Consider the following 64,891-nt stretch of genomic DNA (forward strand, 5'->3'; position numbering starts at 1 on the left):
CCTTTCTATTGCTTTGTGTTGTTATCAAGAACACAACAAAACATACGACCGGTAGGTGAAACCCTCTTTGTGTCATTGGGCACCTACCTTGATCTTATATTGTAGATGCTAGGTGAACTAGGCCACCTAAAGCATGTGCCTAAGTTTCATTAGAAAGATTTTTGTGCCTTTGGAGGTCTCCAGAGACACCTTGTGTCTTTCTTAAGTCAGCATAGGCAGGAGATTCTCCTGGGGGAGGTCAAAGGTGCCTAAAATGTCGCCATATGTTAAGTATGCAAGTCAGGCAGACAATTGAATCTCGTCAGTAAATGGTCGGTGGTGATGAGACAAGAGTTCAGCACTGAACAGCCATGGGCAAGGCAACAGCTCCTGCTCTGAAGCGTTTCCAGTGCATATGTCAGAGGGAGAAATATTGCCTCGTTTGACAAATGAGAAGAACCATCTTAACTTGGACAATTCCCAGCTGAGTGTTTGGTACTGCTGTGGCAAACTGGGAGGTACAGCTCAGACCAGACAGGGATGGGAGCACCAACCTGGGAAGGCTTTTCATTGACTTATGACTAAGTCATGGAGCGGTGAGAAGGAGCCGTGGAGGGCTTTGCCCACTGCTGGCCATCACCTTTGCTATGCCAGTTTCTCCTATCCTGACCAGTCATGTGGAGGGCACCAGGCCAGGTTTGAATGCCACTACTCGGGGGTCCAGGCCAAGATTGGGTCCCGTTAGAGCAGACTGGGTGGCAGCAGAAGTCATCCCCCGTACAGATGGAGAAGACAAATGGTGTGCACTCAGCTGCTTTGCAAGGCTTGTTTGACTCTAAGGCTGGCTGTGCTGGCAGCCAGATTGAATCTCAACAGAAGCAATAGTGAGAAAGGACTCTCTGCCCTCCACATATGCAGAGGCTCAGCCATATTTTGGCCGTGTTGCCGCAATGCGAGGGAAATGTCTTGGCAGAGGAGTGATGAGAGTAAAATCTGGCAGCTTGCACCAATACCATTCAGAGGGAGCCAAGAATGCACAGGCAGAGCACCTCGGCTGGAGCACGGGCAGAAACTCACGGAGAGATCTGGGCCCAAGAAAAACCCTGCAGATGTTGCAGAGAGCTGAAAAGTGATAATGAGCAGAAGACAGAAATGAGCTCTGTGAGGGCAGAAAAAAATAGATGCTTAAGAATCAACTAAGAGGGAAAGGCTAAATACTTGTCCAAAGACTAAAAGCACAGATACCCCTTGGGGGGCTATACTTCGGTTGATGTTAACTTCACTTAGTTAAGTTTCGCTTGCATTAAGCACAAGTGTTAAAGCTCCTCTTAGCTAAAAGTTTCATCCCAGGACACGATGCTGAAAACATCACAGTTCACTTTGTGCAGGACTACTCTACATTTATGCCATTATCTCTCTCACCCAGCCTTTGACATTGCTGACCTTAGCATGGCGATGGCGTCCCTGCACCACCTAGTAGGAATAATTGCTGTGACATCCACAGGTCATGGAAGGCAGCTGCTCCTTTGTCCCCAAAGTCTTTATACTCCCACTTTTCCTCTTCCATGTCTTGCTGGGACCACACAGGGAGACCGAGACTAAAGTCGACTAACACGCAATCAATAAGCAGGCAGCACTTCTCTGTTCATTGCTGTCTCTGCTGGTGTGCTTTCAGCTGTCGCCAATGCCTGGAAGAAATAAGCAGATGGATTAAAAGCAGTAGGATTCAGCTCAATCCAAAAAAGACAGACGGGAAGATGGTGGGACTTTCAAAGGTCTAACCCTGCATTACATCAAGATCATTACACCACAAATTGTCCAGATGGTACAAAGCCTCAGGCTCATGGCTGGACTTCTCAATACACTTGAATATACTTATTGTCAAAGTATGGAAGAAACTCTAACGAGTTAGGAGACTGCACAGTCTGACCCAGGTCTCTAGCTCTGGTGGTCTGCTCATTGCAGCTCCCTCTCCCGAGACCAAACTCACTTTAGAAGGACTCAGCCAGTGCCAAATGCACTCATGTAATTTAACAAGTAGCAAAGACCCATATTTCCACACCACATTAACATCTGGTAATCTCCAGGGGCTCCTTGTTCCTCTCCAGGCTAAATTAATAGCTCTTGTTCTAATCTACAGAGTCCTTTAATATCTAGAAACTTCAAGAGTATCACGTCAGAGACATCTGTTTTCCTGTGTGATTAATATTTTAAATTCTCTTTTTGAAACAGGATGAATATATCATAGATCTCTGAGGAAAGGGCTGGGCATCTGTTGTATGTTGACATTGTAGAAAACATAAAGCATCACTTGTTGATGCTAACACAGTACAAACAGTAATGCAGTGTTCTGATTTTTTTTCTTCTCATTCTAAAGTAACAGAACATAAGTTTGTATTTTAAGAGGAATGGTCTCCTACACTGACATATTATCTCTTGCTTTATATGTCATTCTTTATATTGAAATTACGCCTAAATTTTTAGGGTTTTTCGAACTCTTCTACAATATGCTAGGCATGAGATGAACTTGTATGGCTTGTACTCTCATGCTGCTGGCAGTGGTAATTGTATTAATTAATGTTTTTCATGTATGGATTTCGAAGTTGAAATGAAAGGCACAAAATCACCTCACTGTAAAGCCATTTTTGTCATTTTTTACAAGGAAAGAAAAAAAAAATTTCTGAGATATAACAGCCAGCAGTTGAAATTTAAAGCACTTTTTGATTCATTTTCAGCAAATTTATGTGTCAGCACCTCATTAACATTTCATGAAGGAAATTTCTCCATTCCCATGGAAGAAATTTACTTGTTTTCTCTACCTCACCACGTTTTCTGCAACTTTTTCCTCTTTTTTTTTTTACTTCCTGATTTAAGCTATCAGATTTCAGCCAGCCAGAATCAGGATGTGAGAAATTTGTGTACCTGGCACATATCTGTCACCGTAAGGCTTGGGTTCCTTTACAAATACTTCTCTTTCAGAGGTGACGGCATCTCTAATTATAATTGGTAAGGAGACTCAAGCTTGTCCATCACTTTATTCCGACAAAGTAAGACATCTTATCTTTCAGTGCAGTTCTCATCAGGCATTAAGGTCAAGTTCTGGCAGAGCACATATAAATGTGCCAAATGTGTTGGATGAGCAATGCTGCTATGTGAATTATCCATGATCTCTGAGAGAAAGAAATCATGGCATTTAACTTGTTGTGTCAGTCTTGAAAGATGTGCCAGAATTTTGAGCCAAAATTGGAATGGTTTTAGAAATCTACTTCCCTAGGATAAGATTTGTAGGGCACAGCAAGGGCTCAGGGAAAGATACCTCTCTGATGGGGTGTCCTCGGAGACAGATATATTGATGGAATTATTAACTTCAATGTTGTAATATGCCACAAGAGCGCAGGTGTGGGGAACCTCCCCTGTGACCTTCCACTGAGCACACTCCTCCTCCAAAGAAAGTTTACTAAGGGTGGTAGGTGATACCAAGTTGACATATGGCTCCAGGCACCACAATATCACATTATAGTCCTGAATAATGCAGTAAAAATCCATGACTGCCAAGAGGGAGCCACCCACAATAAAGCTAAACATAATCTTCTCCAGCACCCACGTCAGCTCATGTTGCATCCTTTCTCAGGAAGCTGGGTAAAGAGATGAGCCCTGCAAAATACTGCAAAGGGGAACAAATGTGGGGGAATTTAGGATATAGCACGTGGTAGGGATGAGGGGAAAACCCTCCAGAGTTTTAGCCCAGTCATGTAGATTGTCCCATTTACTAGTTAATGGCATTGAAAAATAGCTAGGAGATCTGAGGTGCCTCAGCTCTTAACAGTTTCCCATTCCATCCTTATAAGTGGAAAATTGGAAAGTCTATGGCTGTTGGATAGACTGCCAGTGCCAACCATTGGTGCTGATGTGGTGGAAGGAATCAGCAAAATTGTCACTGATGTATGAACAATCATACTCCACTCACAAGTCATCTGGCTAAATGAAAGATTCAGCTGCACTTCTTTTTGGAGTTTGACACCTAGAAAAATAGACTGAAGACACTTAGCCTAATAAGAATTCACCCCTGAACCTATAGCAGAGGTGGAGCTACTCTGTGAGCTGCAAACAGAAAGCCTGCAGAAGACCAGAGCTGTCATGTGAATATAGCCCTGGAAGAAAGCCATGAAAGACAGATTTAGTTTTGGAGATTATATTGGTGGGATACTGAACGCAGAAAACCCAGACATCCTCTTTCTCATTCTAGTTGCTTTCACAGAAACAAGAATGTGCACATCCTTAGTAAATAAGCAAACTTGCACCAAGAAATACTGGATTTGTGCAATCAACTTTGTACAGGCACAGAAACAGGCTGCCAAAATTGATTATTCAGACTGAGAGGCAAGGGTATTTTCAACAAGAGCAGCACAGCTGCCATTTAACACAAGTGAGTTGCTTTTACTGAGGGGCATGCTGACTGTGTCCCCCAAGAGCAGAGGTAGCTCTCCCCTGTGGACCTTTGCTGGAGGAAAGAGAAGGGGCTCTGGAGTGCCAAGTGAAGGTGTTTCACAAGCCGAGTGCTGCTGGCTAAAGTTCTCATAGGGAAGTGCTGGCAGAAACCTTCTGATGCAGACATGGAAACCTTTCTCCTTCTGCCTGTTTCTGTTTATTTTTTGTTTCGATATTTGGATCGAGCCTATACCTAGGCTCTATACCTATTTCCACCAGGGATCCAAAGCCTATAGGGCTGGAGCGTACATATTTTTAATATCAACAGAACAACCTAGAACAATACAACCCTGCCTGTAGCTGGAGTTGAAAAATGAAATAAAAATGAAAAATGAAAGAATTGCAGCTTGATCAACAGGTACTTCTTTTTGAAACGTCCCAGAAACATGCTTGTAGTAGAAGAGGGTACTGCAAAGCCAAATTGGCGTGGTCAGTGTAGTGAAATCACTTCTGGTAGGAAATGGCAAATCTTGACTCTGGGGTGCTACCTTCACCACAGTTAAGGGGAGGAATTTGGGCTGTATCAGCCTGGAATAGGTACAAAATGTTTGTATATGTAGTCATGAGTTACGCAAGCTGCAGAGAAAGCATGTGGGAGGTGCACGCCAGAGAGAACAGGAGAGAAACAGAGTTGCTAGCCCATCTTTGCGAGCTGCTTTAAAATAACCTCCCTTCTTCACATCAAGCTGTCTGTTCAGTGTCACCATAGTGATGCTGCTCACCAGCCACCCAAATCTGCCTTGCAGCTTCCTTCAGGAATCCCACCGCTGAGAAGCCGTTGCTCCTGGAAGCATCCCTCCCTCACAGCCTGAAGGGGAAACCTCCCCTGACAAACCAGCCTTCACATTAATGCCTCCACTCACCAACCTGTGCAGAGCACCCTTGTTCCTTGGCAGGACACTGCGATGCTGCTACATGGGCAGCAGCGCACGGGCTGCCGAGTCTGCAGAAGGAGAGAAGCATGTTTGATACCTGAAGCTGTGTTTTTGGTAACTGTCTCCCATTTATAAACAAAGGATTTGAACACGTAAAATAGGATGATCGTGTTTTCCTGGAAAGCAGGACTCTGCATGCATGGTGTCTCTCTACAGTTTCAAAGCCTCTGTGAAAAGCTCAGAACTTCACAGGAATTGCCAAGTGGGGAGGCTAAGGCGATTGGTGTAGGTGAGTGGCCCCTGCCCATGGGCACCCCTTACTAAGCAGTGGGTCCCCAGATAGAGCGGGATCATGGGGCTGAGTCATCTGTGTTCTCCAACCCAGGTGGGGTTTCCACCATCTCCTCCCTTCATATCCATGGACACCTTCAGACTGGTGCTCTCAACACAAAGTGGCAAGGAAGAAGCAGAGAAACTGTCATGCCTATTCCCAATCTTCACCTTCTCCGATCGCTCCTTGACTGCTGCTGGGACTGATCCTCTGCTGTACCATGACTGATTTCGGTTTCCCTCAGCAGGGCCACTGTAACAAGCTTAAGTGATAAAATACAGAAATCCTTTGCATTCTTTGCAGGGAAAACCAGTTCTCTCTATGGCATCATTCATTTTACATATATGCTTTTTATGTGCAAAGTTGAAGTAATTTTCGGTACCTTTCTAGCCTTTATTGCTGACATGTCAGAGACACATAGATCCCTGAGACACAGATGTGATGCAAGGCGGAGGGTGACGCCATTTGCAGAAACCAGCACCTATGAAGGAGTCAAAGGGATGAGAACAGCCTCCTTGCTGTTCAGGGTAACTCCACTGTAGCTCTAGGCATGTCCCAGGTAGGTTTTAGAGAACCTTATAGAGGACCCCATTTACAAGCCTTTTCTTTGGCAAAATTAGTTGTTCTTGGTAGTGTTGAAGGGCTGTTGAAAACAGTCTGGTTTTAATATGACATTATGAAAGACTCACATAAAAGCCAGAAGGAGCAATGGGAAACAAGGGAGGTTTATAGTTAAGGTATCAGAGGAGCGCTGGAAAAGATCAGAGTTTGATTCTTGGCTGTGCTGATGACCTTAGGTAAATCATTCAGGAACAGGCTTGGAAGAGAGACCATCTTGCTTAGGAAGTTTTTCAGAGTCAGTGCCTCAGTGGGAACCAGGGGGTGCAGGGCACAGTTGGAAACATGTTCTTCAATTCCTAAAGGGAAGCAGAGACCTTTTCAAAGTCTGATAGTGATTGTGAGTGCTGAGCAAATCAAAATCTGAACTTAGACTCTTCTGAGAATCTCATTTCATCTTTCTGTGCCTCTTTTTCCCCAAGTGTAAAACAGGGAAAATAAATATTTTACCAGTGTTGTAAAGGATAAATGTATGAATATTTGCTGAGATACAGTGGTGACAGAAGCTGCAGAAGTAAATAGGATGGATATTGCATTAAAAAAAATCCCAAGTCCTGTTTTTATCCAAACAGTGGATTAGCGATGAGAACAATGGAAGTCGATTCAACTGAAATATTAACCACACAACTATTTATGTGACAAATGCCACCTTTTTGTCTGATAATTATTTCCGATGGGATAGTATCATGATTTTATATGCCCTGTATACACTTGAATAACATTTGGTAAATTATAGTACTAAGTCTGACACAGAAGGTACTGCTGAATACTGTTACTTCATTACTCCTCCTAACATTACCAGAAAATATATTTTCTGGACCTGGTTAATAAACCACAGGTGATCAGCAAACTAGCTTACTTGTAGATCACTGAGGGATGATGAAGCTTGTTTTCCATTGACATATCACTTATTTCTGAATGGAAAATTCTGCTGAGACAGCCTGCAGCTCAGACTACACACATGTTACTAGGATAGCAGAGAAAGACCTTTAACAGTGCATCTGACACATTACTGATTTATGAGAGAACAATGTTGGACTAAATATGAATAAAAAACTATCTTTCACACAATTTGGTACAGCAACATTGAAATTGTACCAGGATAAACAACTGCCTTGCAATAAGCATGCTCATCCATCATTCAGTGTTAAATCTTAATTGTTGCTTATTTCAATTTCTTTGTGTTAAGTGTTTCTAAGTTATAAATAACCCTGCAACTCTAATAATAATATATACTCTGTTAAGGAAAAGGTAAGTACAGAAATAAATTATTAAAGTGATCTATTTAAATATTACCACACTTGATTTATCTGAGGATTTGTAGATCAAGGCAGCCTCTTTATTATATTTGAAGAGATATTGACAAGGAGTCTATGGACAAATCACGCATCTATGTTGCATAAATAGACTTTGTGTATGTGTATTTAGTTATGAAATTGTTACAACATGATCTTCATTCTAAGGCTTGATTTTTCTCCTTTTAAAGTCATTGGCAAACTGTCTTGACCTTAGTGAGAGTAAAATCATATCCTAAGTACATACATCACTGCTCTGTTCTCCCTTTGATCTGAGCACTGAACTGTGATTAATATTAAAGAGAGCAAGTCCAGCCGTAAGCATTTTCATGCCCTAAGCAAGCATCAAGTACGAGGCTCCTCTTTGTCATGTCTCTTCTTTTTCTCTTTCATGTCTCTTTTTTTTGTTTTTTTTTTTTTACTTTAATTTGTTTGCAAGAGAATCTTTCGTGCCTTAAGGAGGGATGGTTTTGTGATTAAGGCATTTGATGGAGAGCCAGGTTCAATTTCCAGGCCTTCCACATAATAACTACCCTTGGTGGGTCACAATAAAGTGCCTTGCAGAACTGCAGTGCTAATAACTAAATGGACCACGGATCATCCTCTGTTGTTGACACCAACCAGCATGAAATGGCCGAAACACTGTTACCGCACCGAAACTGTCTATTGGGAATGGTCTCTGGTCTCTGCTTGTCCATGAACCATGCCCAGGCACTGTTTAGAAGAGCAGTAGCTGACCTGAGTCAAAATCATCCCAGGGGGCGTGTTAACAGTTAAATGGTATGACATGGACTTGATTGTTTTTCTATTACAGACACAGCCTTCTGTTTCCACCTGGTAAACCAGGGCTTCTCCTGTGTTTCAAACATTTGTCACAGCCCAAAAATAGAGGTAAAGCCCCAAGAGGTTTCTCCCGTCCTCTCATTGCCTCCACCAGGTGAGCCAGCTAGTAAAGGAAGGCAGGGCAGGTGTACTTCAGCAAGAGACTTTGGATCTGAAGGCCAAATGCTGAGTTCAGCAAAAATTAACAGCAAGGAGATAACACTGTGACGGTGCTATAGCTGAAGGAATAGTAAGTAGAGTGCAATCCACAAAAAAAAGAAAAATTTATTAAGGGAAGGCTGGAAGCAGCTGGAGGCACAGTGAATGAGAATAGATAAGACTCCAAGTCCAGAAGAGAGAAAGGATGGAATAAGAGAGAATGGTATCAGAAAAATGTCAGAAGTGGTCTCTGTCCTTGCGAAATGTAAAACATTGTTGAGCAGTGGTCAACGTCAGATATATCACCCCATATGTCTGTGGTCTTTATGCATAGCTGTCGTAGTAGATGCTTAGCCTGCAATCAGTTATGAAGCAAATGGAATAAGGTGCTCTATGAGAACACAAGACAAATGTATTTCTGGCTTTCTATGCCATCCAGCAACCCCTTAACACTGCTTTTGAATGTTTTATTGATAAAAGTTTTTTAACAGCTCACATCTCCTTTTGCCTTTTCTAATTCCTTCCATCTCTTCTTTAGAGGTCCAGTGGAAAGACTTGTTGGCTTGTTCTTCACTGGCTTGCGAGACAGCACTTCACATTTGGCAATGGATTAGAAGGACTGAAGAGCACTTTTGCTCCCACCAATGTTTCTTAGAGCTGCTAAAACAGGACCAATGAAGATGTTCACCAGACTCCAAGTCCTTGCGCTAGCTTTATTTTCCAAAGGAGTTTTCCTTTCCCTAAGTGACCACAGCTTTGTAAGGAAGGAAATCAAGATAGAAGGAGACCTGGTCTTAGGTGGCTTATTCCCAATCAACGAAAAAGGCACCGGGATAGAAGAATGTGGGAGAATCAATGAAGACCGAGGCATCCAGCGCTTGGAGGCCATGTTGTTTGCCATTGATGAAATCAACAGAGACAACTACTTGCTTCCAGGAATTAAGCTTGGAGTTCACATCTTGGACACATGTTCCAGGGATACATATGCCTTAGAACAGTCTTTGGAGTTCGTCAGGGCATCTTTGACTAAAGTGGATGAAACAGAGTATATGTGCCCTGATGGCTCATATGCCATTCAAGAGAATTTACCATTACTCATTGCAGGAGTCATAGGCGGTTCCTATAGCAGTGTCTCCATACAGGTAAGTGCCAGGAGCCCCATCAGGTGAGAATCATTCATCTGCAATTCCTGTGAGAGAACCACTGCTTACATAAGTTTGTCAATAAAGCACAAATCTTGGCTCGATCTCTTTACCCTAGGGGTCAATCTAGCATTTAATTTTTACTGAATTTATGTTAGTTTGATTCACTTTTTAAAACATTTGCTGTAGTTTAAACCTCTGGCAGCTGTCCACTTTCTCTAGGTATGGTGTATCCTGAGGGCATCTGAAGTTTCTAAAAGTCTTACTATTTATTTTGAACTTTGCATTTCATGAGACTTTTACAACTCTAAGTTCAGATCTCTGCTTTCACATGGATAATAAATTATACCATCTATATTTCTGAATATATGTATGCCTGCCATGCTGTACGTACATAACATTTGTCATTTAAACAACAGAGATTTAAAATGAAAGAAGAAATCCTTATCTTACTTCCAGACTGAAATAAAGTAAAAATGGCATACTAGCCAGAAACTTAAATTACACCTGACCAAATGATCGCAAGTTTTTAGTGTCTAATTAAGCACACCAAAGCCAATGAAAATTATTCTGCTGACCTCAGTGAGCAAGGTCTCAAATATCCCGTGCAGGCAGTACAGTTTCTGAATGGATTCTAAATTTGCTGTCTTTCCTTTTGTTTCCGTAAATAGTTCATACTAAGACCGTTTTTGCCAGGAAATGTTGCCTGGCAGAGTGCAGTGTAAGCACTGTCAGAAGTCCAGCACAGAAGACAGATGCCCTCAGTATATCTTGCTCCTGCCTTCTGGCACGTTGTAACTGCAGCTTTTGGTTGTGCAATATTGGTCCCAAATAGGGTCTCGGTAGGGTTTTGGAGAGTATTTAATGGCTTGCAAAGGTGTAAAGTTGCAGGTGGGTTAAATGCTCCATATATCCTTCCAACTATGGTTTTATTGCATGCCTGGTTTCCGTTGCAAGGGGCTAAACATAATGTTGATTCCTTTTGGTCTTGGCTTCCCATTTTTTATAAATTCATGATAAAACTTTAAATCCTTGGCATTTTTTTTCCATTAAATGAACACGAAGAACATATATGCCCTCTTTTTTAGCAGAAATTCTGTATTTCTCTTCTCCAGACCACGTAGTCCTATGGCAGTGCAGCCTCAGATGTTCTAAAGTTCCCCACCACTGCCAGTGTGCACCATCCATGAGCAAAAATGCCCCCTAGTTTCACTGAAGCTGCCAAATCTACATATATCTCATTATTTCGGGTTAAATTAAATAAACCAGTCCACATTACTCGTAGCCACAAGTGAGTGGTGTCTTAAGCCCAGATTCAGGTAGACTAAGACCCTGCATCAAATATTTCCTAATGGTCAGCTGTAGGTTTCCAAAGGCACCCAGCCTTGACAGTGCTGGACCACTATGAGCAATATGTTTTTCCAGACTGAGTACAGGCCCTTATTACTGCATCAGTGTCAAAGGAGAAAAATGTTCTTCTCTACTACAGACCATCCTAGCAGTGATAGAAAGCCCACAGAGCTTCATTTACCTGTTTCATAAACAGGCCAAGAGTTCATCCAATGCTCATTTCAGTCAGAATTACACTGGGGAACTGGCTACTGCTCTTGTCAAGGCATTAAATCTCATCAGCTTGGGAGCATGGCCAGTTCCCATAAGACATACATGAGCACAGAAGAAGCATGTCAACAAATTACATTTTATTCCCTTTTGTGTTCCAGTGTGTGGCTTGCCTGTGTATTCATAGTAGGGAATACATGGGCAAATGGTTACGCGTACCACAGGAGAATAGTTTCTGCACAGCAGAACCTCAGCCATCTCTCATACTAGGAGTGGGTTTCTCCCTGTGTGGACCAGCTAGCATGGCAGGGATGTATTCTTCACCAGTGACATGGGTCTGACCACTTGGAGCACAAAGAACAAGTAAGTTCCAGGGCTGGAAAAGAGACATCTGAAGAGGAGAAATGATCGCTACAAAACCTTGGGCAACACAAACTGTTAAAGAAATCATGATTCATTGTCTCTTCCAATCAGACAGAGAGTACATCAAATGAAACTGGCAACTGGCAGCTTGTTGTGGATGCTAAAAACTAAATGATTTCAAGAAGTGACCAGAAAAAATCAAGAAATTCTGTATAGACACCACCTCTGGCTCTGCAGTTCCCAGAGCTGCAAGTATCTCAAGGCTGGTAAAATATTTTGAAACATCATATGCTTGCCCTGTCCTACTGGTGGAGAGGTGGCAATGGTTTTGCTGTACCTTTGGTCTAGTCATTTGTGGTCAGTCTGTTTCTCAGTCCACCCTAAATTCAAGTGTGTCCAAAGGACACGAAGACATGAAGTAGCCTAAAAGGCACATTCATAAAAGTAGTTACAGCTGAGGAAATGGTACAGATATTCCTTCTCTTTCAGAAACCCTGAGGCAGTCACACCACGCTCCTAAAATGGCCTGGGGCCTCTTGCACAACATCTGTCAGTCTGTCCCTTTGAAGACAGTCTCTGGTGATCACTGACATAAAACTAAATCCTTATCTGAGGCAGCAGATTGGATGCGGTACACATTGAATATACATAGAATATACAGATGCTTCGTATTTCAAAAGCCTGGGTTTGGAGCAGCTGTCAGATGGAAATCAGAAGTTCTGATAAGAGACTTTCTCATTCAGTACATGTGAAAAATGGCAATATAGCTGTATGCATATCTGTATGTCGCCCAATTTTCAAAACTTATGAGGGATGATGAAACAATAGTTATATCTAATATTACTCTATGATCTATACAGCTTTCCTGTAGTTGCCAATAGTTGTTCAAACATAAAATCTTTCTTACACTGTTCTTCAGAAAAATAAAGAAATAGGTTCAGAAATCATTCAATGTGTCATCGAGCATTTTCCAACTAGAAAAGGAGTATTCAGTTGATTACTTTCCCTTGACGTAGATTGGGTTGGCCTTCGTTCAGTCTCTCTTTTCTAGCTTTCCTCTAGACTTCACACTATTTAGAAAAGATGTAGTTAAGGCATTCACTCCTGCTCATCTTGTTAAGATAGCCAGTCATGACTTCAGTTTCAAAAGAAAATCCTTGTCAAGAATAATAGACATTGCAGAATCAAGCCTGAAGATGTCAGGACTTCAAAGCATTAAAGCCATGCGTGTTGGTGCCACGCCAGAAGAAGAGACTACCAAATTTCAGAGACAGTCACCTGTACAGAGTAGCTCCAGTAGCAACTGGAATCGCACCACCGCTGAACGTCAAACCACTTCAGCAGACGCGTGTGCAAGGCTGAGCATCCCCGTTCCCTGTGCTTTCAAACAGCGCTCAGGTTGCTCTATGCTTCCAGATGTAGCCCTGTCAAGAATTTCTCTTTTGCCTGAGAGCTGTAAACATCATAAAGTCCACAATGCAGTTTCTTAGCCTTAAAATAAACCACGCTGAGCTCTTCAGACAAGAAATTATTTCTGCCTTTTTTTTTTTTCCTCCTGTGAATTTGCCATTGTATTTCAATACTTTTTCTTCCCCTCCTTTCACCCTCCCTTTCCAGTTTTTTGTCTGGACAGCTGTCTGCCAAATCACTTCATGATGCTCCTGCTGTCAGATTTCTGCTTCTTTCATTATCCTTCCACCAAGGAAAAAAGAATTTGCTGGTAAATCAGCAATGAACACCTTCCCCACTGAGTCAGTATGCGCAATAGGCACTTTTTGCAGAGACTAAAAACAACAAGAGAATGCAGAATGCTTAATTATTTTCTGGTCAGACTAGGCTATTATCGTTAATGATGATCTGGATAATTAGTTTTTAGATGTTGTGTTTAAATTAGCAGTGGGCCCAATCTGCACAGCCTTTGATCCCTCAAAACCCAAGTCAGGATTCTCAGTCAATGGAAGGGCTCATGTAAAAAAAGCTGTTTTCATGAAATAAAATTCTGACCTCAGCTGAATCTAGGATCAGAAGGTGAATTCTCCAAAGTTAAAAGGACTTTATTTTAGGTTCATGGCTTTTCATTTGAGCCAGATTATCCACTCTCTCCTAGTTTACAACAGAAATTTCAAACATATTTTCATTGGAGATGTTCAATGACATTGTAAAAAGGATAAGAAAAAAGCACTGTTCATTTGCACAGAGGAGCACCTGCATAGCTAATCCAAATGCCGTGTTTAAAATACTTGGGTCAGCTCTGTCAGGAATATGCATGTGTAAGCAGGAATACGACTATTCAAGTGCTGGATTTGTTCTCTGTTTCTGAAAACTGGACCCATCTTCTGAAAATGAAGACTGGGGTCCATTCCCTGCAGTCAACTCTTAGAAACATTAAGGCATTCCCTTAGGTGGGCTGGGCTTTGCATTTCCATATCCCCTATATTCATGTTGATGTAGGGCATTAGCCCTGTGTAAAGTTTCCTTTGTGCTACCAACCCACAAGACCTCCAGATCACGGTCATGAAAGTTATTCCCAAGTTAGAGCCTCATCCAGAAAAAATGGCAGAATAGAAACCAGTACCCAGCTGTCTTCTCTTGAATTCCTTGCTGTGTCTCAAGTAAACTGTAGCAAAACCACTGGAGAAGGTTTAAAGGTACGTTACTGCTATCACAAAAGCTAAGGCCTCTCTCCTAAGTGAGTGACCATCTGGCATGAAATTCAGAATATGTACTCATTTACTGGCAATCTTTTCCTGTCTGTTGTTTCTCCTTAGCCACACAAGTCTGCCAAGGGCTCATGAAGCCTGAAAGCTAATCACCTCCATTTCCTTCCTCCAAGGACAAACGCTCTTCCAACCAGAGTCTTAACAATAGCTTGTGACTTCCATAACCACAGAAAATAGTGCAAAATCCTTAGAAGAACTACATGCAACCCCCCCTGCCCCCAACATATGGGGCTTTGTCACCCTGTGCATGGACCCGAGGGGGATATGAGCAGGAGAAACGTGCAGGGGGCTGCAGGGGTTCACCAGGGACCACAGACCATGTATGCCATTTGTGCCATGCTTATAGAGGAGCCTTGCACTCAACTGTGCAACGACAGCCTCTGGTGATTTTCTGCTTGTAAAACTAAACCAGATCCTTATTAAAGGTCTGTTCTGTGACATGGGCCACCTACCACTAGCATTTAAGCTACACATGCACTTGCTGACTTCCTGGTGCCTCCTTTAAACTCTTTCCCTCTTTTATCTCTGTTCTTCCTCTCCCTCCGCTACCTCTCAGCCCGATGCTTGCTGTTTGTTCCTCTCTTTGTTTCTATTCCACATTCAGAAACTGAACAGCCACTAGGTTGACATTTTCAAAGTGCCCAGACAGCACTGGACATGTCTTTCCTAGAGATTTCAAAGGAGTGTGAGTACCTCCCTCTGGCTGGCTTCTTTGAAAATCCCAGGGTAACTGATTCCTTTGCAGTCTTTTTTGATTTGGGTTTGGGATTTTTTTTTTTTTTCTTCAGTGTGTGGATTTTCTCTTTTTGCCAAGGGGAAATGATATGATTTTACAGGGATGGGTAAGTAACCCATGAGATCACAGGTAAGAAGGAAGGAGCCCTACCATTTTAGAAGTGGGAAAGGATGTAACTAGAAGAGAAAGTGGCCAAAAATAGAAACTAGTTAGGGACATCTTGACATCATCCACACTCATTCTGTCCCTTCTGACTAGGACTTACGCATCAGTTAATGACTCTCAAATAACCATATTTATCAATGATAGCTCTTCTAACTCCGGAAGCCATTTCATGCTTTTAGAACCATCAACCCCGGTTTTAGTCCCTTTTCTCATCATGTGTAAATGTGACATGAGTCGCTCACAGTCAGGTTTACCAAGTCTCAGAGAAAAGTTGCACTCCTCGTGCAAAGCAAGGTCTTCTGCACAGATCTCTTCTCAGTGTGCCAGCTTAGTGTTCAGCTTACTTCACTTCAACAGTTAATGCTGTATGGAGGCAGAGTGCATATGCAACAGATCACTGTGCTATCCCCTGCAGGAAAAAAGAAAAAAAGATTTCCAAAACAATTCTTCTGTCCGAGTACAACATTTCTCTGCATGTCCTTCTTGGTTTATTTTTGATTACACAGGACATGCATATAAAAAGAAATTCCTAGGTCCTCCGCAGCAGTCCTAGCTGTTATTCTGATAGTACTCCCTGTTTCTGATGCTCATTTCACAGATGCAATTATTTCACTGTTCAAACACTGCTTCTCTGGATGTGACAGCTATCGAGTCTGCTGCAAATATTTAGCTATATCTTTCCAGCTTAATTGCCAAAATTTGCAGAAGAGCAAGGCTAAAAACAATGTTGTCTTCTCCCCTCCCCCCTGTAACAAAAAACGCCGGATGTTTTTATTTGTTTGGTAATGAATTGTTTTTTCCTGAGTTACCTTTTGGAAGGAATTTTGTTAAGGAACAACACTCACTAACTAGTAAACAGCCCTCTTAATACCAAAGAGAGAGAAAGCTGATGGAAACCACTGCTTCAGTCCTGCAATGTGCCAGAAGATTACATAGGAGTACAAGCCAGGCTTGGACTCCTAAATAACTTCACTGCTTCTGGCTTAGTTCCTTGCAAATGACCTTTAACGATTAAAAGGACTGGGATGTCGGCATTGCCGATGCATTTCTGGGGTCAGAGCCTGAAGTTCAGCTGAAGCCAAATGGGCATTTTCTGTTGCAGGTGGTGACATAGCCCCCATGTAGAGCCTGTCTTCCATAGTGCTTATTATATAATATCCCAGACAAAACACCCACGTGTTTTAAAATGGGCTATGGATAGAGGACGTTCCAGACTAATAGAGGTATTTCAATCCTGGAACCAGTAGGGAACTTAAGCTCCTAATTTCCCTTTGAAAACAAATCAGAGTTTGGAACGAAGTATTTTCTTGGGTCTGAGCTGAGCAGCTGCATTTGCATTACTGACATCTCCACCTCCCAAATACTCCCAAACCATGTGAGTATGTCAGAAGTGGGTCACACTGTCCCCAAGGTGAGAGCCATACCTTTGAACCTACTGAGTCCCCAGAGGACAGGGAAAGTTATGGTGGAGCCTCTCTCTTTGGTATTGTTCATATTTATTGCCAACGATGCAATCTGGGAGAACTGTAGGCTTACAGCACACTGGGTGGTATCTACAGAAACATAGCCAGTAGATAGATGGAAATTATTATTTCTATTCATTCTGTTCTCATTGGACCACATCTGGAATACTATGTCCAGCTTTGGGTCCCCCAATAAAAGAAAGATTTAAGAAATATAGAGGTGATTGCGGGGAAGAGAGTCTGGAGAACATACCCTACAAGAAGAGATGGAGGGAACTGGGTGTGTTTATCCTGGAGAAGAGAAGGTTTGGTGGGAACCTAATATCAGCTTCTCAGTATATATGGGTTGGTTCTCAAGAAGACAAAGCAAGTGTCTTTACTGAGATGCATGACAAGAGGATGGAAGACAATGGTTATAAATTGAACGAAGGGAGGTTCTAACTTGACACAAAATGTACAAGCCAGGAGCTGGGAGCATGGGGAGGGTGTACAGGCCAGTGCAGGCAGTTGACTAGAGACAGGTACCCAATTTATTCTTTATATTAACTTTATGCCCACCACTTATTACATACACACAGTCCAGCCCATTCAGAACCAATGTTTCTTTCCTGCTTTTCTAAAACAACACTTTCTGCTAAAATTTGGTTAAAATATTTTTAGATTTAAGAAAAAAGAAAAAGCCAAATAAGCAAAAAAAAAAAAAAAAATTATTGGAGCAAATGCTTTAGCTGCAGTTTGACCTGCAGCTGCCCAAATAATAACAAAAAGCCCACACTGTAGATTACCATTATTTAGAAACTAGATGCAGCATACACTGGCAGCAGCACACATTTCTTCAAAGTGAAAGCTCAGATCCTGTGCTACAGCAATGATCTAGACATTAGAAAATCCTTGAGACATGGCTTTGCCATCGTCTCACTGTGGGAATCTAGACAAGCAACTCATGAATAGAAAGACTTTTTCAGGTGACCAAAGGCAGCAACTGATTTTTCATTAGGACAGATTGCAGTTCAGAGAGACAGGGATTTCTCCAGTTTCTCAATAGAGACAAACCTCCTTTACCTCAATCCCATTCTGCTCAGCAGCCTAATTTACTGTCTGTTCAAAACAGCCACAGGAGCTCTTGCCTGTCTCAAAGGAGCTCTATGAAATTAGATTCATTAAGCCGTGTTAAGTGCCATGAGATTCTCGCATGGTAAAATTTTAGAAGTGCAGAGAGCACTGTCATCTAACAAGGGGCCTCCTCTGTCTAATAAATGTGTGATACACACTTGTGTATTGTGCTGAAGAAACCTTATCTGTTCTAACACTTCTGAGATTTTTTTTTTTTCCCCGAAGTGTCTCCTGTGCTCCCCAGCCCTGTACACACTCAAACAACCCATGTAACAGCCTCTGGGCTGTTGAGAAGGGAATTTTTAACCAAAAACATCAGAATAAATCCTATTGTCAGCAAAGAAAGTCCTATGGAGGACAGGCAAAATGCTTGATGGATTCAATAAACCCATGTATGAGTTTCTGAAACATATAGGTGTTTTACCTACCTGACCCCATCTATCACCAGGACTCTTGAATGGCCAGATATATACTTAGAAACTAGATTCACATTTGATAGCTGTACCTAATTCACTGCTCCTTGCAGAAAGGTATTAGGAAGCCATTTTCAGTGTTATAAACTAGATGACTGGCAATTTCCCACAAGTATTTGTACTGTCCCCAATGCACAGAGAAGTAGAAGTGACAGATGTGGCTCCAACGTCGTGAGAGGGACATCAGTCTGCTCTGGCACTGCCCTGGCCACTCCATTTGCAGGATTTGCTGGTGCAGTCTGTCCCTACGGAGGGACACAGCTCACATTGGACTTTCTGCTGTGCTCATGTTGGGCAGCTCCTTATGAATCACCCACCAGCCTAGCAGCTGGGCGAGAGCCAGGTTCGCTTGGGAAGTGGACACTTTTTAGCACAGGACAGTGGCTACACTAATAAACCCAGCAGCATGAGGGCAAATAAAGTTTTCCCATCATGCTGGAAGCTGACTATATCGACACACTTTGTTCACAGCAAGCTGTGCAAAGCAGTTGTTTTAGGTTGCAGATACAGAACATCCAGCCTTATTTTCAAAGGTGCTATGTATCCACAAAACCCACTGGTTTTGACAGCAAAAAAACCAGGCTACTATTGCTACTTAAGTGCCAACATATGGATTTCAGGCTCTAATTGCATGCACCATGGCTTGATTAAATTGCTGCCTGGAGCTTTGCCAAAATAGATTATTTCACTTAGCAAAAGCTGGATCTACACTGCAATTTTGAAGCTGTAGCACACATCCCAAGGCAGCATGGAGCCATGGTGTAGGTATGCCTCAGGTGGTCCAGTCTCGGCGCACATAACTCTGGTTCACATTGCACTGTCCTCTACTACACTGAGACGCTGCAGAACAGACATAGCCTGAGATATCAGCTCCTCTCCAGAACATGTTACCTGTGCCCTCATGTTGTTGCTCATTTAATCAAGATCTGTTTTTCAGAATCAGATGTTCAGATCAGCATGGAAATGGCTGGGAAAAGGGACCGTTCTGAAACTGGCTGCATCAGCTAAGTGCCTGAGACGTGGGGTCTTTTGAAAAATTAGTCCCTAAAATCAAGTTGTTACAATATTCCAGAAAATCCCCAATTTCAGAATTTCCAGAAGAGTGTCCTGATCTGAATTAATAACAGATACAACTTCACTGAGCTCCATGATCAGTCGCAGTTCTCAGGGATGATTGGGTCACTATCCTCTATGATTAGTCAGACTTCCTTATATTTTTTAATTTTTGGTCTATGAAAGACCTACCATCGGGACAGCTTTGCAGTGAAGAGCATTACAGCGAACAGCATTGCCACAGGAAAGCTTTCTTCTTCCTGCAGCACAGGCAGCAGAATTGTAAGCAGTTTACAGGGACCCTAGAAATATAGTGACCTCCAAGGCTCAGAGCCCCCTTGTAAAATGAGGGTGTAGTTCTGTTTCCCTGCATATGGATACTTTTGCTGCTTAGACTAAAAGAAATAAAAAACAACAGAAAAGCTGCTATATTTGTTAGGAGTATCTTTCTGTGAGCTGAAGGCTTGACTACACACTGAATAGCACTGCTTTAGCTAGAAAATGGACTTCTTTTTTAGCCAATTTGGAGGGAAAAACTGCAGAATGATATGTGTGCATATCCTTATTATGGTTTAGCTCAAATAAAATAATTCCTGCTAGAATAAACTGAGACAAGAATAGCAATTCCAGCCCACATGGTTCTGCAAGAAATGTTCTGGAATAGCTACATGGAGGACATTCTTATTACCAAATCAAAGCACTCTTTTTGAGTGAGGACATGTGAACCAAACCGTGTGGATATGTGGGCATGTAATCAAGAGTTACAAAGTCACAGAGGCTTAACAACGCTCAGAGCACCCATTGCGTCTTGGTGACAAAACAAGCCTCTCAGCCCACCCTGTTGCTTTAAAGCTGTTTGTTTAAATCACCACAATGGAAATTAAATCCCACATTTCCAGTATAATGCAGTTTAATGCATATTACCACCTAGCAGGGTGGTTAAGGACACATCAACTCTTTCCTGAGGAACAGTAATTTGTTCAACCACAGCACTTCCCAGCCACGTGCCTACACCCATAGGCAAAACCGCGGGGCGTTAGCCAAATCTCCCTGTCACGATACTCCTTCCAAGCAGTGTAGAAGAGGCTTTATTTTGGTTTAAACTAAAATAAACTACTGTGAGTGGTTTATTTTATGAAGACATGCTTCAACTCCCCAGATATAGGCACCTAGAGACCCAAAATTCCAGGGCATCCCATCTGCTCTTCCCTGGTGCCCCAGAAGGACAGTAGGACACGGGTTTCCTTAAGTCCCCTGTTCCAGATGGCCCGGGTGGTTGTGAAAGGCACTGTGCATGTATGGTTAGGCAGCAGTCTGGCCCAGACAAGAGATTACACCAGTTTACAGTGGGAAATGAGCCACAGAGAGACACTGGTCCAGTGTCTGCATTAAAGAAAAGACAGAATCTAAATCCATAAAATCCCAAGAGATAAGGGTTGCCGAAAAGCAATCAAATCCTGTTGGCTGTTTTTACCAGACAGTCTATTTTGCTATTGATATCTGAGCCTTTAAAATTTGCCTTGTTCCACAACACTTTTTTCAAAACAGTTCTTCGCCTTCGAATCCTCACAGACATAGTCTGTGGTCAGAGAATCATTTGGGGAAAATGTGAAAAATTAATTGATTGGGCAATTTTTAATAAGTTTCCCTTAGGAATCTCAAGTACACTATTGCTTTTCAGATGATTTGGTCAGGCTGTACTCCAAGATCAGCTTTAAATTTAATTTACTGGACACAACTTCCACTCACCACGAGCAGAACTCCGAAGTCTTCTCTTTGTCATTTAAGAAGCAATCACAGGAAAAAAATGCCATAACCTTTCTTCGTTTCTTTCCAGATATTATCAGGAGCTACACTTCTGTAAGAGTAACAGAGTAGATTTGGGAATATTTAAGCAAGGGACATAGCAACATATGAAAAAAAAAAAAAACAAAAAACAGGACTTTGGACAACATAAATCACACAAGAAGAGCAATTAGAGATTATTAAAAGTATTTACTATTTATGAAAAGCTGTAGGTCAACATGACATTGTGCAGCACTTGAGGACTACTAACATGCAACAAATATGCCATCTCAGGAGGACTGCAGTCAGAATAGCTCAGAAAAAGAGTTTAAAAGAGCAAAAAGCAGGAGAGGTGGGGACTCAGTTGGAATAAGTGGGGTCAGAAAGTTCTGTGAAAGGCCTGTACATGTATATCTGTGATATTTGTATAAAAGAGAAATTTGTGTCTTATTAGTGCATTTGGTTATCAAATACAATGAGCCTTGGAGAAGATAAATCACGCTACGAACAGGAAAGGCATGCAAATCCCCAGACCTTAGTAAGGAGCACAGGCTGAGACTGAAGTACATTGTCCATTTGTGTCAAATTCTCTGTTGATTTAAACAGACTCAGTTTGACAGAAATAGAAGGTGCATTACAGTCCCAGTAGAACCCTGGGAATTAACTGGGCAGCAGAACAGCTATTCTGCATATGCACAGTGCACTTCTGTCACCAGAGTATGTTATCAACATCTTCTATCAACACCCTTAATCTGTGACTGTCAGAACACTTCTTATTAAAAAACACTGTTTATGCCTTTCCCTAGATTTTTCTGTTCAGTTTTATAAATACCACCTTTTAAAAATCTCTGTTTTCCTCCTTCTCTCTAGGTGGCAAATTTGCTCAGACTCTTCCAGATCCCCCAGATAAGCTATGCCTCCACCAGTGCCAAGCTGAGTGACAAATCCCGCTACGACTATTTCGCGCGGACAGTGCCCCCTGACTTCTACCAAGCGAAAGCCATGGCTGAAATCTTACGGTACTTCAACTGGACTTATGTGTCAACGGTTGCTTCAGAAGGAGACTACGGGGAGACAGGGATCGAAGCCTTTGAGCAAGAAGCTCGCCTCCGCAACATTTGCATCGCCACCTCTGAGAAAGTAGGCCGGTCCAACATCAGGAAGTCCTACGATGGCGTGATCAGAGAGCTGCTCCAGAAACCCAATGCCAGAGTGGTGGTGCTCTTCATGCGAGGCGATGACTCTCGGGAGCTCATTGCAGCTGCCAACCGCTTCAACGTTTCCTTTACCTGGATTGCCAGCGACGGATGGGGAGCACAAGAGAGTATTGTCAAGGGCAATGAGCACATAGCTTCTGGGGCAATAACCTTGGAACTTGCTTCCCATCCAGTTAAAGAGTTTGACAAGTATTTCCAAAGCCTCAGCCCTTACAATAACAGACGCAACCCCTGGTTCAAGGACTTCTGGGAGCAAAAATTCCAGTGTAATCTCCAGAACCGAAAACCACATAAAAAGGCTTGTGACAAGCACTTCACCATCAACAGTTCCAACTACGAGCAAGAATCCAAGATCATGTTTGTTGTGAACGCCGTGTATGCAATGGCCCATGCCTTACATAAAATGCAGAGGACTCTGTGTCCAAATACCACCAAACTCTGTGATGCCATGAAGCATCTGGATGGCAGGAAGCTGTACAAAGATTATCTCCTGAAAGTGAACTTTACAGGTAATAACTTCTCTTTTGGTAAATACAGAATGTCACTGTAATTAATGAAATGTTCATCAGTCACAGTAAGAGCCAGCTGAATTCCCAGTAGCACCTGTTATCACAGTTCAGACCAGGGTGTTACCCAGGCAAGGCCACTCCTGTCACAAGAAGGGAGAAAGAAGGATGGAGAGCTTGGTGAGAACTCTGAAAAAACAGCTCGATACTCCTCCTGTTTCCATCAGAGGGAAGAGGTGGAGGTGGCAACAGATGGTCTTGGAAATGTTACTCTCCATCCTCTAAACTTCCACACACCAACTTCCATTTCATTCACAGCCAGTTTGGCTTTAGCTGGGCATGTCTGGAGGCCAATAATCATTTCACCACTTGCTACACTAGGCAACTGCCTGCTACGCCTATGCCAAGACTTGGCCTTCTCTTCCTCATTTTGTTATGAATTTACATAATAGCTGGACCATGGTCAATGGCCAATGTCTTTGCAATAGTAAAGCAATAATCCCCGCCATAGAACCGGATCAGTATAAAATATTTAAATATGTAGGATAGTGCCATTACCTATGTTATAGAACTTTAGACTTGATGATAAACTATAAAAAGCTAGATTAAACATGTGCAGGAGACTTGTGGAGAGAGAGTGGATGATCTGGCAATGACGGGAGCAAAATTCATGGGAACTGGTTGCATAGCACATGGCATCTCTGTGTTTTTGCCATCACATATGGCTGAGTTTAGGTTTGTTATTAGTATTACACCATAGCAAGGCTAAATAGATCTACAGAGGAAACAAAGTGTAGAGCATCATGCAATTTTGTTGTTACATGTCTAACTTTCTTCTGAAGCCTGTAGGCTGAGCTTGCATTTCTATGTATTATTAAACTGATATTCTCAGCTGACCGAGTTGATAGTAAGGAAACATCATGCTGTGCTTTGTATGAGAACTAGCTCCAAGAGGAACTGAAGGATAAATACGTGTATGATACAACATGCTCAGTCCCAAGAGACCCTCAGTAATGGTACAACATTAATAACACTGGAAACTATGTGAAACTGTTAGATTGGAGCTTGAACTTTTCCCTCCTTTGGAGGTCTTCTCAGCATTTGATTCAGACCATCTCTAGATGCTACTGACCACATCCCTAGTGCTTCTCTCACTCTCAGTGCGGTATGGCTGGTGCAGCCAAGTCTTCCATTTTCTTGGATACTTGTAGTTGTACCTCCCAGCGCATGCTGCAGAGCTCCTCAGGACCCCTGGTCTCCCAGCATCCTGCTAGCTGACTAGCTAACTTGTTTAGAGCACATCAGGGATTCCTGCAGCCCGTGTGCCTGGATTTCTTTACCATGGAAATCAAGAAGGGGCAGATGGGACTGGTCACTTGCTGCATCTTAACTCATCTCTCAGGAGAGGACTCAGGAGGACCCAGGATCTTGGTAATATAGATTCGGTCACAAATAAAAAATAATGCGGGAGCAGCTGGAAGTTGAGATGCTTCAAAACCCTCACCTGAGCGTTGCATGCAATGCAGCTGAAGCCGCATGTCTGGCCTGAGCAACACGATGCTTGTGTGCATCGTGCCATTTGGTCTCCTCCTAAAGACTGCTGCATCAGTAAGGATAGTCACATACCATGACATATACAGGTGCATAGGCAATGTATACATATCGTATGTCATGCTGTAATTGCATTTGATTTATTTATTAATTTCACTAGCAGCACAAGACAGAATGAAACTTCAATTATTTTGAAACTTTTTCTGACACTCCAGGTATTTTTATGGGCTTAAATGTATACACTTTTAATAGAGTCCAGCTTTAATCTGTCACTAGACAATCTTGGTTCCAGTACATGATTCCTAATCATTTTTCTATTGTGCAGAGATTTTTTAAGTGCCCAAGCATTTTCCTACTCAGCATTTAGACATAAAGTCAAAATAACCATAATTTTCTTTGACCAAAGCTCCAGGAAAATTTTCATTTAGATACAGCCAGAAAAATTCATTTTCATTTTGACTGAAATATCTTTTATACTTTTTATGAATTGGAAGTTGAAGCTGTTCAAGCTAAAAAAAAAACCCTCAAAGCCTGTCATTTTTCAATTTTGAAAACAGAAGGCTCTTTTTTGAACCAAATTAATTTGTTTTACAATCAACATGGAAATCTTTGAAACTCTGAAGAGCTTTAGTTTCCGTTAATTTTCATTTCCAATTTAAAACATTAAAAAACTTGTCAAGTTCTTTTCCAATGGCTTTGTTCCGTATATATTGTTAGCAGCTTACAGCATGATTTGCTCATCTCCTGTTTCTTTGTTATCAGTTCTTCCGTTATAATGTGAATCCATGTTTTAATGTCAGTGATTTTTCAAGCAGACGAGTGATTTTTATGTAGTGAGAGAATCAGCAAATCTCCCATGCCTTCTTCCTTTCAGAAAGGTGTGAAATTTTAATACATACAAGTCTTGTCATTGATTTCCATGGGACCAAGAATTCACCTCTGCTCTTTTCTGGTTGAAGAAAGTCTCTGGGTGTGTTGTTAATACAACGTCAGGACCCTGCCGCATGGTACATTTGATCAATGATGCTCTCATATTTCCAGCTCCAAATCTGAGAACGTATCCTCAGTGCAGAGAGAGGATGGCATGGAAGCTACCAGCCCATCAGGTACACTGCAACCAAGTCAGGTTGTGGATTTTCTCTCTTCTTTAGCCTAGGCAGTGATCCACACCCACCAAAAGGAAGCATGTGAGAAACAGAACAACGGTGATAACCATATTCGCACACACACTAACAGCTGTTTAAGCAACGCCTCCTCTGCTGAAAGGCAGAGGTACAAAGAGATGAGCCCTGCATGCATAAACCTGCAGCTTGCCATGAAAGAAATCTGACAAATGGCCCTGAACGTATTCTCCCAGTTTCCAGGAACAGGTGATGGTGCATTTCAAACACATCAGTCTAAGTAAATGATAGGGTGCATTTATATGACTGGTGTGGGACTGTGCAATTTTAGACATTTACCCTACGTACTTGAATTAGTTTTGGTTAGTCTCTGATTACAGTTAATGGAGGGGTTCAGCACTTACAGAGCGTGGTTCAGCCCACGTGAGGTAGCCCACATGAGATTTGATTTGCCCCTACATCTCTTGCTATTGACTACAGATGGAGCATAGAGCAACTAAGATTCTCACTTGCCATTTAGCTGAAAGCCTGAAGTGAAACTCTCAGGCACAGCAATACTGGGATCTGTAGGGAAATACTCAGGGACCAGCGAACAGCAGGATTGGAGCAGAGGACTGGCCAGGATTTGTGCACTCTCATGCTGCCACTGCTGCTGACATGCTGTGTGCCAGGTATTTCATTAATATCTCTGGGGTCCTACTTAGTTCTCCTTTTTCATTAAGTTGAAATAACTCCATAGAACTACAGTGTGGCACGAACAGGGTGAGATTTCATTCCTTATTGTCTGTGAGATACACAAAGCACATAATTTTCTTGCAAGTCAGTAAGATGTATATGACAAATGTCGTGATACCCTGAATCTTTTCAGTAAGGGTATGCCTATGCCTGATTCCCACTTCCAGCAGCAGGATCTGAGAATGCAAAGCCCAGCCCTTAGATAAACACACTCACTCCATCTCAGTGCTTGTTTGGCCTTTCTAAGGGATATAGGCTGGTTCTTCTTCTTGATCTTCCCATCCTCTGCGTTCCCTCCTGAGGGCACTTGATGTTCTGAATCATGATGCTCTTCTGCTGATAAAGAGGTGCTGGTTCAAGAGGCTGTTAGTTTGTATTACCAGAAAAACAAAGAAGTGCTGAACAAAAGTAAAGGGCTCCATGGGAGAGAGCACAGAGTAAACTCAACTTCTCGCCAGCACCCAGCCATTGCTTGATGGAGGGCAGCATGTGGAGGGGACTCTCGGGAAGGCTATGAATCCCAACACGAGGCAGAGCTCCACATATCCAGAAGCCTCCCTCCCTCAGAGGGATGGAGGGGCCAGTGCAGCAACCGGCTCTGCTGCTTTAGCTCCTTTAAGCCACCAGGACGACACAGAAAAGCAGTGTTGTCATTGCCCACAGAGCTATTGAAAGCCTCACAACATTTGACGTGTGCCAGGACAGCGAACGTTAGCACGGGCAGTGTGAAAGAGGTGTCCATCATTTGGGATAAAATGGCAGTGTCCTGCACAGCTGTGCCCCACATGTTGCTACCTGGTGTAGCTGCTCCTCCGGGGCATTGGGCTCCGGATTGCCCAGGTGTGAGGAAGGGCAGCAATGACATTCAAGGACCAGCATTAGCTCCATCTGGCTGAGGGTTGCTGAGCTGGCTGTTCAGGATGACAGCCTTGTCACCCACGGGCGTGGGACTGGGCTCCAGCTTTTCCCGCTGCACAGTTAGCAGGGCTGATGGTATTGCAGGACTAACTCTGTCGTGAGTCTAGCATGGGAGCGTATGGGCAGAGGGAGGTTAGGTTTAGGGGTGTATGAATGTCCACCTGTCTTCTGCAGCTTTCTGAATCTCTATAGCAAATGGTAGGAGCAATTTGGCTAAAGTAGTAACTCTGGAAAACAGATCATTAAAAATTTTAGGCAACACATATGTTTATAGTACTCAGTGTCTTTTCCTACCCCTTTCTTCCTCCACAGCTACAAGAGTCACTGTCATGTCCCTCCCTGTATTATGTTCAGAAATCCAGCTCTTCTGCAGCAAAGCCTATATCATCAAACCTAGCTTATACTGGGCAAAATCCTCTCCTGTGGCTAGCCAGAATGACTACTCAAAATGAGGAGAAGATTGTAAGTCAGGTCTGATTTGTCCCCTTTAATCCACTGGACTTTATGAGAAAACTTTAATTCCTGTCTGGTCCTAAGTTTGTGTGTGATTTATTTTCTTTCTTTTCTTCCTCCCCACTCTGCCTCAGTCAACACTCAAATAATATGAAGAGGAAACACAAACTCACCTTCTCATTTACTCTTGAACACTGGTGACCTTCATGGTGGGAACATACTTTCACAGACCATTTCCATCATAACTGTTCCACCCAAGTAGGAAAGAGCTTAGAAGCCATGGTCTGCAACAGGCAGATGTCACCTCACTTCTGAGCACAGCAGCATTGCATGGTCCCTGCTCTGGGATTTAACCATAAATATTTCCTGTCAAAAGTCCACTTCAAAGCTCAGCGTCCTGCCAGGCTTGCATGGAGCACAGACCAACAAATGATGCATCTCCTATCACAAGCAGATTACAGATGCAGAAACTTCAAAGGCCAGGTATAAATTTACAGCAGGGAGTACCTGTCAGTAGATGTGCAAGCTAAAGCTAGAGCTCATGTCCCAGGCTCTGCAGCAGATGGCCCTGCTACTCTGTCATCTCACCCAATGAGCTCCTGCTCATCAGGTCAGATCCCCTTCACCTCCGGCACTCAAACAGTCAGCTGTAAGGTCGTCCTGGCCTTCCTTGTGATGTTTATTTGTAAAATAAACCAGAACACCGCTTTCAGCTGAAGGTAAAACTTTAATGGGCAGAAGGCATCTAATACCTTGTTAATCATAAAAATTTTAAAAGTGTAATTCATGATGCATTTGTGGCCAATAAAACCAAGGAAAGTGTAGAGTGAATTCCCCAAGATATTCATTAAAAATATACATGAAAAAGATGTCTAGGATTTATAGGAAAAATTACTGCCTTTTTCCTGGGACCACAAATGTGTCATAGCATTTAAAACCTTGAAAGCAGCTAAGAGACAGTCTCTGAAAGCACACTTGAGACTTGCTATTTCAGAGCAGAGGAACAGTTGAACCTGCACAGTTTTTTCCCATATTTCTCTCTATATTAGAGCTACATTGATATATACACACATACAGCTGTAGCGAGATTTTGTCAGCCTGGTTTTCCTGATGACCCCCACTACTTTCTCCTTCCTCTAGCTGCCTCTTTGCAGACCTGGCTGCTGATGGGGATCTGTAGTTCCTTTTCTTTGGGCAAATTTAACCCTCCAAGAGATTCCTGGGCAGAAATCTTTGCTTAGCCCTTTCTGAAGCTTTTAATATGTGTATATACTGATATATTTATGTACTTTGTTTATATACATGCATATTTTCATACATATATATTTAATTGTGTATAACATAGATTCATAATATATAGAATCATGAATTTAAAGAATAAATCAGGTTGGAAGGACCCTTAGGAGGTCTCTCGTCCAACCTCCTGCTGAAAGCAGGGTCAGCTGCGCAATCAGTCCAAGTTGCTCAGGGCTTTATAGATGTAAACTGGCTGAAATTAAAATACTATGGAACCTTTTCATCCTCTAGTTTAGGTCTGAGGTATCATGATGGCAAACAATCCGATCTGCACTCTGGATGCGCTGTGTGTCACACACTGCACCATGTAAACTGGATACCTGGGCTGGCAGCAGGACACAGACATTGTCATCTCTAGGGCACAACTTCCAAGTAAAATTTTCATTAAAACTTCTCTTGCCATCATGGCAGGTCAGTGACCTACCTGTTAATGGTGTCTGTTATCTAGCCAGAGGTCATCATAAAATGCTGCCTTTTCTTGTTTTCATTTGGTACTAATTAACAGTAATTAGCCTGAGTGAGCAGGAGCAGAGGTTGAATTGTGTTCTTACCTCTTGAGATAAGCTCCAGCAGCAGAGGCCAAGGTGTGCTGGACCATTGCTTCCCATCTAACTCCGCAGAAAGGTACTTCTGCCTGCTGCCACCACTGCCACCACTGCCTGCTGCCACCACTCTTCTGCCTGACCCGGGTGCTGAGCTCCCATAGACAAAAAGACGGGAAATGCAGCATTAGCAGGACACAGAGCAGCAACAACTTTTCTTCATAGTCCTCAGGAAGACTCTGGAAGTATGTTGCTTTTGGCCTTTACCCAGCTGGGTGCCATTCCTGGAAAGTCGGCAGAAACCACAGGCCAGCAATGGCCCCAAACCATAGCAGCATATTTAGTTGAAGGTGCTTTGACATCCCTAAAATAGCAAATAGCTCTCCATCTCAGTTTCCGCTGCTTGAATATTTATACAACCCACCACTTCAGCTGAGCTATGAAAAACTGAACATAAAGTTATGTAGTCTGTGCCTTGTATGTAACTTACAGTCAGCTGCTTTTGTCATAGTAATAATGTAGCCTTTAGGCATCTTATAAATCTCTAGATTGTGCAGTGCCCATGCGGGTGTGTAAATGAGGATGAGATTAGACACTCTGTGTTTATGGAGAAACACATAACTGAAAAACTGAGCAATGGTTTTCTTTCGGATCACATATTTGAGAGACAGAAGGCTCAGTAACCTAATTTCTCTAAATCACAGACTTCTGTGCTTGCCTGCTGCTTGTTTTATAATAGTTATTATTTCATCTTTTGTTTCGCTGGCAAATGTCATGTGAATCCCAAACACTGAGGTTCTGCACAGTCAAAGTGCTCAGAGGAGCTGGAAGAGTCGTTCAGCCTTTTCATCCCCCAACCGTGCACACTCACTTTTCCAATCCAAATGGACTTTACAATAGGGAGACAACTCAGGACATACCATAGGATTATATTCTTATTCTTCATGCAGATTTACCTGTGAGAGACATCCACACATAAGTGAAAAGATGTCAGGTCTGCTTCTTTCTCCTTGTCACCTGGAAGGACAAGATATCATGTGAGAAGAGTTTGGTTCAGGATTCCTACCCCTTACATTTTAGCATCTAATTTGGCTCTGAAAAGCCAATGGGAGGACCAGATTCTTCTCTATTACCTGCTATGGAAGAGCACTTTAGCACTTGCAGAACTAATCATCTCAGTTAGTCTCACTTGCACGCTGAGGTGCTATTTTAGGGGCTGAAAAAGGCAGAGGCTGGGCTCAGAACATGACCACAGCAGTGTTAATGAGGATGAGGACAAGGACATGAGAAGGAGATTGCATAGGGACACACTGGGACAGTGTGACACATTGGGAAAATAAATTACTCTTTTGAGTAATCCAAGTGTGTCCTGGACTTCCAGTGAGTTCCTGAGAAAACCGGTCTTTTCAAAAGGTGATGAAGAAAACTACAGAAAGTCAGAAACCCAGATGTCTAATCCCAAAGATAACTAAACGTTATGCTATTTTTACCAAACCTCTATTTTTCTTGGCAGCTAATAATTATACTAGAAAGGCAGAACTGAAAGCATAATCTGTAGAAAAGTATCTTTTCTCCTGAAATAACCTTAATATCACTACATTCCTGGAAGACACGTTTGCTCCACCCAGTAGAGCTCAGTGCAAAGATATTTGCAGGCTAACACTGACTAAACAGGAACTGGTACCAAACCAGTATAGCTGCATTAACGTGACACTAACATTCAGCCCAGCCTGATGCTGCAATCTAGACATGGATCTTGGTCTGAATCCTACATCACTTCCACGTAGCATACTTCCAGGCAAATCTGTCACAAGCTGACTGCTGTCCTTGTACTTGTTAAACTGCAGCCCAGATGAGCATGTGAATCTCTTTCAGCTTTCTGCAAAGCCTGAAGTATTCCCTTCAAGCTTGTCTTGCCCATTTCTGGCTCCCACTGCAGAAAAAAGCAGCTCAGTGATAGTCATGTTTGTCTATCTAAAAGGGAGACAGGAACTCAACCCAACCTCAAAACATCCCTTGTGTAAATTTTTGCACTAACATACCTTTTTCCCAAATATTCACAGCCTCTCCTTTTGTGTAAATGGTCTCATGAATCAAAAGAAGTACTTACGGCAAAAGTTTCAGAGGAATGACTGAAAGGATTTCCTACCACAAATTTACCTTTCTTATTCACGCAAGGGTTAGTGAGTATTTTTATAAAAAAAATTACTCAGGCCAGTAGATCACACCTACCTTCTAAAAGAGAATTCAAAAAACAATCATCAGCTCTGCAGAAATTCCTTTTACATATGAGTACTCTTCACAAACTGACCTTCTACACAATTCCCGTCAACTGGAAACTGGATGGACGTGGCAGACAAATGTGTTAAAGGGTGACTTTCTTTCATTTCCTCATCTGTTAGAGCCACGTTTCTAAATACCTCTAAAAGCATGTCAGAGAACGTCTGCTTTGGCATCACTGCAATATTTATGGCTATTTTGTTAGCAGATACAGAATATAATGTAAAAAGATATTTCATTGCTGTTATCTGGGTGAGTCATTTCTTTTTGTTTCCTTCTTCCTGCCATGAAAGTGTATTTTGTCTGAGGATATAACAAATGAATACAAAGAATACTAAAACTCTTCAAGGCAGAGGGAACAACACACATATTCATGCACAGGGGTATCAGAAGCAGAGAAACTTCTTACCAAAATGTCCACAAAATCCTAGCTGTAGCATAGCTCAGGCACAGGAGCAATCCTTTGATTTGCTTTCTCACCTCGTGCTCCAGCCATGTAGCAGTAAATCAACATGAACTCACCTGCTTACTATTGGGATGCAAAAGGGTTCAGTACTAAGCCAGAAATTACAATATCTCCAAATATAAGTCCTTAAACTTAAAGCATGTAAATCATAAAATAATTACCAAGATCATTAAGTTGGCTTGTAGGGTCTCCACACCAAAACTCACTATCTCCTTAGTGCATAGGAAGAACAGCACAGAGCCAAAAGCAGTGGGGATGTGAATGGTGGTTGCAAACACCCAGTAAGTAGAAAGCAGAGGTTAATGTACCTCACAGTCTGAAGGCCCCTGCCCCCTCAGTCTTGCATCCACTTTTCATCTACAGTTTTGCTTTTCTTGTTGCAAGCCCATCTTTCTACTTTCCAATATATGAATCATCTCATCTCTTCTAGATTAATGGTACATATATATCTAGCACTTTTCCTACAGAAGAAATTCAAGAGTACTTCTAAAGGCTGAGAGATAACCACTTTCTAAATGTGTATGTGCAATTGCTCCTCAATTCAATATGGGTTTCATGCAGTACATTTTTCTGTTTGCTGCTATACACAGATTCCAGATAATTTGATGGACAACAGAACAAGCTAATGCAGCAATTCCGTTGTATGTATGAAATGTTTACCACTTCTGTGGCTGAAATATGAGGTTCAGCTAAGAAAACACTGTAGTTTTAGCCAGGGAAATAATTGCACTATGCTCAGTGGAAACAGGGAAACTATTAGTGTGAGAAAGATGAGTGAAGCACAGCCTTGAACAAAGTCCTCACACAGAATGTATGTGCCACTGGAATCTCACGTAACCCTGTAGCTGAGAGTGCATGTACTTTCAGGGTGGACTGTGATTCCTAAAACAGCTGCATTTGATATCACTTTGACTCCATGACTCAATATCAACCACAGTGTCGTATGGGAGGTTTGGATCAGAAAACACACACACAGGCATGCACACACACACATGCACACACACACACTCACAAGAGCACTCACTCACTGTTCTTTACAATTTGGATTTACTTAACCCAATTCTACAGTAAAAGATAGTACTTGACGTATGACTGTTGAGTTTGCATTGGCAAAAAGTGAACAGCAAATCAAAAAGCAGTGATCTTTTTCTACCGAAGAGGAGGGAGGACCTCCTGGTGTTTAGGTAGCAACACTGATGAGTTGCAGCATCCATAACCGGTGGGCAGTCCCAGAGTGATTCTTCTCTCAGTTTTCCCTTTTTTCCTTTTCTTGCAGAGACCGTTACTGTTCTTGTAGCTTCTTGTTATCTCTTTTATCTTTTCACCATACACAGAATGTTTTGCATATGCTGTATATATGTTCTTCTTTCTATTCATTATGCCCTAAAAACAATCCCCCCTTGTTGTCAAGGTTGAATTTCTTTCGTGATCAGCAGCTGACTGTGAGTGTGTAGCTCTGGAGCCTCAAGCATCTTCCTGTGCTTCTGCTACAGAACTCGCCCGCTCTCTTCCTGTGGGAACACTTTCTCTGTGGCTCCTTATCCTTTACAGTAGGTCTTAAATTTGCTACAGAACACTAGAAAATGCTTGATCATATGCAGATGTGTATGGGATGGGTTTGCTGAACTCTTGTAGTCTAAGCAGCAATGACATAGTTGCCTGTAACAGCAGAAGGTTGTGCTCTTGAGGTCCCTTCCAAGTCTATTCCTTTGACATAAATAACTATACATCATGTGCCCTTATAAATAATTTTAACCTATAGTTTCTCTGAAAGTAGAGTTTTTCCATGGTATTTATCTATGGCACTGATGGATGGAGCAGCTGATCACTGCTCCAAGATCTTGATGCCAGCTTGGTAGCAGAGATTAGCCTGCTGTGCCAGGACAGATCTCCACCAGACAGTGGCAAATAAGACACTGTTTGAAGCTGCTATTGGGAACTGACAAAAATGTGCTGAAAAAGTTAGTTAAACTTCCTCTATTACATTTGCACATCTATTTGAATAAATAGCTAATGGCTAGTTAATGGTCCAGTAACTGAAAGCATAAAAAGCCCATCTTTAAAGGCTCTTTAGAGAAGAAAATATCTCAAGTCAGATGAAGGTTTGAGGCAGTGCTGTTAATGTCCTTTCTAGATCTCTGAAACACTTTATCAGTCTAAGCCTATCAATGTGTCTCTGCTTCACCATTAAACAGGCAAATAAATCAACATTTTCTTTTTACATTTTCCCCTGAGGTCCAGTGATTGCTGTTGCTGTTGCTGAACTGATTCAGTGGAGCAAAACATTAACAAAAATTATTTTGTGCTCTCAGCTTTATCTTTTCTTCCTGAGAGCAGAAGAATTTGCAAGTATTAATAGGACATGCAGCTTGCATGTTGTAGGATAATGCACGCCAATGAGCACCGATGATGTTGGGAGAGGTGATGTGCTACCTTTGCAGCTGATGTGTGATATGCATGAATAACCTTAAAAGCCAGGAGTTCTTATGCTTTATCTCACTATCTTTTTACTGAAATTCGTTGTTGCGAGTAGCCCTCTTTCACTTCTCGATTGGCTGACTCAGCATTTGGTCATACATGAGATATACTCTATTGAATACTGAATTAACCTGTCATTTTAGTAGATGTGCATTTCTAGCCATCACATTATTATATGGAAATGAGTAAAAAGAAAATCCAGACTCAAGCCTTTACAAAGGAAGATAAGTCCCATTTAACGTGTGTGGTGGGCCTTACTGAAAGCATTAGTTTGGTAATTTCTCCATCAGTGGCCGAAATTCAAGCCAGCCAGCTTTCATATCTTCTTTGACACAACTCACTTTGTAGTCTAATAACTGGAGAACTATTGATGGAGGGAGCTACCCACCTTCCTGATGGCAACTCAGTTTAGCCAGAGCCCACCTTTGGAGGTGTCTATTCCTCTCCACTGACTATAGGAGCTCTGTAAGAAAACTACACTCCCAATATAGACACTCTAATTACATTTACATTAAAGAAATATAGGCCACTTTTTTCATGCACATATTATAGTCACAGAGAAAACTGATCTGCTCCAGATTCTTACACCATAAGATGTGTGAAACATTTACATTTCCAGCTGAACTCCAAGTCTTCTTTGTCTTCCACCAACATTACGTCAGATGTGCCAAATACTATCACTGAGCTGCATAATATGTCTGAACATACAACTCCTTTTTTTTCCACAAAATGTTCAATAAATTTAAGCTTCAGTTATTTCAAAAAGATGGTCTCCTTAGAATTCACTACTTACGGTTTTATTTTCCTACTGGAAATACAATTTCATTTTGCAAATTACCTCATTATTAGCAATTTGTAGGGTGATTTCTGAGAGTTTTCAGTAGCTTCTTGACAAAAATAATAGCATAGAGTCATAAGATTTGTAGGAAGAGGCAATACCTTTATTAGACTGCCCACATATCTGGAAAAAACAGAGAAGCTTTTGGCATAACATCTCTTTGCCATAACTTGTCTTGCATCTTGATCAGACCTTGTGTTTCTAAACTATATATTTTTAAAGAAGCGAACAAAAAGCTTTCAGCAATTACTCTGCAAATGGATAGTAATGAGGCTGTTTGCAAAGTGAAATTGTATTTCCAGGAGGAAATAAAAACCTGATATACTGAACTTCAAGTAGAGCTGTTCCTTCAAAATAATTGAAGGTCAAATTTATTGAGCAATTTTTCTGATGACCTAATGAAGTGACCTTGTGCCTGAAAGCTTGTGCACTTCTTCCATCTATAGACTAGTCTAATAAAAAATACTGCTTTCCTTATGGGTTTGAAATTTCTTGAATCTTAAACCATCACAGCTACAGTATTACTACTACTAAATAATAGTATTGCATTATAAGTAATTAAATCTATGTCAGCCCACCTGATTTGGGAGTGTCTTCGTATCAAGTCAATTAGGAAGTAACAGCTAGAGGGTGTATTTCACGGTTCATTTTGTTCTGATCTCTAAGGGCAAAATATCTAACTAAATTATTCAGAGCACTGTCTGGAAACACCTCTGTAATCCTCAGGTCCCCACAGAGGAAAGAATGTTTTAACCAACTTCCTTTAATATCTTAATAACTGAATCTATTCATATTTCCTTCAGGCTGACAGAAGGACAAAAAAATATTATTAGGTATTCAACACTTCCTTAACCATTAGCTACTATATGCAATCTGGGGGTGGAATTAGCACATCATGGAATGGCACCTCCAAAAAGAGAAAGATTCATGCCTCTGTGACATAACCGAGTACCTCAGTCCAAAAGTGAATTTTAGCAAAATTAAAACACAGCTTCAACCTCTTTCAGCTGCACCCTGGATCTATTGAGAAGAGAGGTGTAAGGCACAGCACCAGTTCCCAGCACTGAGGTTAAATGAGAGTGTCCCTCACCCAGAAGTCCAAATTGGACACAGGGAACTCAAAACCCCGGGACTGGCAGAAAGTCCCAACCAAAATCTCAAGCTCTGAAAGCAATGTTAATGTTCAGCAACTGGCAGATAACTCACCAGCCAACTCATTTTTTCCTCAGACCAAAACATTTCAAGAGAAACCAAAGGCCAGCCCAGAACTTACAGTTCCAGCTCCTGAGCTTTTGTGTTGTCACCCTAACAGTGGCCATAATTCTTCATAATGGGAATGGGTTCCCCTTGCTTCTGTTTACAAAGTAACTAGTTGGCCTGAGGGAGGAGTTAGGCGGTTTAAAGTCATGTTTAATTTCCTTTGTAATTGCAAGTTGATTGCTAGTATAAATTACCTTGCATGCATTTTGCCTCCTGTGCCAGCCATTTCCTAAAGTGGATAATCTTAAATTAAAAGAATGGTATCAATTGAAAGGCATTGCTGTGTTGGAATCTCACAAATCATTCATATCAATTATCAACCTAGCAGACATTAAAAAAAGAAAAACACCTTGGATGCTTTTCCATGAATGTTTGATTTATTTTAAAGTTGGACTAATGCAATCTTAACCAAAAAACTTCAAGAAATTTTCTTAATTTCAGGGGATATGTTTTGTATTTTTAAGGAGAAATATAATGACTGCAAAACATTTACATGCTTTCTGCCTTCCATGTCTCAAAATCCAAATCCTTTAAGAAATCAGAAATCCCCTTTTTAATTCCTTATATTTCCTTAAAAAAATAAGAGTGATTTCATCATTTCCTTGGTGAAGGTCTGTAATTTAGCATCTAGTTCCTTCTCCCCAAGTCCTAAAGACCATACATATGCCCAAGGGCCACACAAGCAAGAGGACAACACACACCTGAAAATGTAAAAGATTATGCTCGAGGCAAGCGTTTCACAGGAAAGGTAGCTAGGGAGTTCTGTGTTCAGCCAGACTGGGGATAATGACAAGCTGAAGGAATTCTTCTAATCTTTCGGACCCTTTTTAGTTTATTTTGCCAGCGTCCACATTACTTTTCTCCTGAACTGTTCTCTCCAATAGCCTCCGCAGCAGTCACAGCAGCCTGTGCAGACAGCTTGCCAGAGACACCCCTTCACAGGTACATTGCAGAGAGCTTGTAGAAGTTGCTGTCACTTGGTGCTCCAGCTGTGAGCCTTTTCTGTTCCAAATACTGGTGATATTCATCTCACCTAACTTCAGATACATATACTGTAGATGTATTTTAGCTAGTCACTCTCATTATGGTCAGCAGAAAAAAAACAGGTACAGTTCAGCTGAGCTATCCTAGATACCTGCTCTAAGGTGAACCCCAGAAATACCCATTCTCTTTTGTAGGACAGAAGATTGGGATAACTAACTCATATGCAGATACCCATGTGATAGATCTTTGCAACTAGGCCTGGGGAAACATTTCTGTCTCTGACTACTGCAAATGCTGTGGGGGTCTACGATGTGTTAAAATTCCCTACAACAAGCAAGTTTCTAACCTGAGAGAGAAACTATAGAGCTGAATGGAAAATCCGTAGACATAGGAAAATTACATTTGTAGAAGACTAATCAGTCTTATTCATTTCTTGAATGAGAAGAAACAATACTGCATATGACCTGAACACATCCAGAACCAATGGTGCAGAGGTTAAAAGTGACTACTTACCTCTGTGAAAACTGATATTTTAAGCCCATTCATTATTTATTAATTGTGACTGAGCTTTCCCTATGCTAACTTTTAAATTGCCAAATCTCAACGTCCCTTCTGCCAATCAGGTGTGAAACCAGCTGCTTTATGCTGAGACAGAAATCAGAGTGGGTGCATCAGGTCTCCATTACTCAGTCTGAATGTTCAGCCAAGCAGAAATAAGTCACTTTGACCTCAACAAACCACATCTAGCTAAAAATAAAAGAAAATGAAAAGTTATACGCATTCTCATGGTCCTTTGTGATACTTTTCAAGATAAGGCATATATGCAGATGACCCCTTTGGACAAACACACCATATCCTGTTATGTTATTATCAAAGCTCTTCCTTACAGTGCTTTAAAAAGGCATTGCCCAGGATATGTAACAGGAAGGAGTAGGGGGCATTAAAAAAACCTATATTTTTCCATTACATAAACAAATGTCTTGTTTTTCAGTCTTAAATCAGAAGTTCAGAGTTTTTGCAGCACCATCTAGTGAGACTAAGGAGGTTCTACTCAACTTTTCAGAAACTCCAGCCTGTTCCCTCTTTACATTTGCATTTCTTTTTAATCATGATCTCCTTATAGTCTATTGGCTGAAAGTCTTTGGGGCCAACAAGCTGTTGAAGAAGGTGCCTTTGGTGCACACAATAGTCCTTTTTACATTTCTTTCCGAACCACACAAAATCCCACAGCTTTGCAAACTGCCCAGCTGAAAAACTGTGGAGCTTTCATCAAGCCTTGTTATTAAAGAATTGCCTCCTAGCTAGTGAGCTGTGCCTCTGATCTGTACCTTGTTTTGAAAGAATACACTCTGCAAGCAAAGAACAGATGCTTGTTTTATTGGATGTGAAGGATGTTCTCAGATGTAGGCATACCTGTCATCATTCCTACCAGGAATTGTTACTGATGATATTTTCTATAATACATCTATACACTCAGCTCTGTGCCAGACACATGCAAGACTCTGTATGCAAAATATCCTTCCTGGCCCAAAGTTGTTGCTGGCAAACAAAACTCGGTTTGATTCCAAGCCAGTTAAGATGACGCTCATCTTTTCCTAGGCTGCTCTGTCTCTTAAAAGTTTCCCAGTGCCTAATTAGGATTAAAACTGCTTTGTTTTCCTCATCTACTCATCCCTGGTTAAAAAATCCCAGAGTATTTTTCACCCAACTGAGCCAATGTGTGGAATCAGAAGCATTTCAAAAAAGATTTCCCATACCACCTCTTAAAATAATGTTTTTGCCCAATAAGAAAATAAATCCCCCCTCCAGAACTTTCTTTCTGAATTCTTTCATGTCACCAAGAGCTGGACATCACTGACCCCAAAAGCAATAAACATTTCCACATGAAAGCAACTCACCTGCTTCTAACAGCACATAAGCACATACTTGCAAGTTATGTGATTGTTGGAAAAGATGATCCCACTGTAGGAAGATGGCAACAAAATTACATAATTCACTATATAAAAGCTATGATGTTATTTTATGTTCTTATCCATATCTGCTACTAAAACAGTCATAAAACTACACAGTCATTCCTCTCTTATCTGAAGCTGAAGGAGTTTGTCCTCCACTTACACAATGGCATCCTCTTCTCCGACAGGATTTCTTCAGTGAGCTGACAGAGGTGGGCTGCCTGCACCGTGGCTCCATAGGTTTCTGTCTTCTGCACTCTGTATACCTGAGTGTTTCTCCTGTTCTCATAAATGTCACTGCTGTTGCATCTTCATTGCTGAACTGCTGCAAGCTGGAGCACAAAGCATCACTGGTTTATCTTTAAGTCACTTTTAATTATCCTTTCTTTTCCTTGATAACTTCTTTTATAGAATTTCTCTTGGATAACTGCTTTGCATAAGGATAATTCATTTCATGAAGTGCAAGGGGAGGAGAAGATTCAAAGATACTGCTCAAAGGAGACAAAGTTTGTATTGTCATTCAGATAGCCTCTTAGCTAACAGCATGGGTAGACCCAGAGAGTCTTGTTTCTCATCTCCCAAGGGACAAATTCAAAACAACTTAGCTACAACTCTGAAAAAGACCTGCCAGAAATACCTGTTATAAAGATTGTAGGTTTACTCTCAAAACTGAAATGTAACTGCAAAAAAATTCTCAGAGTGACTTATGACATGGCCTGACATCATCTCTGGGAAAATCATCTCCCAATACACAAAAATTATTCTTTTTACTCTAAAACATAAGGTTCTGCTTTCTTATAATATTAGATTCTTGCCTATAAGCATCTTATTTTTATGATTATTATTACATCATATTTTCTGAAAACATGACTTTTTGGAAGTGGCTCTACAGGATCCAGATATGTTGATAAATATCAGTTAAAATGCCTTAGTGATTTTATATGTAATCAGTGGGTATATTAATTGCTGCCACCCAGTGGGCTCATTTGTAGGCTTTGGCTCACCATACTATAATTTAATACATCATTGTTTGGTTAAATTATTTCATCCTCTCCATCTGAAGGAGTGTGATTTATTTTCCTCTATCAGCAGCCACTGAAAATGAATGTTTCAAGCTACAAGCTGTGGTTGACTTAAAACCTGTTGTCCTGCAAATATCTTTTCTTCATATTTGTAGCGTGGGAACAGCCCCATGGAAAGCAACACACACATGAGCTTCAAGCTAACTATATGTGAGATTACCTGCTTTGCCTTCTGGACCTACCTGCAAAGTCCAAGGCAAATACTTTGCTCTATTTAAATGATAAATATTCTATATCAGAACTGAGAAGTTGTTAAACATGTTACACAGGGGGAACCCTTTACTGAAAAGTGCTGATATTTCTGACCCTCACGTAACTTGCACTGGGGTACTCGTGCACTTGAAGTTATGCACTTGACAGAAGATAAGCCATGCAACCAGTTTGCAGTTTGTCTTGCTTACTTGTGGCTCCACCGGTGCCAGTAGAAGTCACAGGATCTCAGCACACCTCAGGAGCTGGCCTGTGTAACACTGAAGTGAATAAATTGGCTCCTAAAACTGGGCTGCTGTGTTAACAGCTTCTACAATCTATATGAGTGTTATGAATAATGAAAAAAGACACTGGCAATGACAACACATTATTGAAGAGCTGTTAAGTGCTGCATTATGATTTCATTTTAATGCTGCTCCTGGATGAGAGAGCTTGCATGCCTGTGCATGAGGAGGAGGAGGGAGAGAAAGGAAGCTGCTTAATATTCTTCTTGTTGACCTATATTTTGAATTTAGCTACTTGTTTAATTTAGAGCACGTTATTTCCAGGAGGATCGGCCATTTGGGGGAGTATTATGCTGCCCTTAATTTTTGTGCGTTCAGAGGTCTTGTTGAGCTAGCCAGCGGTACAACTAGATGCCAACATTGAAGAAAAAGAGAAAATAATCCTCTTTCTTACACATTCCCGGGTTACCCAGACCTAGTCTGTAATCCTGCAAACCAAGGCTGTCCACCAGTGTGGTTGACACAGGTGAGGTGGTAAAGTGCAGAAGAGGGCAGGGATAGGAACAAGCAGAGTCTTGGCTCAAACCCAGAAAAGACTATAGGTGGGTGTTAATTATCTTCCAACCTTGCCCTAAGATAAGAAGAAAGTTGAGAAAGAAATGCAGTCCAAGTCCAGCCCCTGGGGAGGTGCAGATTATGCATCAACCCTCCAGTTGGGGCTTCTGTGCCAAAAACCACTGCTCCTTTTACTGACCTTAGTGGGAGTACTGCAAAATAAGGGAACGCGCTGCAGGAATAAAGGTGAAAGAGTTTGGCCTCAGTGCTTTATAGAAGCTAAATAAATCTACTGCAAGAAATCCAAAGTATCCGGAGGTTGAAGTGGAGGCAGATATTACATCCTTACACGATATTGCTCATGCTCAAGCACAGCATGGGCACAGATGCAGGGAAAGAGATTTATTCCAGCAATGACAGTGGAACCACTTCTGTAACCAGAGACACTGGGGAATGAAATCACCTTTACTGCTCATCAATGGCAAAAAAAGCCCCTTTTGCTTCCTGCCTATAAAGCTATTCACCTTTGATGCTGCAGCAAACGACCAATAAATTACATGGTAAATGCAATTTCCTCCTACATTTTTAATATTTCTCCATTCCCTGCATGAGCCTCAGCTGGAGGAAAAACAAAAACTCTCCAGAGCTTACCAGTTGGAAGTGCTACAATATTGATTTCACAGAAGGTCACAGACCTAGTTTGTGTTTTTTTCATCTGTTCCCCAAATAAGATATAGGACCAAAGCAGCACATGCTGGGAACCTCAGACCAGACAAGAAATATCAGAAACTGGTAAAATTGAAGCAAAATAGAAGGGATTCAAAACTTCCTACAACACAGGGAGAAGTGAAAAAGACATAGTAAGAAATTGTTGAGGACTTCATAGTTACTTCTCCATCATCCTCAAAATGAATCCTCTATTCAACTGCATTCCAGACTGTTGGCCTCAAAACTGATGTTTATTGATCTGACCATTTAAATTTCCTTATATCACGACAGACAAATTTCACCAAATAATGTCGAGTCTCAGTTAGAAGCAGACCTCTTTCTTTCAAGAGAAAATGTGAAAGGCAGCAGTTGTGCATACTGGGGGAAATAATTGGAGAATTCATTTGCATTCAGGACAAAAAAAGTAAGGACATTGGTAATCTAACATTTGCAAATATATCTCATGCAGTAAAGTGAAATAGAATTCTATTACCTGAGTTCTTTTCTTCTTCCAAGTTCAAAAATGAGACAGATACAGACCTCTCGACTTACCTGTTGGCACTTGAATTGGATTCTATAAGCTGTCAGGTGTCTGTTCTTCTCAAAGGGATGAAAAAAGTCATCTGCAGCTTTGATAATAACGTTCTCTATTTCTTTTTTTTTCACAGCTCCATTCAACCCTCCCAATGCTGCGGACAGTATGGTCAAATTTGATGCCTATGGAGACGGAATAGGACGATACAACGTGTTCAATTTCCAGTACACTGGAGGCAGATACTCCTATGTGAAGGTTGGTCACTGGGCAGAAACATTGTCACTTGAGGTAGACTCTATCCACTGGTCCAGGAGCTCTGTCCCTGTCTCCCAGTGCAGTGACCCTTGTGCTCCTAATGAGATGAAGAACATGCAACCAGGAGATGTCTGCTGTTGGATTTGTATTCCCTGTGAAACCTATGAGTACCTGGCTGATGAATTCACTTGTGCAGACTGCGGGCCTGGAAAATGGCCCACAGCTGACCTGACTGGCTGTTACGACCTACCAGAAGACTACATCAAGTGGGAAGATGCTTGGGCAATAGGTCCTGTTACCATTGCATGCCTGGGCTTTATTTGTACTTTTATGGTCATTGCAGTGTTCGTCAAGCACAACAATACCCCCCTGGTCAAAGCCTCTGGCCGTGAACTGTGCTACATATTGCTCTTTGGGGTCTTCCTGTCTTACAGCATGACTTTCTTCTTCATAGCCAAGCCTTCTCCAGCTATCTGCACCCTGCGTCGTTTGGGGCTAGGAAGTTCCTTTGCTGTCTGCTACTCTGCCCTTCTGACAAAAACGAACTGCATAGCCAGAATATTTGATGGTGTAAAGAACGGTGCTCAAAGGCCTAAGTTCATCAGCCCCAGCTCTCAGGTCTTCATCTGCCTGAGTCTCATTTTGGTACAGATCGTGGTGGTGTCCGTGTGGCTTATCTTGGAGGCCCCTGGCACCAGGCGGTACACTCTTCCTGAGAAGAGAGAGACTGTCATATTGAAATGCAATGTCAAAGATTCCAGTATGTTAATCTCCTTAACATATGATGTAATCCTCGTAGTCTTATGCACTGTATATGCCTTCAAAACAAGGAAATGTCCAGAGAACTTCAACGAAGCCAAGTTTATCGGTTTCACAATGTACACAACGTGCATCATTTGGCTGGCCTTTCTCCCAATATTTTATGTGACATCCAGTGACTACAGAGTAAGTCTTTGGATATCTGTTTCCATAAATTATGTGCATCCCTTTAGAGGACCGTGTCAATGTTCACTAAAAGTTTCTTTCACTTATTTTGTCCCCTGGATTCCTTGCAAACAAGCCCTGTTTCACTGTTAATGTCCACCTACGCATATTACCAAATTTTAGCTTATTTCTAAGGATGGTCTCATTTCAAACTGAGCATGTACAGTTAGAGGTGGAAGGGATTAGTACTATCAGTCCGATTGTGATAGAGGCAGAGCATATGGATTAAGTATTCATATTGGTACATCAGTATGTGAAGCCATAGTCCTAACAGAAAAACCTAGTCGATCATGAGCTAGCATGAGTCATAATGAGTTATCTGGTGGATGTAGGCCTTAAATTAAAAACTGAACTAACTAGTCTCCTTCTGCAAAAGAATCTGCCATTCAAACATGGTATTTTCTTCCAAATAAAAAAGATAAGGAAAGAATTTCAAAATTTCCTATGAAACAGGGTTGTTTAAAAAAAAAAAATCCAACAAATGTTACGCTTGAATATAGAACTTTTTATTCTTTCTCCACTTTGCAGGGGATAAAACACATACCCCACTGAGCAGAAAATATTGGTCAGCCTTCACCAACAAACTTAAAAAACATTAAATTGTTTAAATCGTCACATAGTGTTGCAAAGCTTCAGGTTCAATAAAACTGTATTTTTGGAAAGAAGGAAATTATCTCAGAAAAAGATTTAGATATGCTCCACTGGAAATCTCACAGTTATTATGATGTGAGAAGTGACTGCCGGAGTTGGCCCTTACAGCAGTTTGCGGTGAATTAATTCAACTTTATGCCCAGAAGAAAGATAGATTAGCTTAGGGTGGTATTATTACCAGTAGTATGTACATGAAATAGCATGTAAAACTGTGGAGCTAATAATGTCATTTAACATACTTTTGGTGTGACCACCCTGGAACAGTATATTTAGTACTATTTTTCTCAGTTTAGGAAAGGTACTGAAAACCTCAAGAAAACAAGGATAGATAACAAACAACGCAGTAAGACACGCAAAGTGACAGTAAAAGAGCTAAATATATTTAGTCTAGACAAGAGTAAACCTAGGGAGACGTGATCACAGACTATAAATAATTTCAAGGCAACAAAAAGAGAGAAAGGGATTATTCAGTCTCAGGAGAAGTTAGAATGGCGAGTAATGGATTGAAGCTAATGAAGGAAAAGGTTAAGGAAGGCACTGGGGAACAGCTCCGGACACCCAAAGTAATCAGGAAGATAGACAGAGGAGGGTAATATCAGTGCAGACAGTCACATGAGTGGGCAGCACAGACACTAATGGTCAAGAGGAGCATGACTTGATTGCTCAAACAGCATTTTTCAGCCTTATCTCCTGAGTGGGATTTTCAAAACCACCTGTAGGCATATAATTTAAATACAAGGTTCCAAATAAGCCAACTCAAGTCCTACCAAATTGACAGAAAATGTTTTTAACACCTTTTTTGATACTTTCATGACATGTCAGGAGCTTTTGGAAAATCGTATCGTAGATGTCTACACTTCTGGGGTTCCTTTGAAAAGCCCATATTTAATTTCCATGCAGTGCTACATGTTGACTCTGAATCAACTTGTGCTATCCTAATGTAGACCAATACTGGTGGCATCATCAATAAACCACCTTAGAAACATAGTAGTAGCAATGAAAAAAATTAATGTTGACTGGTGTCGTGGTTTAACCCCAGTCAGCAACCAAACACCACGCAGCCACTTCCCCCTTCCCCCTCCCAGTGGGGTGAGAAGGAGGAAAGGAAAAAAAAAAGTAGAACTCGTGGGTTGAGATAAGAACAGTTTAATAACTAAAGTAAAATATAATACTAACAATAGTAATAATGAAATATAATAATAATAACAGTAATGAAAAGGAATATAACAAAAAAAAGGAAGGGGGGGGGGGAAGAAAAAAACCAGTGATGCACAATGCAATTGCTCACCACCCGCTGACCGATGCCCAGTTAGTTCCCAAGCCGCGATCCGCGCCTCCCGGCCAACTCCCCCCAGTTTATATACTGGGCATGACATTCCATGGTATGGAATACCCCTTTGGCTAGTTCAGGTCAGTTGCCCCGGCTGTGCTCCCTCCCAGCTTCTTGCACACCTGCTTGCTGGCAGAGCATGGGAAACTGAGAAGTCCTGGGCTTAAGATAAGCGCTACTTAGCAACAACTAAAACATCGGAGTGTTATCAACATCATTCTCACACTAAATCCAAAACACAGCACTGTACCAGCTACTGAGAAGAGAGTTAACTCTGTCCCAGCCGAAACCAGGACGACTGGCTTGAGATTTTATCATTAAGCACAAACATCACTTAGGACTCACCCTTCTAAAAAAAAGGGAGAGCTCCTGGAAATTTATCCAGAGATTTGTTGTTGACCTCACTGTCGTAGTTAAAGAACAAACAAAAATGTAGTTCAACATAGTATACATCCCTACCAATACTGAAGCAGAAGTGTCCCTGTATGAACCCTATATGACAGGTGCCGGACAGCATGTTAGATATGCTAGTATGGCATATGACTGTACGTCTTACAGATTGACCCACTAAATAACCCAGCTATTTGGTTAAGACCTTCTCTGCTGTGAGAAGGGTTTATGGTATAGCTATGCCTCCAGTACACACATGCTTTTTTTCTGTTAGACTAAGCTTGCTTATATTGGCATGACCAGTCTCTTCTCCCTGAATCAAATAAATTTTAACAGCAAAAGGAATTCTGGGGGAGGGTTTTACGGTAGAGCTCTTGGTGATTCAGTCATGATGTCAGCTGTGGGATTTTTCCACACACAACATGTCTTCACACAATGACCAAGGTTGCAAGGGACCTCTGGGGATTGTCTTGTCCAACGTCCCCTGCTCAAAGCAGGGTCACCTCCAGCAGGTCACTCAGGTCTGTGTGCAGTCAAGTTTTGAATATCTCCAAGGATGGAGACTCCACAACCTCTTTGGGCAACCTGTACCAGTGTTTGACCATCTTCATAGTTTTCTTATGTTTAAATAGAATTTCCTGTATTTTGGTTTGTGCCCATGGCCTCTTGTCCTGTCACTGGGCACCACTAGGAAGAGCCAAGCTCCTTTTCCTTTTCTCCCCCCCTGAGGTACTTACATGCACTGATAAGATCCTCCTAAGCCTTCTCTTCTCCAGGCTGAACAGTCCCAGCTCTCTCAGCCTCTCCTCATATGACAGTTGTTTCAGTCCCTTAATCATCTCAATGGCCCTTTGCTGCACTTCCTCCAGTATGTTCATGCCTCTCTTGTACTGGGGAGCCCAGAGCTCGGCACAGCACCCCACATCTGTCTCACCAGTGCTGAGCAGAGGGGAAGGACCACTGCCCTTGACCTGCTGGCAACGCTCTGCGTAATGCAGCCCAGGAGGCCATTGACCTTCTTTGCTGCAAGGGTACATTGCCGGCTCATGATCTACTTGTTGTCCCACCAGGACCTTCAGGATCTTCTCTGCAAAGCTGCTTTCCAGCTGGGTGGCCCCCAGCATGTACTGGTGCCTGGGGTTGTTCCTCCCAAGGTGCAGGACTCTCCTTTTCCCTTTGTTGAACTTCATGAGGTTCCTGTCATCCCATTTCTCCAGCTTGTCAAGGTACCTCTGGATGGCAGCTATCTAGTGTATCAATGACTCCTCTCAATTCTGTATCATCTTCAAACTTATTGAGGGTTCACTCTGTCCCAGCATCCAGGTTGTTAATGAAGGTGTTAAGCTGCATTGGTCTTAAAATCAGCCCCTGGAACAAGAAGTGACTGGCCTCTGGCTGGACTTTGTGCCATTGTTCTCAATCCTTTGAGCCCAGCAGTTCAGTCAGTTTTCAGTCCACCTCACTGTCCACTTATCCAGCCTGTACTTCATCAGCTTGTCAATGAGGACATTATAGGAGACAGTGTTAAAAGCCTTTCTAAAGACAAAATAAATAATATCAACTACTATCTCACCATCCACCAAGCCAGTCATTTCACTGTAGAAGTCTATCAGGTTGGTTAAGCATAATTTCCCCTGTGTGAACCCATACTGACTATTGCCAGTCATTGCTCATCCGTGCAAGGCTCCTGCAACATTTACTTGATTTCTTGCCCATTGGAATGGGCCATTCTTAAGCTTGGATGAGGTGATTCTTGAAAAACAGCCAGGCCTCCTGGAACCTTCTTCTCTCCAGGGCCGTATCTCACAGTATTCTTCCAAGAAGATGCCTGAATGGGTCAACCTGCTCTGCAGGGTGGTGATCCTACTTTTTCCCTTGCTTCCTCCTCTTGGGATCCTGAATTCCACCATTTGCTGGTTGTGGCAGCCAAAGCTTTCCCTGCCTGTCACATTCCTGACAAGTTCTTGTTTGTTTGTAAGCACGAGATCATGCGGAGTGTCTTCCTTCTTCAAGTTCCTCAATCACCTGTTGTAGAGGGTTGACCTCAGTGTGCTCCAAAAACCTCCTGCATTGCCTCTGCCCTGCTGTGTTGTCCCTCCAGTGGGTATCAGGGTGGTTGAACTGCCCCAAGAAGACCAGGGCCTGCAAACGTGAGACTTCTTCCAGTTGTCTGAAAGATGCCTCTTTCTTTTACTTTCCTGATTATGTGGTCTATCGCAGACATCCACCACAATGTTGTCCACTTTGGTCTGCCTGCTAATCCTGACCCATAATCTATCAGCTGGCTCAAGACCCATTGCTGGGCAGAGCTCCATTCACTCCCACTGCTCTCTCACACAGAGTTCAACTCCCTCTCCTCGCCCTGCTACCAGGGTACTGACCTATGCTGTAATTACAGATCTGTAAGTAGAGCAGGAGCCATCTGCCACAAGTCACAGACTTCCAGCCCTCATCATCATGGAAGTCTCCATTTCCCAACTCAACCAACATAGGCTGCCTAGTTCTTTTCTAGTACAGACCAGGCTCTTGCACCTGCAGAGTGTCAGAGAAGATCCAGTCCACCTTTTATCTCATCATGTCTGATGCTGCAAAGTCTGCTGACCTCCTCCCATAGCTTCTTAACTTGTCAACAGAAATCCTCCACATCTCCTGCAGAAAAGGAGAGCAACTCCTCCAGCCCTCATGGGAGGCCTCAGGCACCCCTGCAGCCCCAAAGCTACAGAGCTGCATCCTCCCTCGGGAGCTCAGTCTGGGTCAATCCTGATATGCCAGGATATAGCTGCCCCTGCAGGCACTGGGGACCGTGCCCTGTGCCATCCCCCTTGCTCTGCACACAACCACAGCCTTCAGCGAAGTTTCTAGCCCTCTTCTGTGCACACTTCTGCACACTGCCGAACCTGTTAGCTGGCCAGCACCTACAGAGGCCTCTTCCCAGTATCTGCAACAAGACTGCCCAACCTTACCTAACCAAGAGTCAGCTCAGACAAAAGCTCCAAGCTGGTCAAGGACAGCTGACAGAGCTCCTTAGGAGCTGATGAAGGTTGTTAGAAGTCACACACCTCTGAAGCAGTTGTCTCCCAGCAGCAGTAAGGCATCCTGAAGTGTTCCCAAGAGTCCTCCTATGATCCCAGAAGTTGTTCCCAGAAGGTCTAGAAGATCCCAAAGCAGAGGCTGGAAACTGCTCTGCAAACTGCTGTGTTTGGTGGCTAACTCTGTTAGCTGCACTGTGAAAAATTTAAAGGAGAGGTCCTGGAAAAGATAGATTTTTCTGATGCCATTGATTTTCGTGCAGAGATCCACATTGATTTCAGAATCAAAGATACAATGAAACCTGATATGATTAAATAAGCACACATAACGTAAATTCATAGCATCCCCAATATCTAGCACATTTAAGGGAATTTTCAACCTGATCACCTTAGACAAAAGCTTAAGAAATGCAGCAACAACACGGGAAGGGAAAAGTCTGGGTGTTAAACCGGTTATAACAAAATCAGGTGTCAAAAGTTCCTACTGTTTAGACAGTTTCTCCCTGCATTTTCTCTAAGGGTAATTCTGGCTCAAGGAGCTCGCCCCCCCTGCCAGTCGTTCCTGCCTAGTCTAGCAGGATTGCCTCCGTTCTGCCAGCACACCGGTGTCCGTGAGGCCGGGTTACACATCGAATCACTGAAGTGACCTGGGTTAAAAGGATCCCTGTGGGATGGGGCTATTTTTAACCCAAATCATTTCATTGATTGAGTGCATATTTATGTCAGCACAGCTGAGCTGCTCCGGGAGGCACAAACCCTAGCAGAGCAGGGTGGGGAGGAGGGCTTTGTTAGTGAAGAGACCTTACCTTGAAACTACTACCTTCATTTAGTCTTGTTTTATAAGAAAACTCCCAGTCTTGTTTTACCTGTACGGTGCCCGGTTCAATACCCACCCCGAACTGACTGCAGAGCCCTGTGGACAAAATGCAGAGAAGTGAAGGAGAAAGGGCAGCTGGAAACACTAAGGTCCCTTTCCCGTGCTGCCCCTGTAGGGTCTTCCATGTTCACCCACCCAGTGAAAGCTGAGCACCTTTTCATGGTGCTTGCCACATCTGTCTTAGGTAAAGAGTCATTATTATATGATCACATTAATTATACTCACTGCTGACAAAGCACTTGGTGCTCAGTATATATATAAAGCAACAAAGTCCATTCCCTACTCTGTTTTTCATTTTGCACCAATTATTTCTGACAAGGAGATATGAGAAGCATTCCCATGGAAGAAGGCTAATCTCCAGGGACTGCAGGAGTGTAACTAAGGAAAAACGAGCCGTGGATGTATAATCATTCAAATTAAGCAGTAGAGTTTAAAGCCGTTTAATTCAACATCTTAATTAAGGAATCTGCTTGGAAGAAAAGAATATAAACTGAAAATGAGGCAGTAAACTGGCACCTAGTTATACCATTGAACAGAAAGGAAGAAAGATAGACAGTGCCAGCAAAGTTACACTAACAAATGCCCCAAGGCAACTACTCTAAAATCCTGCAGCCTTACAAAAAATTCATTTCTGAGCCCAAAAACCTATGTCTCAAAGTCAGGGCACCTTTCAGGCCCCAGCTGACAGATGTCACCAGCTCTTCTGTTTACTCCAAATCACACCTACTTTCCTGCCAGGGATTGTTCAAGTTCTCTGATTAGGATTGAGGCTGGAGACTAAACTGGTTTTCAAATGGATGCTTTGCATGAGGCATCTAATGTAAACCCACATGAAGTACGGTATGTGCGAGCTAGTTTCCGCTGCAGCCAGCTTTGCTCAGATATTGCATGACAGGCGTTACAGAGGATTTCCTGATCAATTTAGAAATCAAGGGCATGAGAGATGAGAGAAAGAGAGCAGAACTATCTTTTCTGTACTAAACTGAGGGAGAACACACTCAGTCAATCTCCCCCTGATATGCAGAGACACAGGGCACCATCAGCACCATGCACCTCACTCATATGATCCTAGGATTGTGGAAGATAAGGATGTGACAGACGTTCAAGCCAGCCTGTATCAGCGCAGACCACTAGGACTGTGGTTCCTGCTGTTGCATAATAATGCTTCTAGTATTCTGCATTTCAGAGCTTTCCATACTGAAACACAGCACTTTGCGCCCACTCTCTCCTAGGTGCAAACCACCACCATGTGCATCTCTGTGAGTCTGAGCGGCTTTGTTGTGCTGGGCTGCTTGTTTGCGCCCAAGGTGCACATCATCCTCTTCCAGCCCCAGAAGAACGTGGTCACTCACAGACTCCATCTCAACAGGTTCAGTGTCAGTGGGACCGGGACCACTTACTCTCAGTGTAAGTAACAAAACTGCCACTTTTTTATAAGGAGGTGGGGTTGCGGTGAATTTGGATAAAGACAAAATGGGGTTTTTACCAGCAACAGAAAGACCTTTATAGGCTGGGCTGTGTACCCCGTGGAAGCATCACTTCATTTGTGTCTGGAGAGAAAAATTCATCCCCCTCCCATGGGAATCAGCTCAGAGCCCGCTCTGACACTCACTGAAGTCAGCAGAAAGCTTTTGGCGGGCTCTGACTCCAGCCCGCTGCACAAAGCAAGTAGAGCCTGTCACTCGCTGTCACGCTCGCAGCAGCAACAGGAACAGATTGCCTTGGAGTATTCCTGTCAAAATGACATGCCGACAGGGCCTGGGCCACAATGCAGCATGCTCTCAATGGCTTTTATCGCCTGCATTATAAGGAAAGGCTCCAAGTCTGCAGCAAACGCATAGAAGGGATGCCATAAACTGTATCTGTATGCGGAGCGCGAGCAATAACCTTTGTAAGTGCCACAGTCAGGAGAAGCAATCAGTGCTCTGTCGCAAGGACGGCTCCTCTGCTCTGCCTCTCTCCTTTCCTTCGTCTTCAGTCCCCTCATCCCAAGCAGATTCATATCTGTGATTTTGTTTTGAGGCTGTTGCTCCTCTTCTGGGTGAGTTGCTCAGAGATTTTTTTGGATTAAAAAAAAAAAAAAAAATCACCTGTATGTTTGTCGGATTTTTTTCCTTTTCAAGCTTAACTAGTCAAGGATGGGAGCACACAGCACCTTGTTCACAGAGCTCTGCGGACAGTATGTCTAACCTGGAAAGCTAATTGAAAAAGCACACTACAACTAGAAAGAGGCGAGGAATAAGAAACAGAGGAAAGGGGGGACACAGAGCAAAGCTTGCCAGCAAGTTCATACTAACCTAGCCTCAGGTTTTCGAGTATCACCTAAATTTCAAAATTGGCTAGAAACCTTTGGCACTTCAGATTTCAGACAGAACATGGAAGGAACTTGGGACCCTTCCGTGTGTCACGTTGGCAGGGATTAGGAGGTAAAGGGGTCCCAGCCATCTCTGTCTCTCCCACACCAAACCGTACTGTGCGTGAATGCCCAGGGTCCCTTAACAAGTGAGCAGCCATCTGGCTCTACACATCCCCCATCTCATCAGAGTCAGGACTGCATCCAGCCCTGACACCAGAAACCAAAATCTCCTTGCCATTTTGGAAAACTTAAATCAAGAGAGAAGAGATGGCCCGAAGTGCCTGAAGTGCCGAGCACTCCCAAAAGACCAATGGATTCCCAATAACCTTTAGAAGTTTGGTCCCCTGACGAAATGGTAAGGCCCATGAGATTATTTCCATCCCTTATGAATTTTGTATAAGTGGTCTTTCCAAGTTTTTTAATTCTCTCATACTACAGAATAAGCTTAGTCAGAAACCATTTTGATTCATGGATACTTTTGTACAGGATTGCATTTTGGAATTTGATATTTTTATTATAACGGCTGGATAATACATGTGTCTGCGCAAGCATGCATGCAACTGAAAGACGTCCTCAGTACACATCTTTACATTAAAAGGCTACTTTTTCAGGTTTGTGAATAGCTTTGAGACATTAAGGAAAGCATAAAAATCCAGACTTACAATCTTTTGCTACTTCATTGTTTAGAAAGGTGGCCGCAGTCATTTACTTCTACTGCTTACACCTAGCTGAGTAAGGGCTGCTCTTCTTTGTTGGTCTTTTCGGACCGTGGCAAGACATTGACCTGGAAGTAGGACTAAAAGGTCCATCACATACAATGGAAAAAGCCCTATAGTTTCCATCTAGGACAATTATTTGGGAAAATAACACTGAGAATTCACTGTCTAACACAGCACCAATACTTTCAAGAAGGAAAATTTTCCCTTACTCTCTTCCATTTATTTGTAAATTATTTTAAATATTTTTTTTTTCTTAACTGTTCAGTAATTTATAAACCTCCAAAAAGGTTATAATCCAAATTGATTCTAATCCATGTCTAAAATATTCCTCTCATCAGTCCCGGGGCTGTCAGCTTGTTTTTATTTTGGTCTTGATGGTGTTTTCATCAGTCAGAAATTGCTTAATATGAGACTGATCAAAATTAGCTCCAGGGCATTCTAGTAACAACATCCAAAAAGCCAGTTCTTGTTCTTTATCGGAGCTTTAGAGGACAGGAGTACCCAAGTTGCTCGAATGGGCAGTGAGTTTCCTATCTCCACGGATTCCCACCTCCATTGCATCTCAGGGCTGCCACCACCTCTTCACTCCATCAGTCATTAATGCCATGAGCATAGTGGGTCATGAACAGCAAGTGACTCACAGACAATTTTTGACACAGTTCCTTGAACCGTGAAAACTGGCCAGACACTATGAGAAAAGGTAAGTGATACTCATGATGCTCTTGGATAGCGTTAAATGTTAGCTCTGAAGGTGTATCGCAATTACATCCCTAAACTGAGCAGTGGAGGGAGGGCCTGAGTCAACGGTCAACCACATAAGCTGCAGTGTGGTAGTGGTCATGAGAGCTAAACTGAGCACCTCATGTAGTCATCTGAATACAGCTCCTCGTCTTTGCTACGTGCTCTGCAGAAAGCAAGTAGAGGTGAATACTTGACTGCTAAGTGAGGAAACTTGTTTTAGAGGCACTGACCTTTGGTCATTTTGACAGCTGAAGTCTGGACTACAAAAGAACATAGATTTAAGCTGAAGATAGGGAGGATGTATGTGTACCTAGGTATATGACATGTTTTGAAACGTATATATCCGTACACAGTTATTTGAATCTGAAAATTCACTTTTGGCAGAGTGCTGCAGAAGTTCTGCTTCCCGTACAGTGTTTCCCCCATCAGGATGATCCCCAGTTTTCCTGTGGCCTGTTTTATGGGCTTGGCAGAGGTATTCCCATAAGGTAGGAGCTCAGCACTCATAAAACTTCCCAGAGAGCTCAGGACTGATTTAAGCACCTACATGATTCAGGCTGAGCTTTTACACCCAGAAGATGTCATTCATCCAAGTTATGTCCACATGGAGAGATGCACACAGACTTGAGCTCCTCCAGGTGTCCTCCACAGGGGTCAGAAAAAGAATTGAAGCTACTGTTTATAGCCAGACTGGTAAATTTTCGCTCTCAGAATTTATTTTCCCATCCCTTGCTCCAAACTAGCCCTAATATATGGCTTTTATACATGATTAACTCACAGTTGTCCGGCTGTGAGCATGAGTAGAAGTGGCACACAGACAGCAAGTTTGAATCTACCTGTTCCTGACTATGTAGGCAAGCTACAAGGTGCCCACAGTAGTGCTGGACTCTTGCATTTTACCTCTGGTTCTTTGCCTTAGATTATCTAAGCAAAATGAGGGACGGCCAGGAAAGAGGAGATCAAAAGCATGAACTGCAGCCAAATCAAGACTTCTGGTCATGTCACACATTTGTCCTTGGCCTCAACACAAGGCAAAATGGAGGTGAAGTGTCTCTAGCAGATCCAGCAATATTTCAGGAAACCCCTTGGTGTCTGCTATAAAACACGACGTGAAACTCAGAACCCTGCAGGGCCAGCGATTAACATCATTGCTGAGGTCTGTAAGGAAAAGTAAGATCTTTTGTTATGTCTCAGAGAGAGCTGGATACTCAGTGTGAACACTTTAATCCACCCAGCAGCGTTAATAACTGCCTCCCAGCACTACAGGAGAGGTACGTGCTGTGGAGGAAGCCTGGGAACTCAAAAGGCAAGGCCACTCATTTCTCGCCCACCACCATCTTTCTCTGTCCAACTTTGACATCCCCCTGACCCAGTTACTGTAGTATTTGAGCTATTCACGCTCTTCAATGTGTTGGACTTCAAAAAAACCCTGAAGCTAAAAAAGTTCTGGGTGGGTGACTGATGTTCACAGAAACAAAATGCTTTTGTCTGTAGTCATACTGCAGTAGAACAGGGATTTGAATCACGTCTCCTAAGCAGTACTGATTTTTCTATTTGCTAACAATAAGTAGAAATAAAAATAACAACAATAATAAAAATCTCAGGTCAATGTGCTGCCACATTATACCCAGCTAAAAACTGAATACAAAACCTGATAGTTAATTTTCACAAAATCATAGACATGATGCCCTGTGATCTTTTACCTACAATGACTGCTTTCGTGTATGTGACTCACAACACATATCCAGGTTGAGAGATCAAACTCCATCTACCTAATTCAGAGCAGGGGCTCATTCTTGGCTCTCCTGTTTATCAGGAAAGTCTTGCCCTCTGGGTAGTAGGTTAGTCCAATAGGTGCCTCTAAATTTTTCTTGTTAAAGAAGTTCTGTTTACCATGAAATACTTATTCATTCAATAAAAGAATTATTAGAAAAAGTAGCTGGTTTGAAGAAAGAATGATTTGTTCTAAAAATGATGCTGAGTGTCTTTAAAGAACCAGTCTGCAACTCAGACTGTAGCCAGCACCAGTTTTGGAAGATTGAGCATGCCCTTGTCAGCTACGTAAATTGCTTTTTACACTGGATAATTGAGTTTACTAAGTCATTGCTTGCCGTGTGTTTTCTTTGATGAAGGCATCACATTTGTCTAGGTCACTGTTATCATTAACCTAATGTATCTTTCAAAAAACAGCTTTACGGTGCCATGAGCAGAGATGTCACGGAGCATCTGAAAACACATTCCTGATGCCCAATGGATAATTTTAAGAAAGATGGACAAACCAGCTTGCTTTTAAATTAAAATCCACAAGGCTTTAGCAGAATGGTAATATATCCTACAGTCAAAATACAAATACACTTAGAAACAGATTCGGATACTCGGATTCAATTGTCGTATCACTGAAGCAATGAAAACCTGTTGTATAAAATATTAGGCAATGTAGACAAGGGTATCAGAATCTGGCCCTCACCTCTGGATGCATAGTGAGTCCTGATCCAGAGCTCCTAGAAATGAAGGGTATTATGGCCAGAAGATATTCTGGGATTAGATGAGAAATAATCTTGCTTTCAAATTCAGTTATTCAAAAATTTGTTCACTCCATCCAACATGTACTTAGAATTCTTATTTTTTTTAGTTAAAAAGTAGATCAACAGACAGTCCTAATATGCAGAGGTGGATTCTCTCCTGGATTTAAAAATACATATATTTTATTTCAGGAATGTCCATTCCAATTATGTGAAAGCTCAAAGGATCAGACCTTAGCATTTCTTGCCAATAAAACATGAAAAATCCAAAGGTTCACTTTTTATTCTACATGGATATCTTAGCACCACTCTAGCTATATTAATTCACACTACCATGCATAGTGCTATAAAGTGAGACCCAGTGGTGCAGAATCGTCAAAAAAAAATTCATGCATTTTATTCAGACACTTGGAGAAGCTTAGTCACCCCAAGTGCTCTCAATGGTCAGCAGAGGGAAATCAGGTTCCTCCAGAGGATGCTTCAGCATCAGATCTGAATGGCATTGTAGAGGTGCAAGCAGTACCTCCATCAGCTCCACTACTGACACAGTCATGTACAGTGACTTTTCATTGGGCATCTTGGTTAAATCGGGTGAGATGGTCCAGATCAACATCAATTCTAATCCTGTAATTTTTTGCCACCCTGAAGTCAGTTGATTTTCCCGTCTTTCTCTTTCAGCATCTGCTAGTATGTACGTACCGACCGTCTGCAATGGAAGGGAAGTTCTGGACTCCACCACTTCATCTCTGTGATTGTGACTTGCAGTTCAGTTCTTGAGTTTTTAGACTGTTAGGCAAAATTTTGCACATGTTGTGCACGCCGGAAAACACCAGAAAACAAAAGAAATCAAAACAAAAATTAGTACCTTTTTTTAGAAACAGTGTAATAAATTATTTTTGAGGATTGTACAGTATATAGTGATGTTCTGGAACTTTTTAGACTGATTTTAGCCCTTCTGTTGTTAATGGTCTTAAGGGACATGTAAATAACCATGGTTCACAATGTGCATAGTCCTTCAGTAAGGGAGTGATTTGTTGCAAGCACAGTTGCAATGTTAGGTGACTTCTTTCCTACGAAATTTTTTTGTAGCTCCTTGTTGTAATTAACTTAGACTGCATTTCTATGTTGTATATTACAGTTACCTTACATGTAACAGATCGGTTTTCTCAGCACAAAACAGCAGTATTAATGTAAAGGCATCAATAATAAAAAGATAAAAGTTTTTCAGCATGGTTTCATTTTTGTTTCTTCCTCCCTCAAGGTCATTACATTTCTCTAGACACCAGGATAGGTAAAAAGGATAAAAAGTCTGCAGTACTAGCGTGAGTACACACGTATCTGTGTATGGGTCTGTGTCTGTGTTGCAAAATCCATATCACATAATATGTGCTTACGACGAATGCTTTGTCAGCATCAACTATAAATTCCCTCTCCTTAAAAAAAATGCACATTATTAAAGCATCTCAAGTGCTCTTTTTGTTATTAAAATGTAGGGTAATTTTCAAAAGTGAAAATGTCTAATTGCATCTTAATGAGAAATTAGCAAAAAATTTTTGATTGCTGGTTCATTTGGCATTGAGAATGCTGTCATGCACACAATAGATTGGTAGGATATAAAAAACAAAGACATTTTAGATTAGGTTGGCAAAGAGATGGAAGAAAAACTGTCAGAAAATTAGCTAAGACTGTTTTATACCTCTAGCCAAAACAAAGCTGGTTCAGTTTATCTGCATCAACACTGCCGTGAAAGGTAATTGGAGCACCGCAGAAATAGAGACCAAAAAAAGTCAAAAAAGAGAAATCCAGGAGACTTTTACACACGTCTCTGGGGTGACCTTTGCATTCAAACCAAACAATTCAAGACACACATACTGGCTACTTGGACAATTGCAAAACACCTTTAAAGTCTGACTTTTATAACTGCACTCTTAAAGTCGCCCTCACTCTATTGAAACATTCTGAAATCCTCCCTTCTGCCGGGTCCAATAAGTCATTAAGGAAACAAACACACCTTTGATTAATGTGTCTGGGCATATTTACCTAAAGGCTTGTTCCCGTTGATCTCATTCCAGCTGAGGTCAATAGCAAAATTCTCATTGACTTCAAAGGCAACACCACTGAGGCTTGAAAGGCAGACACTACAGATACATTCTGTTGGATGTACAAGTTCTCTGGAGCCCAGTTCTCCTGCACTTGCAGATGTTTCTACCCGTTTCTGGAAAAGTGCAAGTCCTTAGGGCTGAACTGGCAAAGGAAGTAGCTGTTATTTTGAATGCAAAAATTAAAGATGCAGGTTCTTAAAATTCCCACTCGCAGATAGATGCCTATTTTTTTTGGACACCCACATGTCCACCAGCAAAGACCTCTTGATGTCTACACTTCTGCGACTGGCTACACAGGCAGCTATTTAAGTCTCTGCATCATGGAGCTGTCTAGTACAAAAATCCCTGTGACTTTCCCCAAAATAGACATTGCTTAACCCACATTACATGCAGAGCCCTGCATTCAGCTTCTTTCTCTCCACAAGCTCTGGAGTGCCTAGTGTTTTGGGCTTGGTTCCCATAGGGGTCAAGCTTTGACAGGTTGGGAGTCCTGCTTTCTAAATCAAGACCCCTTAAAGCGTCTCAAGTTGGGCAGCTACATTCATTTGACTTTTGTGTGCTCTTTGTGGATTAAGAGGCTGTTCACAGTATGGCAGAAGGTCAGAATATCTGACCATAATGCTGATGTTCCTGCATCTACATTAACTTTATGGAGCTCTTAAAAATGCCTAAGCCAATGAGAATTTCTTCTCAATTTTTATGGAAAGCAGTAATCAGGGTCAAATCCACCTCACCTAACATTCATTGTCTACAGTATAAATAGCTACGTATGAGATTGTCAACCTCTTCTCCCTTTGTACTCAGTGGAAGGAAGCAGGCACAATTCCCCTGGCTTGTCTCAGACTGCTACTTCAGGCTGAGATGAATCTCTCCAAACAAAGGCTAGCATAGCTTGCTCAGATCACAAAGTTTGCACTGAAAATAAAGGCGTTGTGTCAGATGAATTCCACCCCTAGAATCTAAATTGACATCATTGAAGCTAATTTATAGCAGGTGAGGATCTTACTGTCCCAGAGTTTTCAGTCATTTTGATAGCACTATTGAGAAAATGACCCAATGTCTGTGTCTGAACATGTGTTATGAATACTTAGGTGTTTTGAAAGCTACTTGCACGTGGGTTTTTCATACAAAAAAAAGCACATAGAGCTCTGGAGCTCCAGCCCCACCGAATGTTCCTGACATTTTTGTACTTTACTTGGTTTTGTCTTGAAAGCTTTTCACTATTTTCTGTTGGATATCCAAGGATGCAGATTATCTGGTATTGCCTGACGATTCAAGTAATCCAGTTTCAAAGCACAGCAAAACAAAAAGGAAAATGTCAAAGTCCGGCAGAGGCTTTGCACACCGCACTGCAAATCTCGTTGTTGTTGGGGGGTTTTTTCGCTGTTGTCTTCATCATTTTAGTTTCTCTATTTGAAACAGTTCATAGTTTTTGTTCCCATTTGTGTAAAATTTGACTTTAGAGTATAAACCGCTTCTGATCTCTTTATTGCTGCCATCATATGTAAAGATTTGAGTAATTCACCTCAAAGCACAGTGGGTCTAGTCATGGTTCCTTGCATGGTGGATGGGAGCCCCAGGTACCCTGGCTGTGAGCCTGAAGAGTCGTCACACTGCCCTGAGTCCTGCACGCAGCCAAATGCTGGGGACGAGAGCAAGGCTTAACCCAGCATCTACAGTGCCTTACTGGAGGCTGCAGAAAAGATTAGTTTTTCATTCAGAAGCCATAACTTCAGGGTACCTTAGCTTTCTGATACAAATCAAGAGCGCAGAAAGGTTTGTGAAAAACTGATCACTTTTTATTTATTGGCTAAGCAGAAAAATAAGAACTCAAAAAAATCATCGCAGGTCAATCTGAAGTAAACAAGGCTTGAGGTTTTCCTTGTCTTTGTTCTTGGGTTTTTTTTTTTTTTTTGGTAGGAAAGGTGTTTCTTTTTTAAGCCTTGAGTGAGGTTTGAAAGCAAAACTAAAATCCACCATGGTAAAGCGAAACATTTTATTTTGTCTTCAAGTGATTGTTTTTCCTGAATTAATTGAACACAACTGGTTTTAGTCATAGCCAAAGAAATTGCAAAAGGCATTGTCTTTTCAAATTGAAAAATTCTAGCACCTGTTTCAAAATTATCAAAATCTATTTAAAAATATCATGTCCTACCTGAACAAAACAAATCCTCCCAAAAAATCAGCACGAAATGCCCAAAATATCCTGGCTCCACCCAGAAGTCTCAGCTCTGGTTAAAGAGGTTTCCGCTGCAATCCTTCACCCAACTAGTTCACGTAGAGTAAGGGAGACCAAAACAAACCCTTAACTCATCAAAAAACGCAGTCTGATTTCCGTAATGTCATTGCCTACTCATTAATGCTTGCAGTCTGCAAGATGAAAGGCAGAAGCTGTTTACCCAGAGCCACCTCAAAGCTTCTCAGCAACATAGGCAAAGCTGAGTTTTGTCACGGCAAGAAGTGGCCAAGGCCAGGCTGGGCTGTTCTTGCAATAGGAAGGGGATGGCTAGGAAGCAAAGGCTGGGGGAGATCTGGAGTGCCAATCTTCTCACTTCTCCTGCCTCTAAGGAAATGACAGGGTCAGGAAGGGGCTTCTCTCTCCTCAGCAGTGCCACTTCCCTACACACACCAACCCCTCCTTCAGAGGCAACAACAGCAAGCCAGATAATGACTTCACCACTGTCTACAACCAGCTGGAAAACACAGCATGTTACCCTTAAGGAGAGTGACTTTCTAGTATGTTGTCATTTTAAATACGGAAGGAGGCAAGGACAGGAACAGGCTGTTTATAACACCAAAGCTCTCAGAGGTCACTCTTGCATGTCTTTTATTCAAGCAAACACACATCCACACAACCTCGTTTTGGCTTTTAGGTGCCGTTAGAGCACCAGCCTCACAGTACATGGGACCTTAGAGTTGTCCTTCTGATGAGGTCCAACTCTATACAGCCAGAGAAATAACCAAAACATGGTGGCAGCTTGTGATCAACTCACTTCTCATGTCTCCCTTCTTCCTGCTGCATGTGTTCAGTGTGGGCACATCCAACCAGGTGGCTGGGGATGTCACCATACGTTGTGACACACTGTATATTTTAGGATGAGCCTGACCTTCTTTTATTTCTGTTCCTATCTCCTTACATGCTTGCCAAAGAAGCACAGTTCACAAGCATTCAAAAGCAGCAAGAAATAAAAACAAGGGGATTCAGTGAAAGAACTATACAATGGGAAAGATTAAGAGAGACCACCACCAAAGATAAGCAGAACTTCCCAAGATTTCTCCTGAGGTAATCATTCCCTGTTACATTACCTAGAATAGCTATTTCAGGCCTCTATGCTTCATGATATGGACCAACCAGAAGCATTCCTTGCTTAGGAAGAAATATCCCTGTTGGCATGTCAACACCAATTGTAGCTGCTTTTACTTTACATTGAAGCATTTGTGTTGGCCACTGCTGGAGATGAGTCAACAACCACTGGCTCCTAAATGGCAACATCTGCTGCTGTCTTGCCTGATTATCATTAAGTATCTCAATTTTATGGGTACTACTGGCTCTGGCAGGACAGCCAAACCAAAACCTGCAAACTTTCCCCTTTACTAAGAGTCCCAGAACCTCTTTTTCAAGAGCAAATAGTCAAATCCTTTCTTTGAACAAAGATGACAGCTCCTTGAAGCTGCTCAGTAACTTCCCATTGTGGCTCTAAGACACTTAATTTTCCCCAAACCTAGACTCTTAATCAATCGTATTATATATTACAAATATCAACCAACATAATCAGAGCCAAGATAGAATACATTCTTTGCACATTTCCCCCCTAGCAAGCACTGTCAAAGCTGAGACAATAACATTCTGCTAATTTGCCAATAATTTATACAGAAACACTGCTAAAATGTGCTTAATCCTCAAAGAGATTCAGTTGCTTGACTCCAGATTTCAAAGAAAATCATGCAAATGCAGCAATAAAATGCATTCCGTTTAATCAAGTGAACACATAACAGACTGATTCACATTGTTTTATGGCATCAAATAACAGTTTCTGATGTGACTCCATGTGTGAGAAAAGGATGAGGTTGCTGTAAGTATATTTTGGCAGAGTACTAGAAGAGGTCACAGGCAGCTGATTTCTTAATGAAGTGTTAAAGGCTTCCAAAATTTGCCTCTTATGGGAAAATGGAAACTTCCCCTCTCTACTGTATCTTTAACAGAAAGAAAAGAATAGCAGAAGTCAGCTAAAATATGCCAGTTTCAACGTGCTTAATCATTGGAAAATGCAATTTTCTTATTATAAGGTAAATAAAGTTTACAGTATTGGTCTGTAACCCACTATGTTAGCACTGCACTAGATATGCTATTAGATTGCCTGGAAGAATTTTCAACAATATCATGACAAACCATTTGGAAGCAGAGCTGAGAAGGGTCATACAGCAAAGTCTGTCAGAGCTGACAAAAAATTTCCACTCTCTACTTTATTTGGAAAATAAAAGGGAAAGAGAAGGGAACCAAACAAACCCTCTGTGGTATTAAGTAAAATTAAATATAGTTCATAAAAATTAAGGCATTTTGATGTTGCAGAGATATGGGTCCAGGGATGAAAGAAGAAATGATGTTCTGGAGAATGAACTGTAATTATGGCTTGGAAAATATATGGAGAGAGAGGGGAGAAAATTAAAGGAGATGTAGACAGATGCAATTTTATGGCAGTGAAAAGCTCTAGCCACCACTGCAGACCTGCAAAGTTCAGGAAAGGCTGCAGTTCCACCAAACATCTCAAGTCCAAAACTTCAAATATATTTTCACTTTATTTTATGAATGCCCATCAGATATATATCTTTGATGCTACAGCACACTAGTTGAATAAAAATCAACAACATAAAAACTCTCTTCATAAAAGATCCAAGAAGTGAAATCCCAAAGCCATAACCATTTACTCCGTGAGCATATCATCTTTGACAATCATATATAAATGACATCATGACAACAAATACAATGTACAATAATAAGTGTGCAATGGTACAAAATATACAAAAAGGAATGTGTATTTAATATACATTCAACAATACCCCATAAAAATCTTTGTTGGGAAAGTGAAGTGCCTTTTCAAGAACAACAAAAAATGTACACCACTTCAGTTAAGATGTCTGAATTATCTCCCATCAAAAGAGTAAAGCCTGTGTTCTTTGACTGGAGATATAAAATAACTGAGCTGAATTTTCCCTAAAGAAAAAAAAAAATCTAAACGTCATAAAATTATTGTCCACATCTATAGTATAATAAAATATTTAGAGTGCAGAAAATTCAGTTTAATTTAAATTTTACTTAAAAGTGGGCCCTCTTTTACTGATAGATCTAGCTCAGTCATATAAAATCAAAAATCTATATTCCTTATAGTAAAAAGACCATTTCTGCCCATGTGTCTTTTCTGGTTTTGATGCATTCCACAATTCATAGAATTTTGCTATAATGGAAATACGAGTCTGACCAGAGGTCAATACAAGAATTGTTCCTCATTTTCTCCTGGCTCTATACAAGTCTTGCATAATTATACTCAAATATTTTTTGCCTAAGTTTCAGATTCCTTTGAGTTCGACCTCAGTGGGAATTTCAGGAAATTATTACAATGGATATTATGAAGATCACATGCTTATAATGTGGCTGATTTTATGAAAAAGTCTACCTAGCCTCCAGTTTTCAAGGCACCATTTTGTGCCCTTCTTCCAAAGCAGGTACTTGCATTGACAGCAGAAAGCATTTAGATGCTGAGCTGCGCAAGTATGTAACCCATGCTCAGCTCTGCTGGGCGTCTGTCCTCTTTCCTTGCGTGGGTCCAAGAATAAAGGTGTCTGAGTATTTCTAATAAGCCTCCCAACTGATAAAGCTGATCCCTGA

At 41.8% G+C, this 64,891-nt stretch overlaps 1 protein-coding gene across 2 annotated transcripts; it reads left to right on the plus strand.

Moving 5' to 3' along the window:
• The first annotated feature begins 9,211 nt into the window (after positions 1-9,211).
• On the plus strand, positions 9,212-57,657 carry GRM3 (glutamate metabotropic receptor 3). Of its 2 annotated transcripts, XM_050901212.1 has the most exons (5): positions 9,212-9,709; positions 22,011-22,866; positions 43,185-44,251; positions 51,800-51,974; positions 57,584-57,657. In XM_050901212.1, exons 1-5 carry the CDS (start codon positions 9,212-9,214, stop codon positions 57,655-57,657), a joined length of 2,670 nt encoding a protein of 889 aa, XP_050757169.1. The 2 variants fall into 2 exon arrangements, with proteins under 2 accessions (XP_050757169.1, XP_050757178.1); XM_050901221.1 differs by lacking the exon at positions 43,185-44,251 and having other exon boundaries at positions 9,242-9,709; positions 57,584-57,593.
• The last annotated feature ends 7,234 nt before the right edge of the window (positions 57,658-64,891 follow it).

Source organism: Gymnogyps californianus, chromosome 1 (assembly GCF_018139145.2).
Source record: "Gymnogyps californianus isolate 813 chromosome 1, ASM1813914v2, whole genome shotgun sequence".
Classification (NCBI taxonomy): domain Eukaryota; kingdom Metazoa; phylum Chordata; class Aves; order Accipitriformes; family Cathartidae; genus Gymnogyps; species Gymnogyps californianus.

What these genes read in the sequence shown, in the direction of transcription:
- GRM3 (XM_050901212.1), top strand. Translation starts at nt 9,212, where the DNA reads ATGTTTCTTAGAGCTGCTAAAACAGGACCAATGAAGATGTTCACCAGA. An exon ending in ATAGCAGTGTCTCCATACAG is followed by an intron (nt 9,710 to 22,010) that starts GTAAGTGCCAGG and finishes CCTTCTCTCTAG; the next exon opens with GTGGCAAATTTGCTCAGACT. An exon ending in CCTGAAAGTGAACTTTACAG is followed by an intron (nt 22,867 to 43,184) that starts GTAATAACTTCT and finishes TTTTTTTCACAG; the next exon opens with CTCCATTCAACCCTCCCAAT.